We start from the raw sequence: 72,089 nt of genomic DNA, 5'->3' as shown, positions 1-72,089 counted from the left end.
ATACATGCCACTTCTCAATGTCATGCTTCATTATCGTGAATGATGCTGCTAATCATGTTAATGTCACAAACAATGCGAACCGGAATATTGATGCTTTTCAGCAGTCACACTTGATTCCTGAAGTTATAAATGAAAATATAATACATTAAAGTGTTTTATTGATTCAAGGAGAGTCCCTAAGCAATCACAAACAATTAGAAATTGTTGATGATGCGCCACGCTGAGCATTGAACTTCATGCTTCCGCGAGCGCCCGGTACGAGCTGATGATAAACTATTGAGGTGTGAGAGTGCAAGGGGTCAAATATCTAATACTCCGCTGGCAAATCCATAACCCATTCAGCCAGAAGGTTCACATTTAAAAGTCTGTCGAGGGTTGGTTTGAATGTACTGTCAGTGATAAAAATGGAAAAAATAATTTTCTAATGACTAAGTATGCGTATAATTTAGGAGGTGGCAGGTGATCCTGATACACGTGGAAGTGTGATTGAGGCTTGCAGCTTCTGTTATCAGTGTCATACGGACTTTCAGCTGTGCTTCTTAGCTTCTTCGGGTGCTCAGAAATCAGTTTAAAAAGCAGCAATTTTTCATGGGTTCTTGGAAATATTTAAATGGCTCATTTCTCTATGCCTTTTTGCCTCGTCGATGTCAACCAGAGTGCAATAATCTTTCCACTGCCAGCTGCATGTCTAAGAGGCAAACATTTCTTTAATACCAGCAACTGCACTTTTTCTCGCTCCCTCGCTACATCAGTCCTAAATTCCTTGAAATTCTCAGATGTTTGACTTATACATCATGCCAAGTTGAAGCTCTATATAGCAGTGAGGTACTTACTCCTAGCTGTGAAGAATTGCTGTAAAAAATGTGATATTTGAGAAACGTGGAGGGAAGTTGGCAATAAATGGGGTACAGATGAGAGCATGCTATTTTCTGTCTATTAATCATCACATTCTACGGAGTATTTTTTTTATCTCTACTGTTATCAAATGCATTATATACTTTTCATCTCGTACATTTCTGCTGTTAGATCCAGCGGGGGCCACTGCAAATGTCAAGAACGGGAGCAGGGTGACGACAGAGACAGGGGAAACAAATACTAAAAAAAACACTTACCCTTCCTGCCGTCAGGGCTGCCTTTTGGGCGGTGCGAGCGGTGCGATCGCACTGGGCGTTGACCTGAGGGGGGCACTGTGTTTAGCAATTACTTACGAAACTTGCGATTTAAAAGCACCTGCTGAAAAGTTCCTTGTGCGTTTAGCCATCATGAAACTATTAAAATGTCAAGATACCTCTTGTGATTAATGTTCCTGCTAGAGAGAGAGATGGGAGTTTTGCCTAGTGGCAGCTTTGACTCAACCTAAAGTAGCATAGAGGGTTAATATGCCTGCTGCAAACAAACAGAACTATGAGAAAAGTGGCTCTGCATTCAGTGGAGCACCACTTTCCTTGCACCCCTTAACGCCCGACAATGTGTGCATCATATTTAAAATACTGCACACCATGGCAGATGTTAGGGGACTAGTGTCAGAAGTTTTTACTCTAGACCGGCGCTTTGCAGGATTAATTTTGACGCTAATCTTGCAAAGCACCCAGAGGCCCATTGTAAGCAATCGAAGCCTCCTTTAAATACCTGCTCTGAGCAGGCATTAAAAGTGCCGGAAAAAAACGACACAAAGAAATCTGACAGATTTCTTTGCATCATTTGTTTGGCCCCCCTAACAAGGAGATGCCCCCTTTGCATATTGTAATAAAGTGAATCCACACCAGATGAAGATATGTGGTAGGAGGTATTTATTACAGCCTCAACCAACAGCCAGCATATCAACTGTCATGCAGAGAACCCTGCATGACAGAACCTCAGAACAAGCTGGTTCCATGCCCAGTGTTCTGGCATGGAGCCATGTTACATCATTACACTTCTTCCTCTTTACATTAGAACAGAAATAACATGAGAACAAAAAACACATTTGAACAGAAAGAAAAAGAGGGTAGAAAGAACTACACAAAATCACGCAAATGTAAAGGAAACCTGCGTGTTCTGACACTCCTACGAGTATTATCAGACCTTAAATCAATGTCAGAGGGAAAACGATAAGAAGTATCATCTCTCCTGTCGGCCACACCACACCCCCCAAAATGTGCTACACGACTATGATTCCAGATGCGACCATCATCCGTCTTGACAGCATTTTTAAACAGCTTAATGATAGTTTTTGGAGAGGTATATTTTGACCAATTTTGACACCCAACAGGAGCTTTGACCTTTACTTTATCTCCAACCTCAAAATTTTTAACTTTCGCATTATTCCTTTTATCAACATAAATCTTCCTTTTGCTTTGCAGAGACACTTCTTTGTCTCTCCATTCCCCAATACCATTGTTTTTCAAACCCTTCCCAGCAACCATCCACCCAGGACACAAACAAGTATTTGGAGACCTTCCCCTGAGCAGTTCAAAAGGAGTCTTCCCCGTTGAAGCATGAGGAGTGTACCTGTAAGCTGTTATACGACCCTGCAGTTCTTTTCTCCAATCTAAACAGTTTACCTTTGCTAATTGTATACTCTCCTTTAAAGTCCTGTTAAATCTCTCCAAAAGCACCATTCACCTCTGGATGATATAACGCAATTTTTTTATGTACAATTCCACATTTTACAAAATATTCCTCCATCTGAGCAGAACAGAACTACGGACCATTGTCAGAAAGAATAGAGTTAGGAAAACTCTCGCGTTTGAACACAGATTCTAAAAAACTGATCACAGATTGAGAAGTGATCTCTCTCACCAAACTCACCTCCACCCATCGTGAATACAAATCCAGCAACACCAACAGGTAAGGAGTCTGATGTTCTCCATGCAATGGCCCCACAATATCGATAGCTAATTCATCGAATGGACTTTTTGGTAAACTTCTACAAACCATAGGTGAACATCTTGGTTTGAGTACATTATCACTAGCTTGACAAGGTGTACACTCCCTAACAGTGCGTTCCACCATCAAATCTAATCCAGGCCACCAGAAATCCTGACGGATGCGCTCTTTGGTTTTAGAAATGCCCATATGCCCTTCATGAGCCATGTTCACGATGACTTCTCTCAAACTCAATGGGGGAATCATTCTTGTGCCCCTCATTAGAACACCATCAACAACGGCTACCTCATTCGCAACTAACGACCAAGGTTTAACCAGACTTCGAGACTTATGCTGATCCAAAAGAGACATCACAGAACACAATTCACTATCCTTTTGCAACTCATCCCTCCATTCATCTTCCTTTACAGCCCCCAGCGTAACATCACAAACTCTTATGCCACACTCAGCATCACATTGATCATTTTCATCCTGAGATTTATCATTCTCTACCACCTCCACCAATCTCGACAGACAGTCTGCCGTTACATTTGTCTTTCCCGGAATGTATTCAAACATGAAGTTATACTCCTGTAAGGAAATGACCCATCTCCTGATCCTCGAGGAAATCGAGTCCAAACCCTTCTTCTCAAAAATTTCTTTCAAGGGTTTATGATCAGACCTGACTACGAAAGAAGATCCCCACACAAATTTTTTGAACTTGTTTATGGCCCAGAAAATTGCCAACGCTTCCTTCTCTATAACAGAATAACATATCTATGCCCCTTTCAAGCATCTTGAAGTACAAGCTATTAGCACCTCTTGGCCCTTCCTGATCTGAAAAAGAAGAGCACCCAGCCCCTTTATACTCGCATCAGTAACAATGAAAGTGGGATTCCCAGGTACAAAAGCTTGTAAGTTTGGTGCATTCCTGAGATCATTTTTTACTTGTTTAAATTCTGTACCACACTCTTCCGTCCAAACAAACTCTGCATTCTTACACATCAACTTCCTTAGATTTACTGTCTTATCTGCAAAATTTCGTATAAATTTGTTATAAAATTCTGCCATACCTAAGAATGAAGAAACCTCATCTTTTGTACATGGTTCTTTTAACATTTCGATAGTGTCCACCAAATCCTTTGTAGGACTCACCCCCTGCCGTGAAATATGATGACCCAAATAGTCCAGTTCAGTGACTCCAAATTTACATTTGCTTCGCCTAAGAGATAACCCAGCATCAAGCATCCTTTTAAGCACAGCATGCACCCTCTCATCATGTTCTCTCACGTTTCTCCCACATATTAATACATCATCCTGGTAGCACTTTACGCCTGAAATGCCTTTAAAAAGATCTTCCATAATCCTCTGGAATACTGAGGCCGCAGAAACCAGCCCAAACGGCATACGCAAAAACTTGAAGGCCCCCATTGGCGTAATAAAAGCCGTTAATTCTTGACACTCTTTACTCAACGGAACCTGATGGTATGCTGATGCCATATCCAGAGTGGTAAAATAGCAAGCACCATCCAACAATGATACTAATTCCTCAATATTGGGAAGTGGGAACTTGTCAACCACCACTTCTTTATTTAAGGCACGAAGATCCACACATAGACGGATTTCATTATTTGGTTTACGTGCCACAACAATGGGAGCTAACCATTCCGTTGCCTCTACAGGCTGTATAACACCAGTGGACAACAATTTATCTATCTCTTTTTGTACAGCGTCTTGGACACAAATGGGAATGCGTCTAACTTTTGCCACAACTGGTACTGCGCCCTGTTTCAACTTAATATGGTGATTGTACCCCTTTAAACACCCCAAGGTGTCACTGAACAATTCACCAAAAGCTCTCACAAACTTGTTTTCGTCACCCTCAATAGATTGTACCTGAACAGATGGATGTGCATTAGGATTGAGAATGACACCCAAGCGTGCTTGATGACTCCAGCTCAACAAATTATCACCCCTCTCAGCAACATAAATCCTAGCATCAGTGAACCTACCATTGTACTCAATGCAGTCATCAAAATAACCTAATAACTTGATTGGCAACCCACCATAACCCGTAGGTTTAATATTAGGTTTGAACAGTTTCTTCCTTCCTTGAAAATTCTTCATAAAAAAATCCTTTGAGAGAAACGTGATGTGAGAGCACGAATCAAATTTCATTTTGACTCTAACATCCCCCACCAAAACCCACTCAGAGGGATGTTCCACCTCACTCTCACTAACTTGAAAACTGACTTCCTTTATTTCTGATCTAGAATCTCTCCTATTCCTCATCCTACAATTTTTTCCAAAATGTCCTCTTTTTCCGCAAACATTACAAGTAATCCTATTAGCAGGACACTCACTTGCATTAGCCATGTGTCCAAATCTTCCACATCTGTAGCAATTTCCTTGAAAAGGTGTTGCAAACCTCCAATTCCCCTGTGTCTTTCCTGCGCTATTTTCTATTACAACACCTTTCTCACGGACACCCTCATACTTTTTTTCCTTCTCATCTTTTTGTATGACTTGACACTCCACTTCTTGTGCTTTTACACTGACCTTGTCTTCTTTATGTGCTTTACTTAGTTCTCCAACACACTTTAACATATGCTCTACCCTTTTTGCAATACTAACAACCTCATCCAACGGTGGCTCGTCGTTTAGCCAGAGTTCTTCCCTCACTTTATCACTGCAACACCTCAGCACAAACTGATCTCTAATCCTTTCTTCTACCAACGCCCCAAATTTACAACTTGAAGCCAACTTCCGTAAAGCCGTAATATATTCTCCAACTCTCTCCTCTTTCCCTTGCTCCCGCAAACCAAAATGGTACCTTTCCATAATAGTACTAATCTTTGGCAAGTAATGTAAATCTAGTTGTCTTGCACATATTTCATATTCATTCAACCCCCTCTGATCAGCTTGCGACAATGGAGGTAGATTTTCCAACACCTCCTGTCCTTTACCCCCTAAACAATGTAACAAAAGTGCCTGCTTCCTTTCACCACTCAAATTCGTACCACACACCCTGGCATAATTCTCAAAAATCTTTTTCCATTTCTTCCACTTAATAACCGGTTCTCCTGGATCTGACAAGAAAAACGGCAGCGCCGTAACATTCTGCATACTCACAAGAGGTGTAAAACACTTCTTCCCCACAATATATTCCAAACCCTACTAGTTGCTAAAAGTACTTAAAGTCCAAAAGGTGTGCCAGTCACTGTATGTCCCAGCACGATGCCGCTATATCAAACACGGGTCTTCAGGTGTGTTTGTCACCGCAGAGACGACATTTTCAGTTTAATTCATTTTACAACGCCCAATACTTGTATTCCACAAGTGCAATAAAGTTTCCAAAGAAATGTATATTCCTGTGACCACAAACCAATATAGTGATCCTTATCCAGTCTCCGTCTAAGTTTCAACTTCCAATAGACCGTCGATGTTCTTCTTCGATGTCCTCCAACAATTGCGCTGTAAAAAAAAAGTTTTTTTTAAAATAAAAAAAAATCCTTCTTCCTCATCTAAGATGGCCGCCACGAAACATTTGGTCCGTTTTCTTCAGGCAGTTGGGCTTGCTTTCTCTTTGAGCAATCTCGGATCGTTTTCCTCACTCAAAATGGCCGCAACCAAACATCCAGTCTATTTTCTTCAGTCAATCTGGCTTGTTTTTCTCCTTTCACCACACTCAAGATGGCCGCCAACAATTCCCACAGCTTTCAGTCCTTTTCCAATTGCTCACTGACCTTCTGACGTCGTGAAGCATACAGAGACCACTTTGATCCTCAGTAAATGCTCAAACAGCTTTCCACAAAGCCCCTACAACCGCAATTTCACACTTTTCTCCGCTAGAACATGCTGCAAGACGCTCGATCCTCTCCCAGCACGTCTCTGTAAGTTATCTCTGTTTTTTCTTAAATAATCCAAGCTCTTCCTTCTTTGTTGTTGTTGAGGCTGTCCCTTCCTCTGTGTTCCTTTCTCTGCCCAAGCGTCGCCAGTGTAATAAAGTGAATCCACACCAGATGAAGATATGTGGTAGGAGGTATTTATTACAGCCTCAACCAACAGCCAGCATATCAACTGTCATGCAGAGAACCCTGCATGACAGAACCTCAGAACAAGCTGGTTCCATGCCCAGTGTTCTGGCATGGAGCCATGTTACATCATTACACATATGTTATGCCTGGCGCAGGAATAATGTAGCGTAAAGGGTTACAAAGTGGTGCAATGCATGCATTGCACCGCTTTGTAAATATGGTGCAGCGTTCTTGGCCTTCTAATACCACATTAGTGTAAACAAATAACAATAATGTGACGTTAGAATAGCACCAGGTGCTCTTAAATATGCCCCTCTGGCAGTGCTTAATTTGTGCTTGTTATTTCCGGTGCAGAGCACCAGCACTTATTTTTGAGGGCCTGCATTTATTTTTCTGCCTCAAGCATTTACTGCCAGAAAAAGACACATATAGGAAAGATGGAGGAAGAGAAAAACGAAAAAGCGTCACAATGGGGGAAAAGCAGAAATCCGAAAGAGTGAGCTGAAGGGGCAGGGAGTGCCTATAAGTGGATTGAAGAGGTCAGAGATGGCTTCAGAATTACACTGCCTCTGTATTACTTGTTCACACATTTAATTGTAGCAGCGTCGTGTTTAAGAGGAGGGCTTTGGGCACTGGCACCTTTTTATTTACAAATTAAGCACTGCCCTATGGGACATATTTGAAAAGACTGGTGCTGCACACAGTGCTCTGCCACTTTTCTTTCACCCCTTAGCGACCCCCTAATGCCACCATGTGTGTGTCATATTTAAAATACGGCGCACCATGGTGGTACTTAGAGGACTAGCTTCAGAATTTTATATGCTAGTCTGACACTTTGTAAGATTAGCATAAAAAATGTTGACGCTAATCCTGCAATGCACCCAGAGGCCCATTTGTAACCAATGGAAGCTTCCTTTTAATGCCTGCTCTGAGCAGGCGTTAAAAGTGCCAGAAAAAAATAATGCAAAGAAATCAGTTTTCTTTAAGCCAATGTTTTGGTCCCCCCCTAACGAGGTGGATGCCCTTTTTGCATACATTATGCCTGGCGCAGGCATAATGTAGCACAAAGGGTTACAAATTGGTGCAATGCATGCATTGTGCCAGTTGGTAAATATAGCCTAGCGTTTTTGGCATTCTAACGGAACTTTAGTTAAAAAAAATTACACTAATGTGGCGTTAGAATGGCACTAGGGGCTGGTGCTGCACACAGTGCTGCACCACTTTTCTTGTGCCTCTTAGCGCTCCCATAACACCTCCATGTGTGTGCTGTATTTAAAATACAGCACAATATGGCGTTAGTTAGGGAACTAGTGTCAGAATTTTTTATGCTAGTCCGTTGCTTTGCAGGATTAGCATAAAACATTTTGATGCTAATCCTGCAAAGCACCCAGAGGCCCATTGCAATGAACAGACGCCTCCCTTTAACGCATGCTCAAAAAGTCTGTACAATTTCTTTGCACCATTTTTTTGGCCTTCTTAATGGGGGAATGCCACCTTCGCCTACATTATGCCTGGCACAGGCATAATGTAGCGCAAAGGGATACAAAGTGGCACAATGCATGCGTTGCGCCACTTTGTAAATATGGCATGGCGCTTTTGGCCCTATGACGTCACATTAGCGCAAAACAAATCACGCTAATGTGGTGTTAGAATGGCGCTAGGGGCTCTTAAATATGCCTCTATTTTTTATGTGGCTAGCTGAGTGGTTTAGTAAAGCCAGCCTTTACAACTGCTTTAAAACACATGAATGTATGTAAAAGGGGAGCGACGGAGAGAGGTGGTAGTGAGTGAAACCGAGGAGGTGGTCCTGGGGTGGGGGTGCCTCAATAAACTGTCGCACAGGGCACCACCAGCCCTAAAGCTGGTCCTGCCTGCCGTTTCCTGCCGCCTCACACCTCGCCTGTTCTGGTGTCTCAGCATTCACTGGCACACTAGCACAGGCTCTCCAGAAATTCTGGTGCTGCTCTCATGCTATACCTAGCTATACCTAACATGAGAGCTGCATCAGGATTGGTCTGAGCTGCTTGACCTGCTGCTCAGACAGTGCACTGGGGTCTGTGCAGTTTTTCCAGCCTGGCTGTGCAACACAGCCGGGTTGGAGAAACCTAAGTGTGCATGTGTGTTTGGCCTGCCTACGACAGCTGGCCAAATGCACATGCGCACTTAGCGCCCTCCACTCCTCCTACCCCCTCCCATAGCCCAACCCCTCCCCTTCATGCACATGCTGGCGAAACTAGCAGGAGAAAAATAAAACTTTAGTAAAATATTGTTTTGTTTTTGTGCTTGTGGCTCTTAGCCAGTGGGGCAACGCTACTTGCCATTGTGGAGGAGCAGCCCCTGGATAGCCCTCGTTAGCGTAGGATAGATGGCAGGGCTAATGACCACCATTCCTTCATGGCAGTTCAACATGTAACTGATCACAAGGTGCACAAATTATAACATTTTGCATTTGTTTTGTCCAGTGGGTGCTTTGTAGCTAGCTTGACGGCCATTTGGACACTTCTTCCTTCCAGATGTTTTCTTTTACGTGATCTAACCTGCACTTGTGCCCACCTACTGCAGCCATCATTGCAGCCCCAAACAGTTGACTCATTGGACTTAGCAACTGCCGCCACTGAGCTCTGCAGGAAATTACAGGAAACTCTGGTGCTGATTAATTAGTGGTAATCAGTCAACAGTTCTCATCAAAGATCTGCTACACTGTTAAATAAAAGGTTCTTTAAAAAAAAAAAATAGCAACAAGAAGATTATTAGTAAACCTTAGGCCACAGCAGGCACCTCCCTCTCACAACTGTGTCATTCCCTCCTGGTGATCCAAGGGGTTGGGGTGGCGATTGGGGTGGCTGGACATGTGGCAGAGCGTTATGTGTGGGGATGGTTGGGGTGCGATTGGGGTGGCTGAACATGTGGCAGAGCGGTATGTGTGGGGAGTTTTCAGTGCACATTCCTCATTAATGTTTGGTGAGCTTGTTCTGTCCATTTTGTCATAGTTTCTGGTACTGCATTTGATGTGAAATAGCAGCAATAGTGAGGAGAATGAAGATAGTAATGCAAAGAATGTAAAGAAAATGTCAAGGAAACCTTGGTGTCAGAAAAGTTATATGCTGCTTGGGAGATGGTGCTTCTACTTCATTGTAAGACTATTGTCTAACCAATTATCTCTGCCACAAGATTAATCAAAGTACTTGTGGGTACTTGTGGTTTTCTATTTTGTGTTCAAATGTCCATAAGGCACTCTGAGTGTCTCTAGCCTGCCTTGTCTTTATAAGTAACTACATTTGGGGAGAGGGGGCAGTAGGAACAATAAGGGCAATAAGGCGGATCTTAAAATAGTTGTTTAATAAAATAAAATTCTGAGGTTTAGGCTGAGTCCATGATCAATAATAAAGCACATAAAACTGAACGTGGCTTGCTTGAAGAAAGTTTCAGAGTTTGACAAGGATCCAAGGTGGAAGATCTTGATTCCAGTCAGAGGGTAGAAAATATCTCACAACGGGGAAGTCGCCAAGAGATCGGGGCGAGGTATGCAAATACTACTCCAGATCAATGGCAACAAGTATTAGTACACAAGGATGTCTTGATCTTACACCTGAAGGTCCTTGGAGTTTTATCATTGACTCCTTCCACTGCACTAGTTCAATCAAGTGGAGACTTTGGATCTGATTCACAAAGGTAAACTCACACTTTTGTCTATTCACAGCTACAAACTAATAGTAAGTCAATAACTGTTGTGAGTCTGCAGTCATGGCAGAGTACTCCACATATAAAAAGATTGGCCTGTCCTACTTTTTTATATGCGGAGTTCTCTGCCCCTACTGCAAAGTCCTCTCAGTCATAATCTTACTATTAATTTATAGTTTGGGAATTGCAAAAAAAAGTAAACTTGCACAAAGTGTAAGTTTACCTTTGTTACTCAGGGCCCGATTGGCTAATCATTTCAAACTTACAAGAAAGGAGCCCCTAGTTCATAATACAAAGACAACCAAGAATAGAACAATGGAAGAACTAATATCAAAGTAGTCCGAAGTCTACTTTAGATGCTCCACAAATGTTTTCTCAGAGCCATGTTTTTTATCGTCCCCTTCCCAGAGGAACAGTAGTAGTATTTTTGAGACATTATTTTGTGGAGAGCTGGTTCAAAGGGTTTCAATATTTCAACAAAGAAGTGTGTTAGAAAGAAGAGTAAGCAGGATACTTTGGAATCTGAAGAATATGAAGAACTTGCAGAAACCCAGCACAGACATTCAATGTGTGTTGTTAACCTTTGAAACATCTGCCACTTTGTCCTCAATAATGATGGATTCCCTGCTAATAATGCAGCAGACCCTGCATGAAATATTAGAAGCTTTGGCTTTACGTAATAATACATCTAACACTCTATCAGGATATATTAGCGTAATAGCCTCTGAACTAAGAAAAATGTATTCCAGTATGCCTTCTCTTGTAAAACCAATACAACTAGGGATAATAGGTCAGGGTGAAAAGATTCAGGTTCACTGTTTCCACTGAGAATTCATTACCTTTCAAAAATTGTTTCTAAATGACCTGTGTTGAGTTCTATGGAGGACAAATCCCCCCAAGCAGAAAATAGATTACGGTGCAGAATAAAAATAGTAAAAAGGTCAAGGTCAGGGGGTTGTAAACAGAATCATAAATGCTCACTGAAAAATGATGCCTCACACTTGGAAGAGGTAACTAGAAAGGAGAAAAAATGAAAGTCAAGTTACTAAGCCTTATAAATCCAGTTGCACAGAAACCAGAGTCATGCTAAATGAAAGATGACTTTGAAGGAATCTGTGAGAATTAAGAGCTATGAAAGAAAGTTAAATGTGTTGCCTGAACCAAAGACTTTTTGTAAATTGGGAACATTAGATGTGAACAATGGTAGAGTGAATGTTAAACATCAGTGGATTTACCTTGACACAATAAGAAGTGGCCATTAACCACACATAAGGCGATGGGAGGAATACTTGCAATACCGTAACCGCAGGCAATCGTTCAAGGCAGTGTTCCAACCCATTGTACTTTTACCTACTGTGCTACCCCAGTTTGGACCCACCCATGCTCAAATCAGTTTTAACCCTACTCCAATAGGACGAGTTCAGCCTGGACCACCAGGCCAGATCCTCCTTGAACTGGAACACAAGCAACCCAAGACCAGTTTCACACTAATTTGGGCTTGTCAGTTGCGTGTAGATTTCTGGTTAAACTTATATCAAACATTCTTCTCATCACCTTTTGTATGTTTATTTTTTTCAAGATGCCTCCCATTAATATTGATGTCATCAAATGACATAAAATGTGATAGGTTTGAAAAAGATAAAACTAATAAGGGAATAAGTAAGGCTTTGTCTTAGTGAGATTTTTTAAAGTAAGTTGTCCTTTATTTGGAAAACAATCTCCTATCACAAGTGATAAAAGTTGTGAGCTTTCAAGGGCCATAAAATCTCAATACACGGCAAACACCATTTCTCCGTCACCATGCTGATTTAAAAACTCATCAGATTTCCTTTTGTCCAAATATAGAATGCAATAATCCATCAATAAAAAGGTGGTGGGTGTGTGGAATATAAGGTTGTGTCCACACGCTTAATAGTCTAGCAGTGAATACCATTTGGGTTGTTTAGCAAATAACAATGTATTCCTTAGTGACCCTTTGATATTGAGAGAGGTAGATTAGAGTACAGGATTTGTGCGCAACCTCATAGTGATCTCTCAGGATATTCATGATCTAAAAATATATTAAATCTTTGTTGCATAACGCTTGTAATGATGTTTTCAAAATGTACTCATGGACTACTATGGCTGTTGAATCACACACAATAAAACCCAAAATAAATATGGTTAAAAAAAATCAATCTTAAAAACTGTCAATTTCTAATCCTTCGCAGCATGCTTTGGGGCTAGTAATAGCCTTAGTTTTCTTGGGAGTAGCAATATATGTAACTACTCTAACCACAAGATCGAATTGGTTACTTCTCACATATATAAAATTGTATAAGAACAAGGGATTATAAATTTGATAATTGTGGCTAAGGTACATGTCAGCCTAATGAATAGTACTTTATTAAGTAACAGTTATCACTCATATGAGAGGTTATAACAAACACTATGTTAACATTTCCTGGAATTTTATTTGTGATTTATGGGAGCTTTTTTAATTTTGAGATCATCCTTTTAGTGAACGACTAGCTGAATCATGATTTATTTTCTGGGCATAATATTATCCAAACGGTTTTCCCACAATCTATTGTGTCATATTTTGTCACCGAAATCATAATACTTTTATCCACCTAGGGTGTTTTTTTTAAATGGTCACTTTCCATTAGATTCCCCTGCTAAACACATATTTAATGAAACAAATCCAAAAATCACTATTGACTATTTATTTATCCATGCATGGAGCTTTTATCAGTTTTTTTTATTTTAATGTGTTAAGTCTGAAAGGCAGTGGTCATGGTCCCTTATATATACCAGTAGGCTATGCAGACTTCATACCATGAAGATGCCCATTGCCAGTATAGGTGGATTTCCATTAAAGATTGACTACTTGTATCACTTATGAATATCTTGTAATTTTGTGTAGGTACCAAGATGAAAGGGAACATATAAATCATGATGTACTGAATGTGTGTATTTGAACATTATTTCCAAAGTGGTCAATTTGTAAAAGTAAGATTAATACAGTGTACATTAGGTCAAATATGAGTTCAAACTTGAATGAGCATGGAAAAGCATGGCTCAATGGTGATAATATTCACAATTATAGTCCCTTCTTAAACACATTGAAAACTGAACACAAAACATTACTTTAAAAAATGCAGATTTTGTACTGCTTGCTGGAATAAGATGAATACAGCAATAATACAAAAAGATATACAATAATTTGGGACTAGTAAACAGGGCTCAGGGAATACCTTGCCAATGATACTTTGTTTGGTTCGGGAAGAAGCATGGATAGGATACCTTGAGGAATCATTCAATGTGGACTGTACAGATGCTGTACTGGAACCACTGGAAAGGAATGTGTAGATCTTAGATTTATGTTTCTCAACAACAATAAAATATGACATCTAGCCTAAACTTAGCAAGAGCTGCAAGCCCAGATAACTTACCAGTGATTGCTGCAAAATCAAATGTAGATGAGTGAGCTAGAATAATATTCATGGTGTATCAACAAGTACTCATGATGATTTTCCATGTCTAAGCATGGACCTGTGGGACTATTGTGGCAGTGCATCCTTTTTGAGACCAAACAATAATACTACGTGCAAGAACCAGAGGACAGAGTTGCTAACCAGTTCCAGAGAATGCAGTTCTCAAACGCTATCCTCTCAGTGACCCCGGGAAGGGAGCAAGGAGTCCGATCGTAGCTGATGCTGATGGCGCATTGCAGGAACATCCTGAGTGGAGAGCCAGGAGGAGGTACGCGCCACTAGCCGGGGAGTGGATACAAGATGCACATGTCAGCCACATCCCAGGAGGGCTGTGGCTAGCAAAGTTACGGGAGCGATTACTCGGGCATTGGAGACAGGTTGGACCTTGTGCACCAGGGGAGGAGAATGAGGAAAATGTTGTAAACACGGGTTTGCAGTGGTTATGTGGCGCATGATAGAATGACACAAGCACTTGCATATTTTGGGACATGTTGTGATAACCCAGACACACGTGATCACCAGCGTTCTACTAGTAGGAAGCACATGAGTTGCCCTCATTTGGTATTACCTAAGCATGGCTCTGGAGTTTAACGAAATATCTGTCAAACCTCACTGGCACTTACCCTCCCTTTTCCTACCCAAAAAGAGTGAACATTAACTGAGTCCTATGTCCTATCTCTATTTTGAGGTCGGGTGAGATCCCTCCCAAAGTGGACCCAAATGTAACTAGCAGGAGAAGACTCTTGGAAAAGAGTGGGGAAGAACGCAAAACCAGTAGTAACTGGACAGAGAAGGTGTATGGCAACATCCTGAACACAAGCAACATCTCTCTGTAACACTCCTGCTTTCCCCTTATTGAGTGTACATAAGGATATGCCTCCAAAGTTGGACACTAATATGCCATTCCTGCACTGTGATGAGGCAATAACCCTCCATTAAGTGAGTGTAGCCTAGTTTTGAAGTGAAGTGGTTGCCCTGCTCTCGCTACAGGCCCCTGTTCCTTTGAAGCCTCTGGTTGTAATTGCAGCCCCCAGTTGCAGGCCAGTGATGACAAGCAGGGAGAGAAAAGGAAGAGACAGGAGCCAGTTAGATCTTCAAAACGACAGAAGGCCAACTCTACTCAATCATTGGGTAGAAAGTGTTACCAAAAGGAGACATGTTAGAGTTGGAGCCTGCTCAGGGCTTTTTGATTGATATGTTGACAGATGCGATAAATACTGTGCTAGATTTAAAGCTGAAACGAATAATCAAGCGTTTAGAGAAGAATGCTATAGAACTTAAAAGGATTGATCGGATGAGATGTGTTAGTTTGCATGCTGGTACCGAGCATCTTCCTAGCTCCACAAGAGTGACTAGACCCAGGGATTCTGCACAGAGGGCAGAAGCTGAGGTTAGTGAGGATGACACTGTTTGCAGACCGATGTCGAACATCTGTCCCTGAATGCTGTCTAACGGAAGGGGAATGAAGGGCCTATGGTGTTAATAATAAACCAAAACCAGGCCCTTGTCAACAATTACCCAAGAACTCCATAACTGTGGAATTTAGGGGCCTAAAAACTGCCTCTGTACATAGGAATATGTGCCTGAGGAGCCCAAAAATAGGGCCACCAAAATGTGGTATTAGACCCAACATTCCTCCTGAGTGTACTCCCTATGTTATTGTACTAGAAAATGTTCGACCTCTATCTGAGGGAAAGAGAGAGTCGCACATCTCTCTCTTAAATAAAGTCTTGGATTGGTTGAGGGAGCATTCAGGTTGGCTTTTGACTTGATTCACGAAGACAACCTATGGAGGGTGTTAAGGAAACTGGTGTCCCCTGTGATCTTATGAACATTCTGGTTAGATTACATCAGGATAACTATCCCTAAGTGCAGTCAGGGGAGTAGGGGGAGCTGACATCTAGAATCCCCATTTGCCATGGAGTGCGGCAAGGTTGAGTGCTGGCCCCCACTCTCTTTTCTCTTTATATAAATGATGGAACGAGTCCCTGAGGGAGTGTGTTAACGATTCGCCCACACAAAATTGGAAAACAAATCAGATTCTTATTTTTGAGAATGACTCGTTGTCAATTTCTAAGTCACCTCTGAGTCTCCAGAATTTATTGACTAAGTTTCTGGCATTTTGTGTGGACAGGGACTTAGAGATAAACTGCACAACATTTAAATACATGGTCTTTAGTAAGAACTCATCAGGGTAGCAATGCAAAGCTTGAGAGGGTGTCGTGCTTTGACTACTTGGGAGTCACTCTGACAGATAAGTTTAACTGGTATTCCCAAACTGCAAAGAGTTTGCTCACAATGACACATAGGTCTAATGCCATCTTACGCTTCTATAAAGCAACTTTCACTTGATCAATATCACCTGCACTTGAGGCCTACTGTGCTAAGGCCTTGAATGCGGCCATCTATAGAGCTGAAATTTGGGGGTACACAAACATACACAGGCTAACTGTTGCTGAAAACAATTTTATTAGGGCCCTAGTGGCCGTTCATGTTAGTACACCACTCATCCCCCAGGGCCACGATCTAGTCATCAATGGGGTATCTGACCTTACCCAGTTGAAACCTCTCCTCTAATGGGTGGGCATTTGGTCGATCCCCAAATTAGAACATATACAGAGATTGTATACAAAAATATCTCCATATGGCATAAGCATGCCAACTTCTTAGGTGTGAATCAATCAAGTAACTATAAGTCTGTGGCCAGGAACAATTTACAAAGGGGCGCTGATAACCAGTAATGGCTGGCTATAATGTTACTAACAAGAGGACTTTCTGAGTATCAGGGTATCTTAAGAATCGATGGTTTCACTAGAGCTTATTAACTTTTTATTGTTTTTAATGATCGGGCTTCATTGCATTTATTGATATATGATACTTTTGTTCATCATGGGTGCAAGGTGCTATAGGCATTGTTGTGGATTATGAGTTGATTTTGATAGTTTACAACCCCTGCACTAGCTTTTTAGGCAATCGTTGCTAGGAGAGCTAAAGTCAGAGGAAATGTGTAGTTTTTTCAGTGTTACAGTTCACACTGGATTAGTATTGTGTACTTTGTTTGCCCATGCTAAAGCTATACTAATATTTACTGGGTGTCATCATTTTGTAAATTGCTTAATGACTCATAGGGTCCTTTTTAATGTATGTATATTATGTATGTATTACATTATATTTTATTTATTGTTATCTAGGTGACTTAAATGGAATTGATCGATTATTTTTTATTTTATGATATCATGCAATGGTTATTTATGTGTTTCTTTTTATGTCCCTTTATGGTCATTTCAATGAATACATTTAATTTGAAAAAAATCACTCATGACAGATCAGTTTCCAGTCCGTTGGAAAGGACCTATTTTCAAACCGATTCTTAAAAAAGGTGAACTTGTGGCCCCTAACAACAATTATTAAGGGCCTGATTTAGAGCTGGGCAGAGGGAAAACTCTGTCACAAATGTGAGGGATATGCCGTCCACAATATTGAAATCCCTATAGGATATAATGAGATTGTAATGTGGTGGATGTGATAACCGTTACATTCGTGATGAGTATTCCCCTCTGCCCAAATCTAAATCAGGCCCTAAGGGCCATATGCAGGAAGCCCTGCATTTGTAAATCCCAAGTAGCGATTTTTACGGAATCGCTATTTGGGATTTGAAAAATGTGATGTAACAAGGCAATGGCAAAATATTTTGCGATTACCAAAAAATCGCAAATAGCGAGAACCAAACAGCAATTCAGTAAGAGAGCGAATCGGTATTTTTTTATCGCAAATTGCAAATGTTGTATTCTGGAGCAGCAAGATATCACAACCTGGAATTTAGTCAGTGCATGCTGTTTCCAGAAGCCTTAGCCACAGGAGTAGGCAGACATACCTAGCACAGCACCAGGGAGGTACTCAGGAGAGTCAGCCAGGACCATAAGATGCAATGGCTACTGAAGAGAATGGCAAGGACACTGAAGGAAGGAAGAGAAAACTCAATTTCAGTGAGCAGGAATTGAAGGTGCTCAAAGAAGAGGTGGTCAAGAACCATGACAAGTTATTTGGCAAAAACTCACTCCATGTCCCGGAAAGTGAGAAGAGGAAAATGTGGAGTGACATCCAAGCAAAAATGAACGAGGTGGGTGTTGCTGCGTACAACTGAGGAGATTCACAAACACTGGTATGACTTACGGTCGCTTGCCAAGGAGAGGGTAGCAAGCAGGCTAAAGGAGGCAAGGAGAACTACCAGAGGAGCATCCACCCAGACACTGTCCGGGGAGGACATGGTGGAGTCAACACTGCAGCCTGAAGCAGTAGGTGGTGTCACTGACAAAGACACCTCAGGCACACCGGGCACCAGCAAAGGTAATGGCAGTAATGATTGTCCCTTAGATTATTGCAATGTCATCATGCATTGTGAAAAATAGTCGTTGCCACATTTTCATGCTACACAACAATGCCTTATGGGAGTTGTAGGAGGCTGGCCTGGCTTGTAGTGGGTACCAGAGGTACTTACACCTTGTGCCAGGTCCAGTTATCCCTTATTAGTGTAGAAGAGGTGTTTCTAGCAGCTTAGGCTGATAGAAGGTAGCTATAGCCGAGCAGCCTAGGCTGAACTAGGAGACATGCAAAGCTCCAACTATACCACTGGTATCATATGCACAATATCATAAGAAAACACAATACACAGATATACTAAAAATAAAGGTACTTTATTTTTATGACAATACGCCAAAAGTATCTCAGTGAGTACCCTCAGCATGAGGATGCCAAATATACACAAGATATATGTACACAATACCAAACATATGCAGTAATAGCAAAAGGAAGTAATGCAAGCAGTGTAAAGTTACAATAGATTGCAATAGGAGCACATAGGTATAGTGGCAACACATACCATATACTCCAAAAGTGGAATGCGAACCACGAATGGACCCCAAACCTATGTGAGCTTGTAGAGGGTCGCTGGGACTGTAAGAAAACATTGAGGGTTAGAAAAATAGCCCACCCCAAGACCCTGAAAGGTAGGTGTAAAGTGCACCTACAACCCCCAGAGAGCATAGAAGTCGTGATAGGGGGATTCTGCAAGGAAAACAAACACCAGCAATGCAACAACAGTGGATTTCCAGACCTGAGTACCTGTAAGACAAGGGGACCAAGTCCAAGAGTCGCGACAGTGTCGAGAGTGGGCAGGAGCCCAGGAAATGCCAGCTGAGGGTGCAAGGAAGCTGCCACCTGTTGGAAGAAGCTTGCTGTTCTGCAAGAACGAAGAGGACTAGGAACTTCCCCTTTGGAGGATGGATGTCCCACGTCGTGAAGAAGCTTGCAGAGGTGTTCCCACGCAGAAAGACCACAAACAAGCCTTGCTAGCTGCAAGGGTCGCCGTTAGGGTTTTTGGATGCTGCTGTGGCCCAGGAGGGACCAGGATGTCGCCACTTGGATGAGGAGACAGAGGAGGTGCCTAGCAAATCAGGGAGCCCTCACAGAAGCAGGCAGCACCCGCAGAAGTACCGGATCAGGCACTTAGAAGAGGAGTGAACCAGAGTCCACCTGAAGTCAGAAAAGGGAGTCCCACGACGCCGGAGGACAACTCAGAAGGTTGTGCACTGCAGGTTAGAGTGTCGGGGACCCAGGCTTGGCTGTGCATGAAGGAGATCCTGGAAGAGTGCACAGGAGCCGGAGCAGCTGCAAATCACGCGGTACCCAGCAATGCAGTCTAGCGTGCGGAGGCAAGGACTTACTTCCACCAAACTTGGACTGAAGAGTCACTGGACTGTAGGAATCACTTGGACAGAGTTGCTGAGTTCCGAGGACCACGCTCGTCATGCTGAGAGGGGACCCAGAGGACCGGTGATGCAGTCTTTTGTTGCCTGCGGTTGCAGGGGGAAGATTCCGTTGACCCACGGGAGATTTCTTCAGAGCTCCTGGTGCAGAAAGGAGGCAGGCCACCCCCAGAGCATGCACCACCAGGAAACAGTTGAGAAAGCCGGCAGGATGAAGCGATACAAGGTTGCAGTAATCGTCTTTGCTACTTTGTTGCGGTTTTGCAGGCGTCCTGAGCAGTCAGCGGTCGATCCTTTGGCAGAAGGTGAAGAAGGAGATGCAGAGGAACTCTGGTGAGCTCTTACATTCGGTATCTGAAGAATTCCCCAAAGCAGAGACCCTAAATAGCCAGAAAAGGAGGTTTGGCTAACTAGGAAGGAGGCTAGGCTAGTAAGAAAGGTAAGAGCCTATCAGAAGGAGTCTCTGACATCACCTGCTGGCCCTGGCCACTCAGAGCAGTCCAGTGTGCCAGCACACCTCTGAATCCAAGATGGCAGAGGTCTGGGACACACTGGCGAGCTCTAGGTACCTCCCCTGGGAGGTGCAGGTCAGGGGAGTGGTCACTCCCCTTTCCTTTGTCCAGTTTCACGCCAGAGCAGGGCTGGGGGATCCCTGAACCGGTGTAGACTGGCTTATGCAGAGATGGGCCCATCAAAGCATTTCCAGAGGCTGGGGGAGGCTACTCCTCCCCAGCCCTGACACCTATTTTCAAAGGGAGAGGGTGTAACACCCTCTCTCAGAGGAAGTCCTTTGTTCTGCCTTCCTGGGCCAGGCCTTTCTGGACCCCAGGAGGGCCGAAACCTATCTGAGGGGTTGGCAGCAGCAGCAGCTGCAGTGGAGACCCCGGAAAGTCAGTTTGGCAGTACCCGGGTTCTGTGCTAGAGACCCGGGGGATCATGGAATTGTCCCCCCCAATGCCAGGATGGCAATGGGGTGACAATTCCATGATCTTAGACATATTAAATGGCCATGTTTGGAGTTACCATTGTGACGCTGTACATAGGTAGAGACCTATGTACAGTGCACATGTGTAATGGTGTCCCCGCACTCACAAAGTCCGGGGAATTTGCCCTGAACAATATGGGGGCACCTTGGCTTGTGCCAGGGTACCCTCACACTAAGTAACTTTGCACCCAACCTTCACCAGGTGAAGGTTAGACATATAGGTGACTTATAAGTTACTTAAGTGCAGTGGTAAATGGCTGTGAAATAACGTAGACGTTATTTCACTCAGGCTGCACTGCCAGGCGTGTGTAAGAATTGTCAGATCTCCCTGTGGGTGGCAAAAGAAATGCTGCAGCCCATAAGGATCTCCTGGAACCCCAATACCCTGGGTACCTCAGTACCATATACTAGGGAATTATAAGGGTGTTCCAGTATGCCAATGTGAATTGGTGAAATTGGTCACTAGCCTGTTAGTGACAATTTGGAAAGCAGAGAGAGCATAACCACTGAGGTTCTGGTTAGCAGAGCCTCAGTGAGACAGTTAGTCATCACACAGGGAACACATACAGGGCACACATATGAGCACTGGGGCCCTGCCTGGCAGGGTCCCAGTGACACATAGACTAAAACAACATATATACAGTGAAATATGGGGGTAACATGCCAGGCAAGATGGTACTTTCCTACAGGAGTGGTAGCCAATACACCAACAGTGCACCTGCAACAAAAATTGCAGTATTGTACAGAACCAAACAAAGAAAGAATACAAAAGACAATTAGAGACACTATGCCAGTGAAAATTCTCACTAAAAATGGTAACTGTGAACCAAGAAATGACAAAAAGTACTTTATGACTGACATGCTGCGCATTGTTATTGTAGGTGTTCTTCCACCTGATGCAGCAGAAACAGAAGCGAGGGGAATGAGGAAAGCCAGCCACAGTATGAGACCGACATAATCGAGTCCATTAAACCAGCACCACCCAGACGCAGGGCAAAGGTGGAACCACTCTCTGAATTTACTCAGGACCGCTGATGACTTGCAAGAAGACCTACACACACCACCCTAGTGGGTGCAGGGAACATAATACTTGCAAATGAGTGGGTATGGAATTGGTTTTGTGTGTGTGTCACTTTAGTTGTAGTTGTAAATCTGCTATACGGTCTATTATCATGGCAGAGTTCAACCTATACTTATCAAATATCTCCTCCTCTGTCTGGTCAAACTGAGTAATGCGCTCTCTGAAAATGTGCTCCTGTCTCCTCCTCCTTCTCCTCAAACCTGCCAGGATCCTCATCCTCCTTGCATTAAGTAGAGTGCAGTCCTGTGAATATTTATGGATGTAATTCCGTAAAACCTTTAGATGGACCTATCATATCAAGGCCATTAAGACAAGAGCCTTAGCAGTGTCAATATTAAAGAAATTGAAAAGATCTTTTGGGTCCCTTCATTTAGGCTGGTTTTATCAGCATAATCAGCATTAATACAGCCACAGATTTTGTAATGAGCAAAAATCATAAGTTTGCATACTAAACAAAATTGGAAATCAACAGAGGGCTAGTGTTTACAAATTCTGTTCAGCCTGCCAAGATCTTCAGTGATTCAGGCAATAAGAATTGAAGCAAATTTAAAAGCTTGAGTCAGTTTTTCAGGATGTGTTAATCTACTCTTTTTGGAGAGGCTCAGGAGTGCTCAACTCTGCAATGAGTAAGGGGGTCATTCTGACGCCAGGGCCACGAATGACGGAAGCACCGCCAACAGGCTGGTGGTGCTTCCTTGCCCATTCTGACCGCGGCAGTAAAGCCACGGTCAGAAAACCGGGGCTGGCGGTTTCCCGCCGATTTAGCCCCGGTTGGGCGAATCCGCCATGGCAGCGCTGCAAGCAGCGCTGCCATGGGGATTCTGACCCCCTTCCCGCCAGCCTGTTTCTGGCGGTTGTCACCGCCAGGAAGAAGCTGGCGGGAACGGGTGTCCTGGGGCCCCTGGGGGCCCCTGCACTGCCCATGCCATTGGCATGGGCATTGCAGGGGCCCCCTAACAGGGCCCCAGCCAGCTTTTCACTGTCTGCCTAGCAGACAGTGAAAAGTGCGACGGGTGCAACTGCACCCGTCGCATGGCCGCAACACCGCCGGCTCCATTCGGACATAGCCCAACATAGTTAGCGCCCGCCGGCCCAGCGGGAAGGTCTGAATGCCGTCAGCGGTCTTTTGACCGCGTAGCGGGCAATTGACGGTTCCCGCCTGGCGGGCGGCGACCACCGCCCGCCAGAGTTGGAATGAGGGCCTAAATCTTTTCAGGAAGAGAATGTTAAAAGTATAAAAGGCCTTGAAATAACTGGATATGGAGGAATTTTCCTATGATCGATAAAGGACGTAAAGGTATCAACGGCTCATTTGCCTATGAGCTTATGAAAAAAATAACAGTGGCTCAAAAGAATAAGTGATATGAGTAATTTGGGCAGCAAAAATGAGGGATTATTGGCAGGACCAGTTGAATTACCTTTCTGAGATCTTTTTCCAAGCTTGAACATAGGGCAGTTGCTTCTAAAGCTTTGAGTTGGTTGTAACCCTTTTTAATTCATCCAGATAGATTAGTGAAAATGTTAGAAAATGCACTTGAGGTTTATGTTTTAAACATAATATTGCACTTGTTTATTGGACTGTTTATTTTAAATATGGTTTAGAGAAAGGTTTTTAAAACCTATTTTAGCTAAATATTGAATTTAGAAATAGTAAAGAAGGAAGAAAGTTACTATTTTGGATGAAATCTTTATCTGTGATTTGTGCAATGAGTTGATTTTTATTTATCATTAATTAAAAATAGTTTTAGAAATTGTTTATGAGTACTAATGATATATAAATAAAAGCTAGATTTTTACTCTTGGGTTGTTACTTACTTGCTAAACAAGTCCCTTTTTGAGGCCATCTGTTGCAGTCTCATACCTTCTTGTGGCCTTTTAAGGTAACACCATAAGAGAGCTGCCTGCAGAGCCCTACTCTGGTATCTCCATAACAAAATAAGATACGTTGATACTTGTAGTGACCCAAAGGTCAAAGTGGCATATTAGGAGCCCCTAGTGCCCTTCTAACACCACATTAGTGTCATTGTATTACGCTAATGTGGCGTTAGAAGGCCAAAAACGCCACGCCATATTTTCAAAGTGGTGCAATGCATGCATTGCACCATTTTGTAACCCTTTGCTCTACATTATGCCTGATCCAGGCATAATGTATGCAAAGGGGGCGTTCCCCCATTAGGGGTGCCATAAAAAATGCACAAGGAAATCTAAGAGATTTCCTTGCACCATTGTTTTGCCACTTTTAATGCTTGCTCAGAGCAGGCATTGAAAGAAGGCTTCCACTGCTTACAATGGACCTCTGGGTGCTTTGTGGGATTAGCATTAGAATTTTTGACGCAAATCCTGCAAAGCACCGGACTAGTTTAAGAAATTTAAATGCCAGGCCCCTAACTACTGCCATGGTGTGCTGTATTTTAAATACAGTGCACACATGGTGGGGCTAGGAGGAGCTAAGGGGAGCATGAAAAGTAGAGCTGCACTGTGTGCAGCGCCACTTGTCCTAAATATGCCCGAAAATATCCATGCTACACCAATAAACATTCCTATCTTCTGTAATGTAATAAGACCCATTGGTAATTCTGCAGTGTATAGCAATGTTACCAAATAGGCATGTGTCAGATGTTGGCAATGTTTGGAAAAGTAATCTGATTCTGGAAATTAACAATGGTGGGAATAGCACTAATTAAAACTAGTCTATGGGGGTCATTCCGACGGCCGGGGACCGCGGATGCACCGCCAACAGGCTGGCGGTGCATCCAGGCCAATTCTGACCGCGGCGGTAAAGCCGCGGTCAGAAAAGGGAAACAGGCGGTTTCCCGCCGGTTTTCCCCTGGCCTGAAGAATCCTCCATGGCGGCGCTGCAGGCAGTGCCGCCATGGGGATTCCGACCCCCTTCCTGCCAGCCTGGTTCTGGCGGTTCTGACCGCCAGAACCTGGCTGGCGGGAACAGGTGTCGTGGGGCCCCACAAAGATTTTCAGTGTCTGCATAGCAGACACTGAAAATCGCGACGGGTGCAACTGCACCCATCACACCCTTTCCACTCCGCCGGCTCCATTTGGAGCCGGCATCCTCGTGGAAGAGGGTTTTCCGCGGGAAACTCAGAATGACCGCTGCGGTCTTTTGACCGCGGTACGGTCTTCTGGCGGTTCCCGCTTGGCGGGCGGCGGGGAATGACCCCCTATGTCTTTTTATGGATGAAAACAATTTATTTCCATTTAACTCTTGCTACATGGCACCACCTCATGCAATGAGTATGCAAATGTCTCGGTACGCGGAGCTAGTGAACTGAATCAAATAATTCAAGTGATATAATAAGTGAATGTTTTTATAGGCAGTTCTAAAGAAATGTCATGGTTTTACGAAAGACATAGAGAAAAGAATGATGCTTTTTGACTGTACCTCTAGTGTAGGGTTAGATGCTATAATCAACCCACAGTGATATGCCCTGGTTGACAATGTCACTTTGTATAGCTTCCAACACCCTTCTCACTTTCTATGCATTACTCAAAACGTATCCCTACTTTTTGTGGCATGTTCATCAGTGATTTTCAACAGGAAAATAAGAGAATCATTCATATCCTGAAAACTTTCCTAGAATAAATATGTAATTAGAATGTTTGTAAGTCTTCTTTCCCTTGCTAGTTCACCAGACATATACATTACAACTTCTGCAACATCAACAGACATCAAATGGAGATGATTTTCTTTCTGACATTGTGACTTCGAGCTCAAGACTACCTGCCTTCACTAAGTCAGTCTCCTTTCCTGTTCAGGTATAAGTGTACTTAAGTATGGATGTTGATTTTCCTAGATGTCTATTCACAAATGTTCAACATTTAACACATTATTTCAGATCAATGGGGCCTATTCACAAACTGTATTTTTTGCATGTTTAGTAGGTCTAAGTAGTACTGCCCATGTACAGTGAGTGGGACATGCTTTCTTCAGGTACTGAGAAACATCAGCGTGAGTGCATCAGATTATTGCCAAGCTACAGACACTGGCAGAAAGAGAATTCTATGCATTTGCCCACTTCTCCTGTGTGGTTGGTGGCATTGACTGCACCCATGTAACACTTCTGTCCTGTGGTTGGTGCCACTGTCTGCACGCAGGTGACACTTCTGCCACCTTATCACACACCACTCCTTTTCCACAACAGGTACATCAGGCAATCAATTAACATGCAAGCTGTCTTTTATTCAGGTGCTGCTTAACTGATATGTGTGTGCTTTTCTAGAAGCATACATTTCAGCTACAACTGACAGTCATCTTTGATTACTTGTAAGTTAAGAGACATATGGCTCAATGGTAAGTACCAATTCCTTATACTGGGTCTAAATGCGCATCTGGGGTTGGAATTGCTAATATATTCAATAATCACAACAAGACATTACACACGCATTACCCTAACATCCATCACATTTTTTAGGCATTTTGTAATACATTCTGAATAGCGCCCCTGTTAGAAATGGGGTCTTTGGTTGACAGTCAGGTTACCCCCTGTTCACGCAAGGAGCCTCACTCTAGTCAGGGTAAAAGAGAATCACCCTCAGCTAACCCCTGCTTACCCCCTTGGTAGCTTGGCAGAGCAGTAGGCTTAACTTCAGAGTGCTAGGTGTAAAGTATTTGTACCCACACACACAATAACTTAAGGAAAACACTACAAAATAACACAACACCAGTTTAGAAAAATAGGAAATATTTATCTAAACAAAACAAGACCAAAACGACAAAAATCCGACATATACAAGTCAAGTTATACATTTTTAAAGATTAAACTCAAAAATAGCGCTTAGAAACAAAAATGCTTTGATGAGATGTCAACACGGCGTCGTGACGGAGTCGTTCCCAACAAGCTGACACTAGCTGCGCAGGACACAGAGTCGTGTAGACCCCCAAGTACAGTACCTTTGGTGAAGAGTGAAAAAAAGCCGGCGTCTGTGCGAAACGTTGAATCCGCGCACTTCAAGCGGCGTCGGTCACGACGTGGCGCGGCGACTTCCACGGAGTCGCGGACTTCAGCTGGGCTGCAGCGGCGTGGGGCCTGTGAAGAGCGTCGCGTTCCAGCGAAGGTTACGGCGTCGGGTGCAGGCGGCGTCACCGGATTCAGCAGCGGCATCGGTCCGGAGTCGTCCGAAGTCAATTTCCTTGGATTTCCACCAGCTTTCCTTTCAAGGGCCCAGGGACTGGATAGGGCACCACTTGTCAGAGCCGGAGTCTCTCCAGAGACTCCAGGTGCTGGCAGAGAGAAGTCTTTGCTGTCCCTGAGACTTCAAACAACAGGAGGCAAGCTCTAAATCAAGCCCTTGGAGATTTCTTCACAAGATGGAAGGCACACAAAGTCCAGTCTTTGCCCTCTTACTCTGGCAGAAGCAGCACTGCAGGAAAGCTCCACAAAGCACAGTCACAGGCAGGGCAGCACTTCTTCCTCAGCTATCAGCTCTTCTCCAGGCAGAGGTTCCTCTTCGTTCCAGAAGTGTTTCTAAAGTCTGTAGATTTGGGTGCCCTTCTTATACCCATTTTAGTCTTTGAAGTCACCTTTCTTCAAAGGGGACTCACACCTACTTGTGAAATCCTGCCTTGCCCAGGGAAGGCCTCAGACACACACAAGGGGGTTGGAGTCTGCACTGTCAGAGGCAGGCACAGTCCTTTCAGATGAGAGTGACCACTCCACCCCTCCCTCCTAGCAGAGATGGCTAATCAGGAAATGCAGGTTACACCCCAGCGCCCTTTGTGTCACTGTCTAGTGTGAGGTGAAAAACAACCCAACTGTCAAACTGACCCAGACAGGGAATCCACAAACAAGGCAGAGTCACAGAATGGTTTAAGCAAGAAAATGCTCACTTTCTAAAAGTGGCATTTTCAAACGCACAATCTTAAAATCAACTTTACTAAAAGATGTATTTTTAAATTGTGAGTTCAGGGACCTCAAACTCCAGACGTCCATCTACTCTCTAGGGGAATCTACACTTTAATCATATTTAAAGGTAGCCCCCATATTATCCTATGAGAGAGACAGGCCTTGCAACAGTGAAAATCGAAGTTGGCAGTATTTCACTGTCAGGACATATAAACCACATTACTATATGTCCTACCTTATCCATACACTGCACCCTGCCCTTGAAGCTACCTAGGGCCTACCTTAGGGGTGCCTTACATGTAAGAAAAGGGAAGGTTTAGGCCTGGCAAGTGGGTACACTTGCCAATTCAAATTTACAGAGCAAAAATACACACACAGACACTGCAGTGGCAGGTCTGGGACATGATTACAGTGCTACTTATGTGGGTGGCACAACCAGTGCTGCAGGCCCACTAGTAGCATTTGATTTACAGGCCCTGGCACCTCTAGTGCACCTTACTAGGACTTACTAGTAAATCAAATAGGCCAATCATGGATAAACCAATTACATACATATGCACTTTAGCACTGGTTAGCCGTGGTAAAGTGCTCAAAGTTCAAAAGCCAACAGCGACAGGTCAGAAAAAATAGGAGGCAGGAGGCAAAAAGATTCGGGATGACCCTGCATAAGCAAAAGTCCAAAAGTCCAACAGCCCCCTTCCTAAACATTTCACATGTTTTGTTTTTTGCAGATGATGGCAATGATCTTGTTCTCCATCTCCTCACACCCTACAGATGTACAACTACAATACTTTAACAGAGGTACAATAGGACACACATATGTGCAAGACATGGTATTGAATGCAGTTGGTGATCCTCAAGTCACCGTTCAGGTGTCTTGACCATATGGGGTGGCTGCTGGTGTATTTTCCGGAAGTTGTATGCAAGATTGTTGCAGCCTATTACCTGTTGCACAACATCGCCATGCAACGGGGCTTACATATAGGTCTTGACTCTTGCAGTTGGGTTCTACCAATTCAGTATACCTGGATTTTGTGCTTTTTAGATTACCCAGTTTTGTCTTTTTATTGTGGGTGAGTCTCACTCCATGTCTCACACATGGTAATCACATCTCAAATGGACTGCATGTGTCTACTTCCAGTGTCTGTTTGTTAAAATAAGGCCAATGTGATGCAGCAAGAGTAAGGGCTGGTTACATGTGTGTGCACACAAGTGAGGGCTGCACATGTAGGACTACTGTCATGCACTGCCTGGTACTTGCACACAGGTAGCCGTCCATGACCCTCTGGAATTTATACTTAATGTTTAAAGCACTCCCATGGCTGGAGATTTTGCTCCATAGCTGGAAGTCCAGATTCCTCTAATGGCTTGTTCTATCACTACATCTGATGTGAACTGAAGGTGGTTGAGGAAGATACATGTATCGAAGCACCCTCCAGAGGCTGAATCTGTGGTTGCAGTTTATGAGATCAGAAAGAGGTGCCCTTTACGGGTTGCTTTTATGATTGCATTTTTATGAGTTAAAAGTATATGAAATGCACACAGGCATGTTCATTTTAAAATGCTTTATTGGCATAACAATGCTGACAGTGAATATTAGTGCAGAATCAATAAGTGCATTTACACATGGTTATTATTGGGTATTGTATTTACACAAAAACTGATGGTGTTTTTAACAGGTGTTTTATTGGGATTTTAGTATGTGAACCTTTGACCAAACAAATAGACTTACCTTATATGTTTGTATGGTACTTCAGGGGCATAACGTGATTTCAGGATGTCATCTTGCTATCTTCAAGCTGCCAAATTTATATATTTGTAAGTTAATGCATAGTATTTAGTAGTGGGTGTGTAATAACTGTATCTGTTTATTTCTAGAGAAAAAACACTGACTGGACAATCATTTATTGAGTGTTGCTATTGTGTGCCAGTGAATGGTGATTACTAACCGTCATCACCTACTATGAATGGACCTTGGGCTGCTCTGCTTAGCTACCCTGAGAAAGTCAAGCACTACAATGGGGTGGTTGATTCAAAGTCAGGGGAACTTGTGAACAGGCCTCAGATCATGCACAACTAATAACACAATTCCCTACAATGACACTCATGTACACCCACATCCAGGTATCAGATAACAGTGTTTAGAGTCATCAGGTGTGTGAATCAGCTAGTTAACTCATTTTTTTCTTTCTTGAGCTGCTAGTTTTCTTACTACATGAAAGTGTTTGGACAGTCTCCTGTCTTGTATGCATGGTGGACCACTACTACACTGTCCAACTCTGTCTATATCACATAATGCCATTGACTAACATGCTATGCTCTATTGGAAAATAAGTTGTCTCTACATTTACAATAACTTTAAGATACTTTATCAACACAAAACCCAAAATTTCACATTGTATACTCATTTTTAAGGACCAACATACTACAATCCTTACATAACATACATCAAATAGGTACACAAACAGTCCATGATTTTTCCCCAGGAATTTTCTATTGCTAATGGTACATGAAGAGGTCTCCTCCCTGCATGCAGAGCAATCTCCTCTGCTTTGGAGGGCTCCCTCCCACATTAAGACAATTCCAACCCAGCAGATAAAGTCCTTGAAGAGTATGTTGTGATGCATTGGAACAATTGGCAATACCTTTTGCTGCCACCACAAGTCCCTAGTAAATGGTACTTAGGTACCCAGTGCACGGGGTACTAAGGGTATGCCTTTGAGGGCAGCAGCACAGATTGTGCCACCCTCTAAGGCCATGTATCCAGAAGCACCCAGCACTGCCACTGCAAGCTGAGTGTTCTGATGCGATCCTAAAAGACAAAGTCCACATGGCACACAACCTGTGTGCCCTGTCCAGTACACACTACATGCACTATAGGAAAGTCCCCCCTCTGGCAGGCCTTCCAGTCCTAAGGCAGGATGCACTATACAGTATGTGAGTGCATAGATGCATAGATACCTCAACAAAAATCTCTTACTGTTTCCTTGCCAAACCTGGGACATAGTAAGTGAACAGAGCAGCCATTAATACATGTGCTGGACACTGGTCAGTACGAGTTTCACAGCTACATGATGACTACTCTGAACCCTGGGTTGTTTGGTATCAAACAACCCAGAATGATAAATCCAAACTGGTACCCGCATTGGATGTATTACAAAATGTACCCAGGGGTCACCTTAGCGTTGCCCCCTGCAAAAGCAAACTACCCTGGAATGGCTACTGGCCAGTCACAGCCAGTCTGTCAATACCAGACAAGATTCTGGAATCCTGGGATGAGAGATCCTTCTCATTGGGTCCCAGAACAAAAGCCCTTCCTAGGTGGAGCTGCAAACACCCTCTCCCTCTGGAATGTACACTGCCCTGCTAGTGAACTTCAAAGGGCTTACCACCCTTGAAACTCAACCCCCAAGCCTGCTGCTAGCAGCAGATGGCCACCCCTGTTGCAAATCCTCACTTTTGGCAGGAGCAACTGCAGAAAAACCACACACAGGAAAGGAGGAGTGGTCAGCTGCAGGAAAACCACACAAAGGACAGGAGAAGTGGTCAGCCTCAGCTTGTACTACTCCTAAGGTGTTGCATGCAATGTAACTCCTCCATTTCATTTTTCTCCAACTTGCATGGAGGGAAAATAGCCAATCAAGTATAGTGATGTGACCTCTGCCTATGGGAAATGGTCACTTAGTAGATGTAGCCACACTAAGGTAGATGACCCTTTGGTCACTACTAGTTACTCGCCTAAATGCACCCTAAATACAGTATCTAGTGTGCATCCTGAGACCAAGAAATTAGGGAGCAAATGTAAGAGCCCCTGGCACCTCCTTGCGCTATATTAGCGTTTTTTTTACGCTAATGTGGCCCAATAAGGTCAAAATCACAGCGCCAAATTAAGAAAGTGGCACAATGCATGCATGGTGTCACTTGGTAACCCCTTGCATCACCTTACACCTGCGCCAGGCATAATGTGTGTAAGGAGGGCGTTCATCCATTGTGGGCGGGGGTGAAAAAATGGCGCAAAGAAATCAAAGAGATTTCTTTGTATCATTTTTTTCAGCACTTTTAAGCCTGTTCCGAGCAGGTGTTAAAAGGAGGCACACTATTGTTTACAATGGCCCTCAATGGGCTTTGCAGGATTAGCCTCAACATTTTTTTATACTAATCGTGCAAAGCTCTGAACTAGCTTCAACATTTTTTTTTTAGTGTGTGGTCTAATTTATTGTTAGTACAACAAATGCTTTGCACTTCTCCAAGATTAGCCTAACTGGTCGACCAAGCTATCATAAAAATTAGAGCATTAGGTGGTCCAGTTTTTACCTCAGTAAACTAACATGTGGTGGCCTGGAACCCTGCACAGCCTCCTACACTAGTACACATAGGGCCTCATTCTGAGGCTGGCGGGCGGCGGTAGCCGCCTGCCTGGCGGGAACCGCCAAATGGCCGCTCCGCGGTCGAAAGACAACGGAGGCCATTCTGGTTTTCCCGCTGGGCTGGCGGGCGACCGCCAGAAGGCCGCCCGCCAGCCCAGCGGGAAACCCCTTCCCACGAGGAAGCCGGCTCCGAATGGAGCCGGCGGAGTGGGAAGGTGCGACGGGTGCAGTTGCACCCGTCGTGGATTTCAGTGTATGCACAGCAGACACTGAAATCCTTTGTGGGGCCCCCAGGGGCCCCACGACACCCCATACCGCCATCCTGTTCCTGGCGGGCGAACCGCCAGGAACAGGATGGCGGTATGGGGTGTCGGAATCCCCATGGCGGCGCAGCAAGCTGCGCCGCCATGGAGGATTCCGTCGGGCAGCGGAAAACCGGCGGGAGACCGCCGGTTTTCCTCTTCTGACCGCGGCCAAACCGCCGCGGTCAGAATGCCCTGCGGGGCACCGCCAGCCTGTTGGCGGTGCTCCCGCATCCCCGGCCCCGGCGGTCCTTGACCGCCGGGGTCGGAATGAGCCCCATACTCTCTTATCTCAGGTAACAAATATGTGGTAGATGTTGATAACCATCTTTTTGGGTTCTTTGCATTGAATTAGTCAAATAAGTAAGAGTTCATCACCGCCCTTTCCTCTCATTTTAATACCTCATCAAAATATATTTTAGCAAATATTATTTCTAACTGTTTGAAAGGTCACAATATTATGATCACACTTTGGATGGAAATGACTTTGGTAAAGACTCCATGATATCAGTGCTTGTATTGTAGGATAAAGTATTCCTTTAATCTAAAGTACTGTTGATATTCATCAGTGAACCTTAGAGTTCAAAATCTCTTTTTTGCATGTTCCATTTCAGAGCACCAGGCTGGTCTCTCAGAATATGCACCCTCAGTTGGAGAGGCTCAGGGAGCAGTCTCCCTGAATATCCTGATTTAGCTGGAGAGATCTAGGCCCAGGTTTAAGAGGGCCTAGCGCCATGAGCCTCCCAGAGACAGAAAATTTCATTTCCAATATTAATTCCTATAGGACCTTTAGACACAACTACACCCCAAACCACTAGGCAGAATTACACATAATTTGGCAGAAAGCTAGATTTTGCTACACAGATGCTGTGATTGGCTGGGGTTGAGCTGTCTAGAAAGTTTCAGCCACCATCTTAGGGAATGGGTTACAGTCATTGGGGCTGAAATTTGAGGTGGATAGTGGCACAAGGGGTCAGGGTGGAATTACCCTGACATAGGGCTGTTATATAGGACACCACAGTGGCCTAATTAAGACCATAACATTTTTTCTTTGAGTGTTGCGATAATCGTGAATAAATCTCAATGCTCAGCATGGGCCCCCTGTGTAACATTGCAACACCTTTGTGAGTTTTAGTGACAAAAAAAATACAGTCATCCACTCAGACAGTGATGCACTCCCTTACACACCCACTGAGTCTCATTCACCCAGTCAAAGTCCCACTCAGACACTGATGCACCCACTCACAGACTCACTCAGGAACTGATGCACACACTCACAGACCCACTCAGACCCTACACACTCAGTCACAGACCTACTCAGAAGCTCCCACTTACAGACCCACACAGACACTAACACATCCACTCACAGACCCACTCAGACACTGATGCAACCACTTACCGACCCACTCAGATTCTCACGCACCCACTCACAGACCCACACAGACACTGACACAACTACTCAGAGACCCAGTCAGCCACTGATGCAGCCACTCACAGACCCACACAGACACTGACACACCCATTCATAGACTCACACAGACCCCCACTGTTGCACCCAGTCATAGACTTACACAGACCCCCCTGCACACAGTCATCTACCCATTGAGACCCTTGCGTAACCAGTCACAAATTCACTCAAACTCTCATACACCCACTCACAGACCCACTCAGACGCTTACACACTCATTTACAGACCCAGGGGGTTATTACAACTTTGGAGGAGGTGTTAATCTGTCCCAAAAGTGAAGGTAAAGTGACGGATATACCACCAGCCGTATTACGAGTCCATTATATCCTATGGAACTCGTAATACGGCTGGTGGTATATCCGTCACTTTACCGTCACTTTTGGGACGTATTAACACCTCCTCCAAAGTTGTAATAACCCCCCCACTTACAGACTCATGCACCCACTCACAGACTCACTCTGAGACTGACACAGCCAGTCACAGACCCATTCCGACAACTTACATACCCACTCAGAGACTCATCCACTCACTTACAGACCCACTCAGACCCTCAAGCACACACTCACAGACTCATTCACACCCTCACACACCCAAGCACAGATCCTCTCAGACCCTCACGCACCCACTCACAGACCCACTCAGACACTACCCACAGACCCACTCAGACACTTATGCACCCACTCACAGATCCAGGTGATCACCGATGGAGCCATACACAGACACACTGAGACACTCATACACCTACTCAGACCCTCACACACCCAGTCACAAACCCACTCAGACCCTCACACACCCAGTCACAGTCCTACTCAGCCCTTATGCACCCACTCAGAGACCCATACAGACACTAACACAACCGCTCACAGACCCTTACAGCCACTGATGAGCCCAATCACAGACTCACTCATACCCTCACACACCCAATCACAAATTTACTCAGACCCTCATACACCCACCCACAGACCCACTGAGACACTTACACACACATTTATAAACCCACTCGGAGACTGACACAGTCATTCACAGACCCCCTCAGACATTGACACACTCACTTATAGACCCACTCAGAGAGTCATGCACCCTTTTACAGACCCACTAAGACCCTCATGCACACACTCACAAACCTATTCAGACCCTCATACAGCTAGGCACAGACCCACTCAGACCCTCACACACCCACTCACAGAACCACTCAGACACTCATGCACCTACTCACAGACCAACTCAGACACTGATGCATCCCCTCACAGACCCACTCAGACACTGATGTACCCAGTCACAAATTCAATCAGACCCTCATACACCCACTCACAGACCACTCAGACACTTAGGCATCCACTCATGGACACACTCAGACACTTACACACCCACTTACAGACCCAGACAGGCCATCATGCACCCCCTCACAAACCCAATCAGACACTGTTGCACCCAGTCACAGCCCCACTGAGAACTTCATGCACCCTTGCACAGACCAACTCAGTCACTGATATACACAGTCCCAGAGTGACTCAGGGAGTCATGTACTCACAGACATAGGCTATCTATGGAGTTAGAGACCTAGTCATATATATGTTTGTGGGGTTTTCAATTTTTGGGTGAATGTTATTGAAAATTGTTTCTACATCAATAAAGATATGAATTATGAATGGGTTGGTGTCCATTGGAAGCTTGCTTTTGTTTTTTGTTTTCTTGTCTATGTTGCGATCATCACGACGCTGTAGCGAACATGGTAAAAAGAAATTAAGGAAAATTATCCACCTAAAAAAAGGAACAATAATTTTGGACAATAGTCCAGCCCTAAGAAGGGCCTTTGTGTTCATTTTTAGGATGAGATCGTTACATGAAAGACTGGAGGTAGAGTTTCAGTTTTGAAAGAAAAACTTTGTTGTCTTCATCTGTAAAGTGCGCACCATCACTACTATATATGCCAGTCATGGTAAAGTGCATGTTGTTGTACACACATCCCATCATATGATCCCTGAGAAATGCAGAAATAACGTTATTAATATGTCCTTTTGCTTTGTCAATGTGTTGGCAGAATTGGCTAGACCAGTTCCATTTCTGTCTTTGGCATATGTTGGAGTGTACCAAGACAGTGTGAGGTAGAAGTCTCATTACTTGCGCAAAAGTAAGTTTCATTACAATTTCCATGCCTACCGCAAACAATGGCCCTCATTCTGACCCTGGCGGTTTGAAATCGCCAGGGTGGATGGCAGAGGAAGCACCGCCAACAGACTGGCGGTGCTTCCTGGGCCATTCTGACCGCGGCGGTGAAGCCGCGGTCAGAAAAGGGGAACCGGCAGTTTCCCGCCGGTTTACCTCTGGCCCAGGGAATCCTCCATGGTGGTGCTGCTTGCAGCGCCGCCATGGGGATTCCAACCCCCTTCCCGCCAGCCTGTTTCTGGCGGTTTTCACCGCCAGAACCAGGCTGGCGGGAACGGGTGTCGTGGGGCCCCCTAACAGGGCCCCACAAAGATTTTCCACTGCACCCGTCGCACCCCTGCAAATCCGCCGACTCCATTCGGAGCCGGCTTCCTCTTTGCAGGGGCTTTCCCGCTGGGCCGGCGGGCGATCTTTTGGAGATCGCCCGCCGGCCCAGCGGGAAAGTCAGAATGACCGCCGCGGTCATTTGACCGCGGTGCGGTCTTTTGGCGGTTTCCGCCCGCCGGCGTCGGAATGACCCCCAATGTGCCAAGTTCATCACCACCACAGTACAAATTCATGAGGTGAGGTGGGTTGTAATCACTAATGCTTGTAAACAAAGTCAGCAATTCATGGCACTTTAACCCTCTCTAGCCAATCCACTTAATGTCCACATTAGGCAAACCCATGTCTCTTTCAATTCCACTGTTTCTAGTAACCTCCTTAGCCCAAAAGATATAACTGTGCCCACCAATGCACACTCCAACCATTGTGAAGTGAAGCAGTAGAAGCAGACTGGAGAAGGATGGAGCTGAATGATCCAATGATGAAGATGACATGCAGTCAAAAAGGAGGTGTGCTTCTAAGTTTAAAAAAAATACATAGTTTTGACTGGGTATTGTCGTGGTGTAGGTGAGTGAAGTTAGGTAATAGTTTCAAAGGATTATTAAATACATTTTTCATTGGCTAGAAATTGTAATGGAGACATAGATATGGTTTTGCTTCTGTACAGTAAACCACAACTGCTGCCGGTCAACCTGTAACAAATATGCTCCTTGTAGAATGTTCTCTGAACTTGTGACCTACTGTTTCTAGTGGGTTTCTATGGACACTGGGCTAAGAGTGCATTGGAGGAAGGATGTTAAGGAGAGACTCCTGTGGTTCCAAATATTAAAATAGTTTATATTCATTATTGAATAACAAGTGTTTTCTTTCCTAGAGAGGAAATGCCAATAAAGTGTACTATGCAGTTGAACTCTCAAAACTATGAAGCTATATGTGTTTTTAGACACCAGTTTTTTCCACGATTTTGTTGCCATCATCTTGACTATGTTGCGATTAGAAAAACAAAAAAAAATAGTATGGTGGGTTACTTAGGGGAGTTCATGAGAGGGTTAACATTCAGTAACCATTCACAAATGCTGATGCATAACTGAAAAATAAAAATATGCTTTTATTTCTTGTTATCTGCATTATCAGCAGTAAAAAGTTGAAAAGGTTGCCATTCATGGCTCCTATGTGTAAGAGTCCTCATACATTCTTATGCTTAGTCTTGACAATTCCTGAGAGTGCTGAGTATATCTAATAGGAGCAGAAAAAACATGTATCAACATACTCAATTTTCAGGCATGTTAATAAGTTTTAATTCTGAAAAAAGAACATTCATTAAAAATGCATATGTGTATGTGCGGTTGTCAAAAGAGAGTATAAGACATATAGAATTTCTGAAAGTAGCTGAGACCATCTATCTGTGGTAGTGTGAGTGGTTCTATATATTTATTAATAGGTAACTAAGATTCTATTTTTCTTAGGAGCAGAGTAAGTGTGAGAAGTTGGTTTGTAAGGTGTCCCACAGAACTACAAATTATGAATGTTGTGCTTTACTGTATAGTCTAATTGTAGACAAAAACTGTTGGCTAAAGGTTAAACTTGTTACTTGGAATTCTGGGACTTGTAGTTTTAATTATTCATTTTTAGAGGAGTTGTATGAGACTCAGGCCCTCATTTACACTTTTTCATACAAAACTGTGCTAACGCAGTTTTGCGTCAAAAAGGTTAGCGCTGACTAGCCCCATTTTTTAACGCCACTCAGGCGTCAAATTTATACTTTGACGCTGGGTGGCGCTAAAAAATGTTTAGAGTCATTTTTTCCCACATTAACCATTGCGTCTTGTCATAAGGAAAAATGACTCTAATCCGGTTTACGACATGGAAACATGTCGCAAAGCTAGAAATACAGCATTTTTGCCCACAATAGCATCAAAAACAGACGTTAATGGAGCAAACAGTGCAAAAGAGCCCCAAGGGAGACCCCAATCAATCAGGAACCAGCCAGGATGACACAAACAAGACCCAGGAGAGGGAGAAGTAAAAGAAGTGTTGTTTCAGCGCAGAGGAGCACAATATGCTGGTGAGAGAGGTGAAGGAGCATCAAAATCAACTCTTCATCACCTCCAAATTGCCAATTGGAAGGAGAGAGGCAATCTGGCAGCAGATTGTGCATAAGGTCAACAGTGTGGCAGAGGTTAGGAGAACAGTAAGTGAATGCAAGAAACACTGGCGTGACTGCAAGAGAAGGACCAAGGAAAAAATGGCACAGAACAGGAAGGCAGCACTGCAAACTGGAGGTGGGAGACCAGCACCGCAAGAGGACATGGATGAGATGGAGGAGATGGTTGCAGCGGTCATCCCAGAAGAATTTGTCACAGGGATACAAGGACAGGACAGTGCAGAATACCAGGAAACACCACAAATGCAGGGTAAGTTGCATGGGGGAAATATATGCTTAAATATCTCGTGCAAGAAGGTGGAGGCACATAGGACTCACACAATGTATGTCAAAGGAGCACAGAGGGATACAGTGCATATTAAGCAAATTGCACCATGCCAACTTAAATTTACCCATTTACCAATGCCTTGGGAGTGCCATGCACCATTGAGACATACACAACCTGGACATATTAAGAACACCAGAACTAAATACCCACATGTACAAATGCAGCACATGGGATGGGTGGCATGTATACTCACTGTGCCACTGGTTGTGATATCACTAAATCCCTTGCATGTAGACACATCAACACCACTAACACGACCAAGACATCAGAGACCAGGTAGTCAGTCAACACCATTTCTGGGGCAACTACATTGTGATTTCCCTTGATGTAACATTTTCTGACATCCTTGCCTCATTGCCCAAACGCGTGTGTGCTGCATCTCACATCACACTAGTCATTGCAAGTGTCCCAACAGTCCCCAGGCATGTGCTGGTAGCACCACCACACTTAGACAACCCATCCACATGAGGCAGCCATCCCTACATCATGCAGTCAGGGTGTCCCCTGGGTGCAAGGAACAATTAACTCAACAGGTGCTGGCGGAATAGCAGGCTGGACTGGAATCATTGGTTACATGCCACTACCCAGGCCAACTAAACTAACGTGTTGTTCAACCACACATATTGATGCTGAACTGAAATGTGCCGACACACAAAATACGTACCAGAGATAGCAAACAGTAGGTCACAATAGTCACAGGCTGAGCCTACAACTAATTGGACACAACCATGTCAGACACAAGGGATTTGGGAAATAAACACACACGTACAACACATGGGGTATGTCTTTCACATAATGGCGGTTAATTCCACATCAACGGGTGGGGGATGGTGTATGGGCAAGCCCAGTATTGGTAAGACTGCCAGTGCAGTGTACCCACTGTACTTGGCAGTATGAGTCACACGTTGGGTTGGCGGCTGGTAATATGTCTGCACATGGTAGCTCTGTGGGGCACACACTAGGCAATATAGATGGATCAAACAGAGTCATTGCCAGTTGTGGCCTGCGTTGGGTGTAACAGGATACGCTGCACCCAGCCCTGCAAATCAGGCAGTGAATAGGGCAAAGGGCCAAGGAATGGGGCACCTTGCACTGCCCATGCCAAGTACATGGGCTGTGCAGGGCCACATAGGGGCACACCACACCACTTCACCAACAACCATTTCATGGGGGTTACACCACTATGGAAAGGCTGGAGGAAATTTGGAAATAAACCTGGAGGGTAGTGTTGAACGTATCACTGGTCTGGTGTCACAGGACTCATGCCATAGCCAGTCTCTCAGCTGCTGGTAACCTGCCATGTCCAGGCCATTGGCCCGTAGGGCAACAGTTGCCACCACCACTTGTGGTGTAGGAATTGAACAATTACACAGTGGCAGTCAGGTGCCCCTTGAACTATTGCACATGAAATATGAACCTACCTCAGGCCCTGACCTGAGTACAACTCCTCAGAATTGGAAAAGTCCATAGACACATTTGCAATGAGGCACTGTCACAAATAGAATGATGTACACAGCAGAAATTTCATACCCATATTGGCCATCCCTGGGTTCAAACCTGTGCTTTTGTCACATGAGCTGTACTGTCACCATGCTGAACGCATGCATCATAGTGCAAGGAGGGCTGCATTGAGGGGGAGGACATAGGTGTTCAGTAAGGTAAACAACCTACTCCGACAGGAGTAGAAACAGTACTCTGCCAGGTCCATGAGTGCTATGCAAAGTAGCACACAAACACAAATCACAACATGAGCACAGTGTGGCGACTATGCCATCCCTGGGGTAGTGCAAGGTCTCAGGACAGCATAGGTGTATGTGAAACATGTAAGACTGGGACAGGTGAAAAGTGCCATGTGTGGTGCTATGTCATGAGCACAGCAACACGCATTGCAAGGTAACACCTTTTTTGCAAATGGATGCAAAGGGAAGGTAGAACAAGATAAGAGGCCGTCAAGAGGCAATAGGAATAGACAACACACTTCGAAGATATGACGCAGAGAATTGTGGCAACTGGGCTTTCATTCATTTGACATGCAGGTTGGACATAGGGCTGTAGACTGCAGTAATGATGTACTGGAACAATCCATTGGAACTAATGGGCGCATTATAGGCCCATAGCACCACTGGAGTGTCACTTTCAGTGATACTCCAGTGGCGCTAAGCACTGCGCTGTGTTGACAAGGTAGCGTTAAGACACTTTTATGGCAATATGTCACCTTGTAAATACTTAGGCACCTGATCATGACAGTGCGTGGAATGTGGTGCAATGGGTGTTGCTGTGGGTGTGACTCAGCAACACACAATATATTTCAATGCTGCCTCAGATAAATGGAATATTGTAAACTTGAGGTAGGGCCACACCTATTATGCCAGCCGCAGGTGTGGCATTAGCAGGGTGCAACGAGGAGGAATACATTTGTACCGCCTTCATTTCTGAATTCCTATGTCTGCTGGGAAGAGCAAAGTGCCAGAAATGATTGTTTAAGATCATGAAGGTGTAACTCCATGACCATAAAGAATCATATGTAAATTACGATTTGGCTCTTCTGAGTGTGCTGCATTCTACAGCTCACTCAGAAGTGCCAAAGTGCCATTAGTGATTGTTAATGTGCATGAAGGGACACTTTCACACAAATTAATAGTCACACCCCTCAATGCACATATCCTTGCACAATGGTGCAAGGATGCCTGCAATTACGCTGGCAGCTGAATCTTGCACCAGTATGGGGCACAACACGGGGTGCCCCATAATCACTTGCAGATGATGCAATCTTGTGTCACCAAAAGTGAAGCAGTACAGCGCAGATTATTTGTGCACAGCACTGTGCTGCACCACTTCTACATCAACATGGGCCTGTTATGACAATGAACCTCAAATATCAAGTCAGTGACGTGACTTGTCAAATGCCATAACACAGATAGACTGATTTTACACCATCTCATTGCAGAAGGTGATGGCTCTCCTTCTTATCTGCCTGTCCTGGAGTACCCTGATGTCCTGGATGACCAGCTGGCAACTATAGCCTAGAGACCATCCAAGACGTCCTTGTGAACATGCAGACACCACCTCCAGTTCCAAGGAGAAGTATTTAATTAGCAGACATCCCACAGGCCCACTTAGCACCCCAAGAGTACGACCTGCCAGCACCAACACCGAAGAGGACTCTGAGGACACAGGCACCAGCTTCGAGAGGACAATGGTGGGAGTCCAGTGGGAGTTGGCCAAGGAGGTGTGGTTGGGGATGCAAACAGTGGCAGCCAGCCTTGAGGAGATGCAGACGTGCATGATCACAGCGACAGAACAGACTGCAGCTAACTGACGCACACACTCCCCAATGCGTGGAGTCCAGGAGTGTCTGAGGGACATAGCTGCTGCCATGAGGGAGAGGTCACAACAACTGCCCTCCCAAACTGTCAGCAGTGTGCCTGAGGACAATAAATACTCCATGCACCAGGAATTGGTCTCCCTCAGTGCCGACATGGCTGCCTACCACAGGGATGTTGCAGCTATACTTAAAAACTAGCAGCTCCTCCTAGCTGCAGTGATGCCACATGTAGTGCCACAGATGGCAGTTGCCGTGAATTGGGAGTCCACATCTGCAACTGCTGAGTGCCCCCCTCTACCTCCCACTACCACCATCAAGGGTAGAGGAAGCACTACACACATTGGAGGATGAAGATGTGGAACAGATCATCTTCACCCGTAGGAGTTCCCGATAGCACCAGCTATATGGACAGTGTTTTCCTTAGTCCTGTGCTTGACATCATGTCAGTGTTGGCACTCTAACATATATGCACTTCACCTCAACACACTGTTGACCTCTCTGCTAAGGACTGCTGTTGTCCCTAACTTTCCATTTGGCAATTTATGTACTCCTGCACTGAAATACACTTTACCCAAACATGTGCCATGACATGTCCCACAACCCTGGACTTGTGTTGTATTCCAATTGGATGGATTCCACAAATGGGTTCACAGACCTGGACATTGTACATACTTTGCACTGTTACACTTGGAAATAAACACCACATACACAACCAGCATGTTTATGTGTGTTGTGACACTTCTACAATGCCTAGTGTTTGTGATGTATGTAACATGTCTCAAGTCACAGAGTGTCAGTACAAGAGTGCATGAATATGTGGGCACATATCTATGCACTTGGTATATACATGTTGTACGTTGATGTTGGCCTCAACCCCTACAATCAAATCACTGAATATGTGATATATTTTAAAAACATGTATGCTACACCCACTACATACTGCAAGAATGGGTGTGAAACAGTAATCGGGCAATTTTGTCAGCTGGGAGTACCACAAGAACATATTGGTGTGAAACAGAGGGACTCAATCTCAACCATTATTGACACGGGTCAGTTTAGCAGGATAGGAATATGTTATAGGCATTTGTAACATGCCACACAGTGCCAATATCCCAAAGCAAAACACTGACAATGTTAGCTGAATTTCCACACCTATCCTGTACTATACATGGTCAACATAGTCAGCTTGAGTGGTGGGAACACTAGATGGCAGGTGCACAGGTAAGTAAATGTGTTGTAGCTGCCAATGTGACAGCTCAGTCATAAGGAGGTGTTGAAAATGTCAAGAGAAGGATTTGAATGCAGGACAGAGTCCCCAGGACAACACACACTTTTCAATGTACACCCATGGGAAGACCCTGATACCCAAGGTCAAGAAAATGGTGCACTACTGTGTTGTGTGAATGACAATGTGTTTCAGTGCCATTACATACACAACGGTGCACATCTAAGTCACATAAGGAGCTACATGGGGCTTGTCATCACCTTGTTTACACAATACTGGCCATTGAGTGCCAGAAGCCTTTAATGTGACACATTGTCACCATCCATCCTACTTTGCTTTCTGATCCTTTTACAGCTCATCACTCCTAGCATTGGGTGCTGAACTCATGACTCACACTAAACACTTCAACACTACACAGGACAGACAGAATCACACTTACTGGACACATCTGGGTCCTCAAATCCTGCCACTTCACCTATGGTGTAGGGGGAAGGTTCACCTGAAATAGTATCACATTACTGTCACTACTACTGGACAACATATGGCAGTATGTACTATTTCAGAGGAATTAGGTATTCATCCAGGATGTGGATAGTGCCTCAGACACACCACTGCATACACACAATGAGACTGTCACTCTGGTTAATGAGAGCCATACATCTGCACTCTTACACTGAGCCTGAGACTCGTGTAGTACTACATCCTCCAACAACCATGTGTGGCCAATCTGTAGAAGATGGAACTCCATGGTATGAGGGGGAGTTGGGTGACAGATAAATGACACAACCCTTGTGCTCTGCAAGACAACTGATTCAGGTATTCTGGCTTGTCCTGCAAGGCACACAGAGGCACTTTGCGGTGGACAAGCGGCTAAAGAGTTAGTCTGCAATTCACATGCATTGAGTACTCCATGACGGATGTGTCACAGTTGTCTGATGGCATCAAATGGCCCATTGCCAGTGTCTCCTAAGGCGATTATTCCCCCTTTGTAAACATAACAGCAGGGCTGATGTATGTGAAACTCTGACATTATTGCACCATACATGGATTGCCGTACTTAGTTATCACATTCCACTCACAAATGGTATGCTGGCAGTGTTTAACCTTATGATACATGACACAATGCTGGGGATCAGATATTGCCATGGCCCATGAAATGTGTGACTTAGTGATGGATGTGCATGACTATCCGAACTTCTGACTTGTATTGGGCAAATGTTAGGATATGTGAAGCCCAAGTCTATACTGGCACAGTGACACTTCATTATATTGCATGCAACCTGTCCACAAGCATTGCATGCAGCATACCAACACATTTGCTACTGGCATTCAAGTGCCGTGAACAGTAATTAGTTAGCCAATGGGGTACTCACCAATGGACCCCCAAATCACACCAAGATGGTCCAGAAGATCCTGCTCCCTGTCCATAGGGTCAGCCAAGTGATACTTCAGCTGATGGTCAATGCGACTGGTGTGGTACACCCTCTTCAGGTGGTGTAGCACCTTTCCCCAATGCAGCGTCCTTGCCTCCGTACGGTAGCCCTGGATCACACGACCACCCATATCTAACATCAATGGAAGGTAGTGGGTTACCAGACAAATAAAGCCTGCCAGCTCCTCCTCCCCAGTTCTAGTCAATCTCCCCCTGCTAGACATTGCACTGGGATACAGGTAGAAAAAAATGTTATACAGGATAATGGAGAAACAAAAATAATGAAAGGAAACTTAACACCCAAAAATTAAATAACCCAACTAACCCACCTATTGTACTAACCCAGACAGACACCCAACAGCACAAGTACAAGATAAAATACACTAAACATAACAAATTTACCGACACTCGGACAAATGACTATAAAATAACACAGTAAACACGACAGGAGGGACAGCACAAGATAGACTAAATCGCAAGAAGACACCACCAACACCAAAACACAACCACACAGTCAAAAGAGGCACAGACTGAAAAGAGAAAGTGAAAGTACACCCACTGTACCATGCCTGTAAACATCACTTCCTGTGCCACTGCAACATGATTTCTGTTATGCGTATAATTTATTGACGCATCTGATATTTGTGTGAGGATTTCTGATGTATTACTTGCGTGCATCAATTTACATAGATGCATTACCCTTATGCACCAATTTCACAGTATCAATCAATCAATAAATAACTTTATTTCGGCTAAGAGCCTGCACCGGGTTTTGGACAGGGCAGGAGCCCTTTTACTTTCAAATCGCGCTCCCGCCGTCGCGGGAAGCGCTACACCTGTGCCTGATAGGGCAGGAGCCCTATAAAACTGATCAGCGTTCCCGCCGTCGCGGGACGCGCTGCACCGGGTTTTGGACAGGGCAGGAGCCCTTTAACTTTCAAATCGCGCTCCCGCCGTCGCGGGAAGCGCTACACCCGTGCCTGATAGGGCAGGAGCCCTATAAAACTGATCAGCGTTCCCGCCGTCGCGGGACGAGCTGCACCGGGTTTTGGACAGGGCAGGATCCCTTTAACTTTCAAATCGCGCTCCCGCCATCGCGGGAAGCGCTACACCCGTGCCTGATAGGGCAGGAGCCCTATAAAACTGATCAGCGTTCCCGCCGTCGCGGACTGGACACCCACGAACATAGGGCTGCCTGAAGGTACTGTGACGCCCTGTTTGTTTTGTTCTCCTTGCCTCTCAAACCTTCCCTATAACTGTCACGCTGCATTTTCCCGAGGGGGTAGGAGCCCTCTAAATCCAACTTTTTATCTGGTCTGGCCGTAAGGCCCATTGCATGAAGGAACCCTCTGTCCCTCACCTGTTATCAACAGGAAGAGATTGGTCTGGGCCCCCCCTCTGTACCCCTGTACCTTTGTGTTTTAAGCCGGTCCCCTAGCGACTAGAGCCCTCATTCTTCCTTTATATTAAAGGATTTTGCTTTAAGACATACGAATACAGCCCTCCGAGCTACCGGCCACTACGAAAATTATGGGCAAAAGGAAGCACTCAAAACTAAACATTTCAACAAATTTAAAAGACAGTTCATCTATATTAAAATACATCTCTGGGGCGATGGGAATGATAGATAAGCAAATTGCTACTGTTGAAGGGAAAATGTCATTATCTAAAGAGCAATCTCGTGATTCATTAGGGTCTGCACTACCGCCACATAACTCCACACCCAGTGAACCTGGGACGGTCACTCAAATCCAAGGTTCACAAATGGTTGTATTAAAGACTCTTCGAATATAATCTATTCCATGGATGAAATATCCCCTGTTGCTAAGCGACAAAGGAAACCGGAGACAGGCCTGGTGGACAAGACCCCAAAGAAAACGCCAGTGATAGACTTAATAATTACTCCAACTAAAAAACCTTCAAAAAAACGAACCCAGAAGAAGCCCCCAACCCTAGCAGGAGACACTGTTCGATCACTCCTCATAAAACTCCATGAGACAGTAAACTCATTGAAATTATCTATCAGAGTCACTCTGGACTCAATGTCGGAGCGCCTAAAGGGGGTGGAGTATAGTCTTGAGGCAGGCCTTGAAACAATAAAGTCCTTACAACGGGAAGACAAGCATTTTACAAGTAAGGATCCCGGAAACACACTGCGGTCCTTAGAACACGAGAACAACACACAATCTACTCCGTTTAACAGGCCAAGTAGTACACAACGAAACGTTGACTCCCAAAATGAGCCCCAACTTCACCCACAAGCCTCTTCGATGAACCAACATAACCAACCCTCATTTTTACCTCATAATTTTCCTTCAGATAAAAAAGTTCTAAATCCCACTTTTTGCAAGACAGCGAGTAGTGCTACGCGCAGGACAGCAAATACCAATCCCCATTCAAACCCGGGGAGAAATATAAATAGCAGGCCTAGATCGCCGAATCTCGCTTACCTCCCTAGTGACTTGTTACATCTTCCCCCGGAGGCTACACCTTATGTCGTGGTCCTGGCAAATGTCCCACCGATAGATGGCCAACAACGAGAAACTTGGACAGCCTTAAGAAACAAGGCCCTTAATTGGATCGGGGCCCGTATGAGCCCTGGAATGGTGAGGACTCTTTTTGATGATATAAAAATGGGCAGAAGAATTAAATGGATAGGAACCAGTAGGAAAGCGCTGATGGGAGACTGTGTGGTCCTTTCCTTTGGCTCACCACAGTTAGTGAATAGGATTATTCTTGATCTGGGAGTCAGACAACCTACTTTACAAGGAATCTCGCTATTACCCTTGGGATATTTTGATCAAAGACCAGAGGGGATCAATTCCACCTGCTCACAGAGAGCTGTAGCACCCTCATCCAGCCCAGACTTGTCTAAAATGTGCAATAGATTTTATCCCCTTTCAACGCTGGAAAATATAGACTGACTGGATATGAAACAGCTAGCTCTCCATGATAGAGAAGTACAGATAAAATATAGATCAGGGACGGAACTACAAAAGGAAGACACATCATATAAAACGGTTTCTATAAGGAATGAGATATTACCCATCTAAGCCAGGGCAATGATGAATCTAGTAATATACCAAATACTACTATGGGCAACATTCCCCCTCTTTCCCCAAAGAATCGGTCCTGCAAGCTTCAACAGAATCCTAACCAGAAACCTGAAATAGTCTTATTATTCTGGAACATTGCAGGTCTAGCAAACAAGTTAGGCAACGAGATATGGGTTAATTTTTTAGAAGACTATCTATGTGTTTGCCTACAAGAGACGTGGCTTCTAACCCCTGCCCATCTAAATGGCTACAAAACATTCCACACCCCTGCCGAGCAGTTAAGATATGGTAGACCTAAAGGGGGACTGTGTACATATATCTCTAATAAGCTGCCCCTACAGAATCTAGTGATGCAATTTATGAGTCCATACTACCAAATGATAGAGAGCGACTTAGATCACAATACCCACCTGGTCATTATTAATTTTTATAATAACTCTCCTCCAGGAGAACTTTCCAATACTCTTGTGAAAATGGGAAATGACCTAAAAAAAATAGGTGGAAAAAATAACCGTGAGATCCTACTGATATGGGGTGGTGATTTTAACGTCCACCCGTGTAAGGAAAATTCAGATAAGATATGTGGATGGGACTCGGAAGGTATAGGTGCAAGCCTCCACTTCTCCCACAACATCCAAGGAGAGGAAATGAATTTGCTAGCTCAAACCTATAACCTATCCTTTGTAAATGAACTATTCTTGGACAAACCACAATTCAAACCAACGTATAATGGAAGGGGCGCAAACACAGTGATCGATTATGTCCTAATGTCCACTCACTTCACACACCATCTTACAAACTATACCTTGCACGACATCGCTATTAGTGATCACTACCCCCAGAGCATAAATCTCCTACTATCCCTCCCTCTAGCAGCTAGGGAAGACAGCATCACACTGGTAGATGACATTGAACTGGTGCCACGCAATGGATACATTCTGAAGTGGTCTCAGACAGATCCCAAGTCTTTATTAAAACAGGTTATATGCCAATGTAAATATGCTTTCGCAGACTGCTTAAGAGAGAACCCACACCCAGGACAATGTCTAAGTGCGTTTACGATGATCACCCAAACCATAAAAAAAGCCCTCACTATTAGAAGCAGCAAGATAGGGAAAAAAGGACGTACGAATGGTTTGACCATAACTGCACTCACGCACACAAGAGATTGAAAAAGGCCCTAAATGCCCCAAAAAGATGCGTGCGTGACATACGCAAACGCAGACAGGAATACAAGACAGCAATAAAGGAAAGGAAATCGACTATAAAAACAAACCTGTGGGAAACCCTCCATATAGCAAGCCGTAAGAAAGATAATATACTTTTCTGGTAGACAATAAATTCCACCGTGTTAGGGGACAGAGACACTCCTAGGATGGAAATCGCCATCTCCGAAGAAGAGTGGGTAGCACATTTCTCTAACATATATTCACTGACAAGTGATTTATCAGACCACACACATGACCACGACCACCAGGAAGGTCCGCGCCTAGATATAACCCCCCAATTTAGCCTTCAGGAAGTTGAGGAAGCCATAATTGAAAGCAAACCAGGGAAAGCGCCAGGCCCTGATGGCGTTCCGATCGATATATTCAAGGCCAATATTGAGCTGTGGGGTCCCGTACTGACGCAGACGTTGAGGGTCATCTGCACATGAGGACCCTCACCATCTTGGAGAGTCTCCAACATAATTCCAATATATAAAAAGAGTGACCGCCTTAATCCAGCCTGTTACAGGCCAATTTCCCTCCTGGACACTACAGCTAAACTAGCAGGGAGAATAATCCTGAACAGGCTGCAATCATGGGCAGAGGAAAAGAACGTTCTATCTCCGGTCCAGTATGGATTCCGGAAAGGAATCGGAACAGTGGAACAAAGTCTAAATTTAAGTCTCATCATCGCAAAATATACTAAGATTAGAACAGGCAATCTGTACCTGGCCTTTATTGACTTATCATCAGCTTTCGACTGTGTAATCCATGATAAATTGTGGGACATCTTAAAAAGCATGGGGGTGGAACCAGCCCTAATCCAATTTATTCGTGAAATGTACACAGGGTGCAGAGCAAGAGTGAGGTACGGCCTAAAAGGGGAATGTACTCGCCCCTTTGGTCTACACAGAGGAGTGCGCCAAGGCTGCGTTCTCGCACCGTTTTTGTTCTCAATGTATATAAACAACCTAGACAAAGAATTGGCCACTTGGTGTAAAGATGTACCACAAATAGATAAGCAACCTGTCCCAGCATTACTTTACGCAGACGACGCAGTATTAATGGCCAGAACCCCAATAGCTCTCCAGAAACTTCTAACAACCTGTATTACATACATGACACAGCTGGGACTCACTGTCAACCGCTCTAAAACCTTCATCATGAACTGCGGAAGGAAGCGCCGCAAGATTTATAACACCACCATTCAAGATAGCAAGGTCGAAATCACGCAAACCTTTTCATACCTGGGCATAACATTTGATAAGCTGGGTTCCTGGGCCAACTGCAGGAAGATGAAGAGAGTAAACCTGACCAAAACAACGATGGCACTTCGACTCTTCTCTAAAAGGCTTGGGGGGATTACACCACCTAACATGATAAAGATCTATAAAGCCAAGTGTATTCCGGCCGTTACGTACGGGGCTGGAATCTGGGGACACACAAACTGTGATCTAGTGCAGACAGTGGAAAATGACTTCCTACGGCATCTGTTGAGGGTACCAAAAGGCACCTCATCGTATGTCACACATTCGGAACTCGGGGTTCCCTACATTACAGACCTGATAAAGATCCAGCCACTATTACTTTGGCATAAAGTCTGGTCTTCGGAGCACACCAGTTTCAATAAGGCTATCCTGACCGACTGTACGAAATCATTATATACATCAAGGGTACCATGGTTAAAATACATAATGACCTTATTAGAAAAAATGGGCAAGCAAGACTACTATACAAACCCAGTCTCTTTGCAGAAGTTATCCAGGAAGGACCTGAGTATCTTGGCACTAAACTATCTAGAAGACATACGATGGGAGGTGGAATAAAAAAAAAACTCAGTCATTTATAATCAATTAATTTTGACGGCTGAGGGTATGCAGCCGTACTTGGCAAACATGGCACTTCCTCGCCACCGTTACGTTCTCACAAGATTTAGACTAGACACATTCCACCGTCTAGTTTCATTTCCAAGTATGAACGATTGGACCACTGTGTTAAAACCATGTCCCTGTGATGCAAAAACACTTCAATATACAATTCATGTGGTTTTATTTTGTAAATTCTACGCCTACCAGAGGAAGCGTCTAGTTGTTCCGCTCCTAAGGTCAATTAATCTCCCCCAGTGTCGTACAGCCTATGTCTGTCTCCAGTCACTATCTTCTTTGGAGATGTGCGGAATCCTAGCAAATTTCTTATGTTCTGTATTAAAGATAAGGAAATCTATGGAAGAGGTGACCGAATTGTAACTCATTGTGATAGGGTTTTTATTTTATTCATTGATATATTAGACTGATTTTTAGTTGTGTGCTTTTACACCTTCTTTTTATTATTCTTACTATTTTATCTTATCTCCTCGACTTTTTCTTATCATTGAATTGTATGTATGCATCATAATTGGAGATCTTTTATGACTGTTATGTCTTTTATGACTTGTTGAAAGTCGAATAAAGATTTTGTACTACTACTAAGAGCCATAAAAGTGTCCAATAAGTAGCATACCATAATCATACAGTAAAATTGTTAAGAGTTAAAACAAAGGGTTCCACAAAAAACATAAAAAAGCCCTAAAATTTCATCTAAGTTAAATTTTTAAAACATACAGTTATAAAAACAGTATAGGACAGATATCAAGTTTTAGAATCCTGTGAACCTATCTATCTATTCCACTTAGTAGTCTATTTCTACCTGGAGTAATTTGGTCTAGAATAAGTTATTAAAACACAGAATTATGACAGCAATACGGGACAAACATCAAGTATTTAAAAAGCTAAGCCTTTCTATCTTGATTTCACTTTATAATCTACTTTTGCCTAGAGTAATTATGGCTATGCCAATCAGTCAAGGGAATTTTCTCTGGTTCTTATAACCCATGCACATTGTAGATACCTTGCGATTGCAAGAACTACCTTATCGCTTGTATCGCTTACCAGAATTCGTAAGGAAGTATTGTATTTCCTTATCCCCATTGATCTACATAGAGGAATAATTCACTTCTTCCTAGAAGCCAAGTATCTGGGGCAAAAGAACATAAAGTGTGAAAGTGTCTCTGGTTGCTCATGGCAAAAATGACAAAAACTCGAGTTATAATCCTCCTTACTCCACCTTGCAGTAAATGTCTTGAGTGGCAGAATCCCTAGCCTAAATTTGATAAAAAGAGTTTTGACATAGGGGGGATTTATATTATCCATATAGGCCTCAAACTTGGGACTACATTTATGATCTAAAAACTGAAGTGTCCTGCTACCCTGGGCCTTTTTGGTCCAAATATGCACCAAGATAGTCTCCCAGTAGCACCGTCTTATGCGTGCCTTTGCTTCCTTGGTTAGATTGCAAGGATCTCTCCACACCTCCCCCATTTTGATGAATTGGCTCATATCTCTGATGTGTTTAAACCAAGGAATTCTTAATGCACCACAATCCGCTAAAAGCTCAGCTGCTGCTGCTTGATAGGTGGACAGATATTCGGATGTCCAAAGACGGACCCAATACATAAGAGGTCTTAGGGAAATTTTGTTATGGATCTCGTTTAGAGCTAAATCAAATCTAAGGGGTATGAGAGGGGTACTCATCGGGAACCGCAAAAAATTACTCATAAAGCGGTTTTCTACCGGCGTCAAACCTCTGGAATTACAATACCCCAATAGCTCAGCACCATAAATTGAAGCAGCCACTGCTGCTGCCTTATATACTGTAATGGCAGGTGAGATTTCTCCTTCCGAGATATTAGCAATTTTCCTCCCTATCATTACTGACCTCTGTCGGAGGACAGACAAACTCTTCCCAATCTGTGCCGATCACTGTTGGTCATCCGCTAGTCTGATCCCCAGATAGTCAAATTGACTAACTCTCTCTACCAATTGTCCTGCTATGGTCACTTTCCCCCTAAATGACTTGTGCGGATTAAAGTCCATAAACTTGGTCTGAGTTGGATTTATTTCAAGGCCCCTCTTGGTACAGAAATTAGAAAAAGCATCAAGTTCATTGTGAAGGTCCATTGGGGTTCTTCAAATCAATAAAGTATAATTCGCAAACATTAAGATAGGGACAGGAACTCCTGCTTGCTTCGGGGCATCATGATTACAGTACATCAGCTGATCTACCACGCCATTGATAAAGGGATTAAAGAGTGTAGGAGCCAAAACATACCCCTGTCTGACCCCACTATCAACGGGTATGGCTTCTGTCCGATCTCCACCTTGAGACCAGCGTACCTGGGGGTAGGTATCCTCATGGAGATACCTGATCAATCTAAGCAATTCTTTATCAAGTTGGTAGGTCTCCAGAACTTTCCACAATAAGTCCCGTGGGACCATATCAAAAGCAACTTTCAAATCGATAAAGGCCACATACAAGTGGCTCTTGTTGAGTGTCAGGTATTTCCAGCAAAGGAGATTAAACCTAAACACCTGGTCTATTGTACTCACCCCTTTCCTGAATCCTGCCTGAAGATCAGAAAGGATCTGAGAGTCCTCTATCCATGTCTGCAGTCTAGTCAAGACCTGCTTACAGAAAACATTTTGACTAACATCGATTTCACAGTAAATCAGCATGCCGTGTGCAGCATGCATTTGTGCCACATTCATCTGAGTTCATAGCACCGTCTACCTCCTATTTGCAAACTGCATACTGCACCCCTGGGGTGGTGTTGTTTTGTTGGCACTTCCTCAAGTCTTAGGGGACAGCAACATGTGAGTCTGCACCTTCATGCTATGTATCTTATAGTGACAGACCCGCAGCGAGAAACATTGCACCCCCCTTCCACGTTACATGCAGCATGGGAGGGTGGCCAATTTAGAGTGTGGTTTAAAGTAATGTAGAGATGGTCATCTGCCAATATGTACATATAGTGCAGGCCATGACTATGGAACTGTGGGCTATTACACTGTTCCCTTGGTGTTCCAGCGTGACAGCTAATGTTTGTGTCAGCCATGAGGTATCCAAGGGTGTGTATCCCATTGTCACTGAATGATCAACATAACTACCAGTGTCCCTTGCGACAAGCGCTCCTCGCAATTCTGGGTTTATCTCTTCTGTCAATTCACTAGACATGAATATGGTTGTTTCTGCACCCAGCGGGGTGAACAAATTGCAGGACAAGAAAGTAAAGGCCCATTGTATGAGCGTGGGGGACAACAAGGCCATTGGCTGCATCTCCTCTCTCAGTGAGCAATTCCCGAGAGAAGTTGGGCATGCTAAAATAAATGTTTTTGACACGGTTCTTAGCTGGAACATAGCTGCGCTGGAGAGTAAATTGCAAAGTCCAGGATGGGGTCAATTTATCGATGAATATCAGATTTGTCTATTCCAAGAAACATGGGTGCTGGGGCCCAAATATAGATTAGGCTTTAAAAGCTATTGGGTTGCAGCGCGCAAGGTGTCTTCTGGGAGACCATTAGGAGGGCTACTTATATGGCTAAGCAGTTACCTCAGGTGCAAGGTTGAAGTCATAGATGTGGGCTGCCCTGACTTACAGGCCTTTCTAGTATCGACCCTGAAGGAGAGACCTCTATTAATAATCAATATCTATAATAGGAGTGTAGGCAGTCACTATGATTCTGATGCCCTGACCATACTGGATACCTTTCTCCATAACAACATTTCATCCCATTTCATCCTAATTGCAGGGGACCTCAATGTTACATTCGAGCCTAATCCTCTGGCCCAAGAGTTACATAAAGAAGAGGATGCCTATTGGGGCATCCCCCAGTTAGTGTCAAACAAAAGACCTAGATTGAATAGAATAGCGCACCAAGTTGCTGATATTACACTAACACACGGTCTCCAAGCTTGTAATGGTCACTCACGCTCAGACACTAACTTGCACTCCACTTTTAGGCATGGAGCCCACAGGAGCCAGATTGACTATATTCTACTTGACATCCGATTGTGGGGCCACATGTCTGATATGAGGGTACAAGAGGACGATGAGAGTGACCATGACCCACTAATTTTATCGACCAGAGGCCTACTGCCTTCGCTTGAAGCTCCCCATTCCAAGGTATATGCACAACAGCTTGCCCTGTCAAATAACAGACATAGGGGGTGATTCTGATTCTGGCGGGCGGCGGAGGCCGCCCGCCAGAATTCCGCCCCCATTATACCGCTCCGCGGTCAGAAGACCGCGGAGGGTATTATGAGTTTTTCCCTGGGCTGGCGGGCGGTCTCCAAAAGACCGCCCGCCAGCCCAGGGAAAAACTCCCTTCCCACGAGGATGCCGGCTCGTAATCGAGCCGGCGGAGTGGGAAGGTGCGACGGGTGCAGTGGCAAGGCAGACACTGAAATACTTTGCGGGGCCCTCTTATTGGCATGGGCCCCCCAGGGGCCCCGCGACCCCCCCTACCGCCATCCTGTTCATGGCGGCTTTCCCGCCATGAACAGGATGGCGGTAGGGGGGGTCAGAATCCTCATGGCTGCGGAGCGCGCTCCGCAGCCATGGAGGATTCAAACGAGCAGCGGAAAGTCAGCGGGAGACCGCTGACTTTCCGCTTCTGACCGCGGCTGAACCGCCGCGGTCAGAATGCTCGTTGGAGCACCGCCAGCCTGTTGGCGGTGCTCCCGTGGTCGGTGGCCCTGGCGGCCACCGGCCGCCAGGGTCAGAATGACCCCCATAATGTCAAATGGGAGTCTGTTATTACCTCCTCTGATTCCCTCTCATCAATATACAATCTATTAGCAGATCAAATGGAGCGTATGCTTTTACACTTACAGGATGGTGATGGGCTATTAGCAGCTCACACTGAACTGTTTATCTATTTAAAGCCCCTTCTTACAAAAGAGATTATTAGTAAACCTAGGAAAAAGTGCTGCAGGGGTTGCCCAGCATAGCCTATTGAGAACATTGAAAGAAGGCCATGCAGAGCTTATAAGAAAAGCAAGGAAGGACTATAAACAGGAATGCCCTAGGGTGCGCAGATGCTGGGAGGAGGCTAGATGGGCAGCTATTCTGGAGACTGCTAAAACAAACAACACTTCAAGGTTTTGGAAATTGATAGCAGACGACAGTAGAGATTCTTTTTCTTTGCCCGGTACCTCAATCCTCTCTGCAGTGTGGGCTGAGCATTTTGGCCGACTATACGAAGGGCCATCCGAAGCAGCCTTCAGGATTCCTGATGACAGTGCAATCCATGGGGCCACCCCGACCAAATTCACTCTAGCTGAAACTAGAGATGCAATAACTTCATTGAATTGGGGAAAGGCCCCTGGTCCCGATAAGATCCCGGGTAACCTATATAAGACAAGACCTGACATTTGGGCCCCTTACCTAAATTTAATCTGCAATGCAGTTGCAGCAGGAGCTTCTGCCCCACCCTCCTGGAAAGGGGCAGAGATAGTTCCCATCTTCAAAAAAGGTAGTCCCAATGATCCTGCCAACTACCAACAGATATGTCTACTTGATAATTCTCAAAAAATCTATGCAAAGCAACTCCTGTTTCACCTTGATGAATGGATTTTAGAGTCTGAAGCCATATCTGATCTACAGGCAGGATTCAGACCCGCAGTCAGTACCATAGATCAAGCCCTGAGATTCCTGGCAATTAAATGGAAGAATGTGGACCTGGGGGGGAGGGAATCTGTACGTGATTTTTATTGACCTTAGAGCCGCATTTGACTTGGTCCCCAAGAACATGCTATGGGTGACACTATCTAATATGGGCGTTCCAGCAGGCCTCCTGAAACTTATTGCCCGACTGCATGAGAATACTTACGCCCAAATTAGATGCGGTAAGGATGGCGAGTTGACAGACCCTGTAGCTATCAAAAGAGGAGTCAGACAGGGTTGTGTCCTAGCCCCCACTCTTTTTTTGTTATATATAAACAACTGTATCCAATACTTATAGAACTGTATAAATGACTCAGCCAAATTGGCCGGAAAGAAAGTACAGTGTCTGCCATATGCGGACGGCACAATCTTGCTAGCCAAATCACCAATGGGAATTCAAAACCTGGTCAATCAATTCTGCGTCTTCTGCAGAGACTACAGACTGGACGTCAATGTGAAGAAAACTTAACTTATGATATACAGTGCCTCAAGGAAAAGACCTCGTGCAAGAATAGCAATGAATTCAATCCCGTTGGAAAGAGTGGCAGAGTTTGATTACTTAGGCATTAGGCTAACGGACACAGGTAATTGGGAGGCAGCTATTGATAAAGGGGCACTTAATATAAGCCAAAGAGGTGGGGCTCTAGTACGCAAGGCTAGAATGACAGTGAGCTCCCCCTGAATCCAATCTCTGAGATCTACAAAGTCCAAATCCGTGCGGCGGCCCTGTATGGAGCAGAACTTCGGAGTTCCCACAGAAAACTGGACATTTTACAAACTAAAGAAAATAATTTCCTCAGACATGTTTCCTGGTTAGGGAAGGGCACACCAATGACCCCTCTCAGACTCGACCTAGGACTAAACAGTATCAAAGCCACAGCGGGTCTGAGACCGCTCTCTTACGGGATCCGTCTATGGAAAATTGATGAACTCGAACCATTCAGGGTGGCGATAAGAGAACTTATAACATCTCCACAGGGACTGGAAAAGATCCTTTGGCTGAAGGAGATGAAATCTGCCTGGGATCAGCTAGGTTTTCCCCATAATTGGAAGCACCCTGAGCTGATCCCTGCTAACGCTAGGCAACTCATCAAAGGGAGATATTGGGAGAAAACCAACGAAGATCTCTTCCACCGTAAGAGGGTGGGCAGGCTAACAGTAGAATTCCTCCAAGTCAAACATGAACCTCGGCCTGAGAACCTCATGGACCTTCCTATGCCTGCACGTGCCCGCACCCTATATCGCCAGCTAAGATATGGCACCTTGCCCGTTAATAGCTACACGGTCCGTTGGTCATCAAGCAACCCTACGACCGAAAGATGTATACTTTGCCACCAATGTAAGGAAACAACTGAGCGCGTGTTGTTCTTCTGCCCCCTATATAAAAGGCCCAGAGGGAGGTGGATCATTCCTCTGTGCAAAACCTTACTACTGCAGGACCAAGCTAATGCTATCAGAATATGCAAATATGATACATCCACATTGGTAGTCAGCTCATTCACCAAACATCTGTCTGAAGCCTGGTCCATCCGTTGTAGGTTCATCTCAGCCACGGGGCTCCAAGTTGGCTAGGTACTCTTTTGTCTATAGATGGGGATTTTAATAAGATATATCTATTTCCTTTTTTAATGTTTAGCTGTGTTATGTATCCCGATATTGATGTGAATCTTATCTAATCTTCCTGCAGTTTTTAGGAATTTTAGGTGCATTTGGTCCCTCATATGAGAAGTTGTGGCCCTATTAGCCTATATACATGAATTTTTAGCCCAATTGCCATGGCATTTTTTAATACATTTAGACACGACAAGAAATGCATCAGCCTATAAATCAGTAATCATACTGGTTATAGTTTCACGGAATGTAGTAACTGAATTTACTTGAATGATGAACACAAGTTTTCTATTTATCTTCTTTTATTGCCATGTACGATCCTTTTATTGTATTTATAAAAATAATTATGATCTTGGTTTTAGTTTTAAGAAACGTACTAACGGTATCTATTTGAATGCTTACAAGCTTTTATTATTGCTATGTATAATTGTTACTCTGTATTTCAATGGTCTAAATTTTTAGACCGAATAAACAAATAAATAAAGAACTAGCAGTGTCTTTCCTATCTTCCAAAACAATAATGTGCATTTCTGCTGCCGACACATGCACAGTGCAGGCTATGGGATGTAGTTCAGCTACTTAGCAAATGTGTCACTTTTCACAGTGCATGTGCGGTCAGTGATGTCCTGTTGTCTCCTACTGTATACCACTATGAAATCCATGATCTGCACTGTCTGCCTTTGTCTCTGCCCCCCGTTAGGCCATTTCCTGTATCTGGAACAGACATGATGGTGTTGTGAGTCAGTGAATGTTGCATGTGAGGTGGCACTATAGTGGCTGTGGTTTCAATTCTAACACATCTGGCACATGGTATGTGTTGGTGATTGATCTTGTATTCCTATGTGTGTGAGCCACTGGGTCAGGCAGATGTCTCTGCACACTACAGGTAAGTTAGGTATGTGTTGGTGAGATGCAGTAGGTATTGGTGCAAGTTGTGTAGTGTTTGATATTTATTCTGCCAGTGATTAGCATGACATGACTTGAGACATCTGTGCCTATTTGGAAGTTATATGACATGGGCATGGTGGATGCCCTTCATGTGTCTGTGTTATTGTTTGTTTGGTGTAGTGTGTGTGTTGTGTACATATTGGGCAACCTGAGGCCACTTGTAGTGGCCGGTGTAGTTCTGCTGTTTTCAAAGGGTACGTGTCTGTACCTGTCCCTCCTGTGGTGTGCCTGTGAAGTTGTAGGTGTGTTACGTACATGTGGGTGTGTATTGGTGTTGTGCACTGACTGTGCTGTACTGAAGCATGTTGCATATGGGGGTGAGTGTTTGCATTGTCAGCACTCCGTCCATCATCCTTTTGTGTTGCTAAATTTGCCCTAAGTGGGAAGGGTATGCCAGACATGGGTCCCTTGCTCACTGTGCACTGGAATCAAGCTATCCTGGCTGAAGAAGGGTGATACCCTGGAACCGGTCCCAGGATGCTTGTTTCCGGTCCCGGGAGGACCTGGCCTAGCAGTTCGGACTGGACTGTTCCCATGAGGAACAGGGTCAAGACTGATTTGCATACGGTTGGGTCCAAACTGGGGTGGCATGGTGAGCAAAAGAACGATGGATTAAACCCAGATCTGTGACTGGGGGTGAGTGTTTGCATTGTCAGCACTCCGTCCATCATCCTTTTGTGTTGCTAAAGTTGCCCTAAGTGGGAAGGGTATGCCCAGACGTGGGTCCCTTGCTCACTGTACCACTGGAATCAAGCTAACCTGGCTGAAGAAGGGTGATATCCTGAAACCGGTCCCAGGATGCTTGTTTCCAGTCCAGGGAAGACCTGGCCTGGCAGTTTGGGCTGGACTGTTCCCATGAGGAACAGGGTCAAGACTGATTTGCACACGGCTGGGTCCAAACTGGGATGGCATGGTGAGCAAAAGAATGATGGATTAAACCCAGATCTGTGACTGGTGGTGAGTGTTTGCATTGTCAGCACTCCGTCCATCATCCTTTTGTGTTGCTAAAGTTGCCCTAAGTGGGAAGGGTATGCCCAGACGTGGGTCCCTTGCTCACTGTGCCACTGGAATCAAGCTAGCCTGGCTGAAAAATGGTGATACCCTGAAACTGGTCCCAGGATGCTTGTTTCCGGTCCAGGGAGGGAGGACCTGGCCTGCCAGTTCTGGCTGGACTGTTCCCAGGAGGAACAGGGTCAAGACTGATTTGCATACGGCTGGGTCCAAACTGGGGTGGCATGGTGAGCAAAAGAACGATGGATTAAACCCAGATCTGTGACTGGGGGGGGGGGGTGTTTGCATTGTCAGCACTCCGTCCATCATCCTTTTGTGTTGGTAAATTTGCACTAAGTGGGAAGGGTATGCCCAGACGTGGGTCCCTTGCTCACTGTGCCACTGGAATCAAGCTAGCCTGGCTGAAGAAGGGCGATACCCTGAAACCGGTCCCAGAATGCTTGTTTCCAGTCAAGGGAGGACCTGGCCTGGCAGTTCGGGCTGGACTGTTGCCATGAGGAACAGGGTCAAGACTGATTTGCATACGGATGGGTCCAAACTGGGGTGGCATGGTGAGCAAAAGAACAATGGATTAAACCCAGATCTGTAACTGGGGGTGAGTGTTTGCATTGTCAGCAATCCGTACATCATCCTTTTGTGTTGCTAAAGTTGCCCTAAGTGGGAGGGGTATGCCCAGATGTGGGTCCCTTGCTCACTGTGCCACTTGAATTAAGCTAGCCTGGCTGAAGAAGGGTGATACCCTGAAACCGGTCCCAGGATGCTTGTTTCCGGTCCAGGGAGGACCTGGCCTGGCTGTTCGGGCTGGACTGTTTCCATGAGGAACAGGGTCAAGACTGATTTGCATACGGCTGGGTCCAAACTGGGGTGGCATGGTGAGCAAAAGAACGATGGATTAAACCCAGATCTGTGACTAGGGGGTGAGTGTTTGCATTGTCAGCACTCCGTCCATCATCCTTTTGTGTTGCTAAAGTTGCCCTAAGTGGGAAGGGTATGCCCAGACGTGGGTCCCTTGCTCACTGTGCCACTGGAATCAAGCTAGCCTGGCTGAAGAAGGGTGATACCCTGAAACCGGTCCCAGAATGCTTGTTTCCAGTCCAGGGAGGACCTGGCCTGGCAGTTTGGGCTGGACTGTTGCCATGGGGAACAGGGTCAAGACTGATTTGCATACGGCTGGGTCCAAACTGGGGTGGCATGGTGAGCAAAAGAACGATGAATTAAACCAAGATCTGTGACTGGGGGTGAGTGTTTGCATTGTCAGCACTCCGTCCATCATCTTTTTGTGTTGCTAAAGTTGCCCTAAGTGGGAAGGGTATGCCCAGACGTGGGTCCCTTGCTCACTGTGCCACTGGAATCAAGCTAGCCTGGCTGAAGAAGGGTGATACCCTGAAACCAGTCCCAGGATGCTTGTTTCCAGTCCAGGGAGGACCTGGCCTGGCAGTTCGGGCTGGACATTTCCCATGAGGAACAGGGTCAAGACTGATTTGCATACGGCTGGGTCCAAACTGGGATGGCATGGTGAGCAAAAGAACGATGGATTAAACCCAGATCTGTGACTCGGGGTGAGTGTTTGCATTGTCAGCACTCTGTCCATCATCCTTTTGTGTTGCTAAAGTTGCCCTAAGGGGGGGGGGTATGCCCAGACGTGGGTCCCATGCTCACTGTGCCACTGGCACTAAGCTAGCCTGGCTGAAGAAGGGAGATACCCTGAAACCGGTCCCATAATGCTTGTTTCCAGTCCAGGGAGGACCTGGCCTGGCAGCTCGGGCTGGACTGTTGCCATGAGGAACAGGCTCAAGACTGATTTGCATACGGCTGGGTCCAAACTGGGGTGGCATGGTGACCAAAGGAACAATGGATTAAACCCAGATCTGTGACTGAGGGTGAGTGTTTGCATTGTTAGCACTCCGTCCATCATCTTTTTGTGTTGCTAAAGTTGCCCTAAGTGGGAAGGGTATGCCCAGACGTGGGTCCCTTGCTCCCCGTGCCACTGGAATCAAGCTAGCCTGGCTGAAGAAGGGTGATACCCTGAAACCGGTCCCAGGATGCTTGTTTCCAGTTCAGGGAGGACCTGGCCTGGCAGTTCGGGCTGGACATTTCCCATGAGGAACAGGGTCAAGACTGATTTGCATATGGCTGGGTCCAAACTGGGGTGGCATGGTGAGCAAAATAACGATGGATTAAACCCAGATCTGTGACTGGGGGTGAGTGTTTGCATTGTCAGCACTCCGTCCATCATCCTTTTGTGTTGCATATGTTATCACCTGCACATGTGTGTAACCGTGGCCATATGTTACTATAGTGGTGTATGTCCTGTGTGTCCAACAGGGTTGGGGTGTTGTGTGTATATTACTAGATTTGTAGACAGACCTACAAGTAGGCCATTTCCAAATTGTCCATCCTGGAAATGTTCATTGATCGTACTGTGCAGGAATATGTAGGTATCATGGACACTCCTAGGATACTTGGCCAAAATGTTTATGAATAATCCGCGGTGGTCCACCATGCCCTGCACATTAATGGAATGTGTGTGCTTGCGATTCTGGTATAAGTCCTCAGTTGCACCAGGTGTTACGAGCCGGACATTGGTGCAGTCCATTGCACAGAGCACATGCAGGAAGCCATGGATTTGACAGAACCACTGTTTGTTCTCCTGCTGCTTTTCCTGAGTGTTGGGGAATCTGATGTGGCAAGGTGTCAGGGAGATGATGGCGTCTCAGACCTTTGGCAGGAATGCAGAGAATGATGGCTGTGATACCAGCAACCAGTGCACCCGTTGTTTGGAATGAGCCACTTGCTAGCATGTGCAGAACAGTGAGCAGCTTTGTTATAGATGGTATGTTGTGAGGGGTCTGCAGGCTGGCTGCAATTTGCGGCTCAATGTGCTACAGTAGTTGTAGTATGGCTTGTCGGCTCAGTCTATAAGTCCTAGTGATGTCCAGGTCCCTGAGGCCAAGGAGGGTTGTCCTGGTTCTAAAGATCCTCTCCTGCCTTCTGCGTTGCCATTGTGGGCCACGTTGTGGTGGTGATTGCTGGAGTTGTTGCTGTCCTCTGCGCCGTCTAGCAAGCTGTATCAGTATCACCTCCATCTTGTCCTGTGGGTTGTGATGTTGCTTCTGTGTATTTTTCTTAAGTAGTGATGTGTTTGCCTCATTTTAGCACCTGCCCTGACCCAGGTGTTAAATTCTGATGCAAATCTTTGTTAATGTAATTTTTTGCGTTGGTAACATATATATTTACAGAACAGTACAGATACTAAAACAGATACTCAGATACCAGCAGATGTACTAAAGTATCCCATGGCACTAATATAGAAGAACACATAAATTCACTGACTTATATTGGCAAGTAGTCATGCAATATTGTCATCTATCCAGACAAATACTGCTTTACGCATGGGTGAGGCTTAGTAGTACATGGCCTGTGGATTCTATGTCATTGCATTGTCAAATTGGCCTATAAAACCTGTTTGTCAAGTCTCTAACTCATAATATTCTTTTCTATCAAGACAATTACTACTTTTCAAAAGGGTGAGGCCTAGTGGAGCAGACCGTGGCCCATTTTATGAGATCTGTGGTTTTTGGGCTGGATCGTTGTGCGAAAACCCACCACCAGACAGCCAGTAGAGGCGGTACAGTGCCTGCCATATTATGAGTGAAAACCGATATAAAACAGCCCAAAATTCAACACTACCATGCCGAACGAGGGTGTGATAGAGACGGTCCCACCATCAGCACCGTCACAACGTCACAGCTCCACCCAACAAATTACGATGCACTTTTGTGCACAGCGGTCCCTGCATGGCGATGAACCCCCTGGTGTTTTATAGGACCATGCAATAGGCTTGCGTTGCTCCATGGGGGATTGAGGCCTATGACGATCATTGCTGGCGGTGATGGTCAGGTATGTGGCAGCCATCACTGCTGACATCTCCCCCTCCCAGACGAACCCCTCGATGTGGGCTGCAGTGTGGCCCAGTCAGGTAGGTAGGTTGCATGTAATGGGGAGTGGGTGTGTGCCTTCCGTGGATGTGTGTGAGGTGTGCGTGCATGTGTGTGTTTGTTTACAAGTGTGTAGAGGTGTGGGTGTGTGTGTGTGTAGGGGCAACAGGAATGTTTATTCCTGTCGCCGGGTGCCTTACCGCTGGGGTTTTCATGGCAGGCGACCGCCACAAAAACCCTGGTGATAAGCACTCTTGTAACACTGGGGCGGTCCGGCGGCAGTGTCACTGTATCGGCCACACTGCTGTGCTCCTAATACGGCGGTCTGCACTGCCGGGCCTGCGTCTCTGTTCTGTCACTGGTCACTGAAATTGACCTTTAAAAATACTCTTGTGATGTCTGAAACTTAGGGGCATATTTATACTCTGTTTGCGCCAGAATTGCGTCGTTTTTTTTGACGCAATTCCGACGCAAAACTAACTCCATATTTATACTTTGGCGTTAGACGCGTCTAGCGCCAAAGTCCATGGAGTTTGCGTCATTTTTTTGCGTGCACACCTACTTTGCGTTAATGAGATGCAAGGTAGGCGTTCCCGTCTAAAAAATTTACTCCAAAGCATGTGCGCCGTATTTACACTCCTGGGCAAAATTCATGCCCGGGAGTGGGCGGGTCAAAAAAATGACGTACGGCCGCTTTTGCGCCGTTTTTTAGCTCCTGGACAAGGCAGGCGTTAAGGGACCTGTGGGCTCGGAAGGAGCCCAGAGGTGCCCTCCCATGCCCCCAGGGACACCCCCTGTCACCCTTGCCCACCCCAGGAGGACACCCAAGGCTGGAGGGACCCATCCCAGGGACATTAAGGTAAGTTCCGGTAAGTATTTTCTTTTTTTTTTTGTGGCATAGGGGGGCCTGATTTGTGCCCCCCTACATGCCACTATGCCCAATGACCATGCCCAGGGGACATAAGTCCCCTGGGCATGGCCATTGGGCAAGGGGGCATGACTCCTGTCTTTGCTAAGACAGGAGTCATTTCTATGGGGGTTGGGAGTCGAAAAAAATGGCGCAAATCGGGTTGAGGCGAAAAATTTGCCTCAGCCTGACTTGCCCCATTTTTTGGCGCCCAAGCTCCATATCCCCCTACGCCGGCGCTGCCTGGTGTACGTCGTTTTTTTCCACACACACCAGGCAGCGCCGGCGGCTAACACCGGCTAACGTCATTGATTAAATACAGCGCCCGCATGGCGCTCCAGAATGGCGTTAGCCGGCGCTAATTTTTTTGACGAAAAACTGCGTTAGCGCAGTTTTGCGTCAAAAAGTATAAATATGGCCCTTATTTCTTAGTGCAAATATCTCACTTCTCTGATATGCTGTAGGTTTGCTATAAAGTATGCTGCAGTATCTTAGGGATTTAGAAAGTTAGTTGTGCACTTTCAGACTGTTAAATCATGTCATAGAACTATTAAAGGTGGACATGTGCATTCATTCATATAAATATGCAAATAATGCATGTATATATAATAATTAACATCAATAATGAATGAGCTCTAGTATTGGCAAATCAGTGTATGTTGTATAACCAGTTATGTGTACAGAGGTAATGTCTATAAAATCTTAAAACTATGTCTTCCCTTCAAGTAAGATTTATATGTGATATAGTGCACATATCATTTGAAGTACAATAAGACAATTCTTATATCACACTGAACTGTTAAACATGTAATATCTAATATACAAGTAAATAAAAATTAAATGTGCCTTTTTCATTAGTTTTCAAGTGCACACTCCTATTCAGCTAGACAGAGTTGCAGTTCTGTCAAAAAGTTAGTGAAAGAAGAAAGAAAAGCAGAAATACTGTGTCCTTAGAGATGAGAAACAAAAGGGGCAAAATGTTTAAAATCTAGTGAAAGAAAAACAAGCTGCTACTAAGAAAACAAAATCATTTCTTAAAACAGTATGTAATTGGCTTGAACAATAGCAAAATGAAGAGTATAAAAGAGAAAGGTTGAGATCTACTAAGACTGGAGTGAAAGTTTATGATAATAGAAATAAAAAATCCTGCAGAGAACTAAAGATTTTAATTGAAAGGCAGCACTAGTTCAAGGAAATAAGAGTTAGGATGTTCCGTAGCAGAGTGATCAAGAATCTAATGAAAAGTATGAAGAAGTATGAAAGGAAGACAGAAGCTATTGGACAAAAGTAATGTGTGGAGACTATTGTTGATAAGGCATTTGTACTGAAGAGGAAGCTATTTAGTTAGATTTTGAACAGAATTAAATCGCTAGAAAAGATAGCGTTGACTATGAAGAGAAAAAGCCTAAGGAAAATACTCATAAATAGAACACATTTTTGCAAAGTTTTTAGTAGGGAATGGATGCACACTTCTAGTACTGAGGCCCGTATTTATACTTTTTGACGCTAAACTGCGCTAACGCAGTTTAGCGTCAAAAATTTTTGCGCCGGCTAACGCCATTCTGAAGCGCCATGCGGGCGCCGTATTTATTGAATGGCGTTAGCCGGCGCAAGCAGACCGGCGCTGCCTGGTGTGCGTGGAAAAAAAACACGTACACCAGGCAGCGCCGGCGTTGGGAAAAATGGCGCTAGGGCGTCTTAAAAATGGTGCAAGTCAGGTTGACGCAAAAAATCGCCTCCACCCGATTTTCGCCATTTTTAACGACGCCCAGATGCCATTTACATGACTCTTGTCTTAGTAAAGACAGGAGTCATGCCCCCTTGCCCAATGGCCATGCCCAGGGGACTTATGTCCCCTGGGCATGGTCATTGGGCATTGTGGCATGTAGGGGGGCACAAATCAGGCCCCCCTATGCCAAAAAAATATATAAAAAAAAAAAAAAATTATACTTACCTAAACTTACCTGAATGTCCCTGGGGTGGGTCCCTCCAGCCTTGGGTGTCCTCCTGGGGTGGGAAAGGGTGGCAGGGGGGGTCCATGGGGGCATGGGAGGGCAGCTGTAGGCTCATTTTGAGCCCACAGGTCCCTTAACGCCTGCCCTGACCCAGGCGTTAAAAAGAGGCGCAAATGCGGGGTTTTTTGACCCGACCACTCCCGGGCGTGATTTTTGCCCGGGAGTATAAATACGACGCATTTGCGTCGCAGTCATTTTTTTGGACGGAACGCCTACCTTGCATCTCATTAACGCAAGGAAGGCGTTCACGCAAAAAAATGACGCTCTTTACTCATACTTTGGCGCTAGACGCGTCTACCGCCAAAGTATAAATATGGCGTTAGTTTTGCGCCGAATTTGCGTCGAAAAAAACGACGCATATTTGGCGCAAACGGAGTATAAATATGCCCCTGAGTCTTTCTATCATAAAGAAAGCTACTTGCAAGAGAATAGTCTAGTGCATGCAGTTGATGAATGTGGACGCTGTTATGAGGTGAAAGAAGGTGATACTATTGAGAAAGAGGTAATGGTACCTAGAAATTATGAAGATGTTATAGCTGAAGAAGTGCAAGGAAAGTGTAGACAGGCTCCTATATGTATGTGGAAGTGTAGCAGTATTTGCACTGTTCAGCAGCAATCAATTGACATAGTGATAGAGTTTTTACGGAAGTTCCCATGCAAAAGTCTTAAGCAGAAAATTGTAATTCTACAAAGACTAGACCCATGCAAAGTAAGAAAGAACGCAAACAGGGACATTCACTAGCATTAAGTAAAGTGTGCCAAAGCACTTTTCATCATTTTAGAATGTTGGTTGTATACCACTCGGAAATGCGTACTCTAGTTAGAAGGCTTTACCATGCAAAGTCTCCATCACTATGTTTAGGGGAAATGAATAGAGTTCTTGTTTTTTATTCTTTTTTTTTAATTTGGGGGAATTCACAGTGAACAAAAAGCAATATTTAAGCAGAAAAATTAGCACCCTAATATCATGATAAGAAACAAAGGGGCATATTTATACTCTGTTTGCGCCGAATGTGCGTCAAACATTTTGAAGCACATTCGGCGCAAACCTTCCCACAAATTTAAATTCTGACGCCCGACCCCGCGGACGTCAAAATTCCACCGTGTGTGTCATTTTTTGGATGCTGGAAACTGCCTTGCGTTAATGATATGCAAGGTAGGCGTTCCCACCCAAAAAATGACTTTAAGGCCTGTGCGCCTTATTTATACTCCAGCATCATTTTGACGCACAGGAGGAGGTGGGACTTAAAAAACCGGCACAAAGCCTGATGTGCGCCGTTTTTTAACGCCTGGGTCAGTTAATTTTTTTAAAGTGGCATAGGGGGGCCCAATTTGGGACCCCCTACATGCCACTGCACCCAATGACCATGCCCAGGGGACAGAAGTCTCCTGGGCATGGCCTTTGGGCAAGGGGGCATGACTCCTGTCTTTGCTAAGACCAGAGTCATTTAAATGGGGGTTGTGCATCAAAAAATGGCGCAAGTCCGGTTTTGAGGCGTGATTTTGCCTCAGACCTGACTTGCACCATTTTTTGACACACAACCCCCATTTTCCCCTACGCCGGCTAACGTCATTCCTTAAATAAGGTGCCCGTATGGCATGTAGGAATGGCGTTAGCCGGCGGTAAAATTTTTGACGCAAACCAGCGCCCTCGCTGGTTTGTGTCAAAAAGTATAAATATGGGCCTAATAGTTTAGTAAGCCAAAATTTGCATGAATCCAGAGTCTCCATCATCACATATTTATTGTTGAATCTGCCAGCCCCGCTCTCTCAGACGCAGGAGCACACCACTATATACCCAAGCCTGCAAATTGCCACAGACTGCAACATTTCTTAAGAGACCCAGATCTAAGTGCGTATCTGTATTCGTGTTGTAATTCTTTGTTTATTTGCATTTTAAGGCACCACGGCACATATGTAGGAAGCAGTCTTTTTTTAACCCAAAGACATATTCATACATGGAGAATATCCAAAAACTGCGGTATAACTATCTATATCATAATCTAACCCTAAAGCGCAAGAGCAGTGCGACTGGATTTCTGCCCAGAAGGAGCTCAATTGGCTCAATTGGCTCCGTTCTCCATCAGACACCTGTGCATCTATCACGAATCTGGGGGTTGATTCTATTCAGGAATGCTGTAGTTCTATAGAGTAATCATTTCACATAGAACTGCATTCTACAGAAATTTGCATCTTTTAGTAATGAAAACTTAAGCGTATTTAACCTATTCCATGTCTCTTCTGATACTAAAAGACTTCCTTTGACTGCCAGCTATTTCGATATTTCAAGTACAGTGTGTTGACATTCTGACTCCTCAGAACACCGACCCAGGTCTAATGGATCATTAAGTGGTGGCTCTATCCAGTCTTCAGCCAGTTCTAAACTATCCCATATTTTGCTAATGTCTAAATTAATTAAGAATTGCCTTCCACAAGTAAAGGATCTTTGCATGAGTATCCTAAAGTGTCTAATTGAGTGTTCTATTTCCGGGAAAGTTTTCCAGCCTGCTAAAACCTTATGATATCCATTAGAATTCCACCTGGCCAAGATGTTCTTAAGTAAAAAAGGACGATTCCCGACCCAAATGTCGGGTGACGGGATGTACCATTAACCCCTTCGCTGCCAGGCCTTTTCCCCCTCCTGTGCCAGGCCTTTTTTTGCCTATTTGGGGCAGTTCGCGCTTAGGCCCTCATAACTTTTTGTCCACATAAGCTAACCAAGCCAAATTTGCGTCCTTTTTTTCCAACATCCTAGGGATTCTAGAGGTACCCAGACTTTGTTGGTTCCCTTGAAGGAGGCCAAGAAATTGGCCAAAATACAGTGAAAATTTTGTTTTTTTCAAAAAAATTGGAAAAAGTGGCTGCAGAAGAAGGCTTGTGGTTTTTCCCCTGAAAATGGCATCAACAAAGGGTTTGCGGTGCTAAACTCAGCAGCTTCCCAGATTTCAGGAATAGGCAGACTTGAATCAGAAAACCCAATTTTTCAACACAATTTTGGCATTTTACTGGGACATACCCCATTTTTGCAATTTTTTGTGCTTTCAGCCTCCTTCCAGTCAGTGACAGAAATGGGCATGAAACCAATGCTGGATCCCAGAAACCTAAACATTTCTGAAAAGTAGACAAAATTCTGAATTCAGCAAGGGGTCATTTGTGTAGATCCTACAAGGGTTTCCTACAGAAAATAACAACTGAAAAAGAAAAATATTGAAATTGAAATTGAGGTGAAAAAAACATAAATGTTTCTCTACGTTTTACTCTGTGACTTTTCCCTGCAATGTCAGATTATCGAAAGCAATATACCGTTACGTCTGCTGGACTCCTCTGGTTGCGGGGATATATAGGGCTTGTAGGTTCATCAAGAACCCAAGGAACCCAGAGACAATAAATGAGCTGCACCCTGACGTGCGTTTTCATTCTATACCGGGTATACAGCAATTCATTTGCTGAAATATAAAGAGTAAAAAATTGCTATCAAGAAAACCTTTGTATTTCCAAAAAGGGCACAAGATAAGGTGTTGAGGAGCAGTGGTTATTTGCACATCTCTGAATTCCGGGGTGACAAAACTAGCATGTGAATTACAGGGCATTTCTCAAATAGATGTCTTTTTTACACACTCTACTATATTTGGAAGGAAAAAATGTAGAGAAAGACAAGGGGAAATAACAGTTGTTTTGCTAATCTATGTTCCCCTAGTCTCCCGATAAAAATGATACCTCACTTGTGTGGGTAGGCCTAGCGCCCGCGACAGGAAACGCCCCAAAACGCAACGTGGACACATCCCATTTTTTGGAAAGAAAACAGAGGTGTTTTTTGCGAAGTGCCTACCTGCAGATTTTGGCCTCTAGCTCAGCTGGCACCTAGGGAAACCTACGAAACCTGTGAATTTCTGAAAACTAGAGACCTAGGGGAATCCAAGGAGGGGTGACTTGCGGGGCTTGGACCAGGTTCTGTTACCCAGAATCCTTTGCAAACCGCAAAATTTGGCTAAAAAAACACATGTTCCTCACATTTCTGTGGCAGAAAGTTCTGGAATCTGAGAGGAGCCACAAATTTCCTTCCACCCAGCGTTCCCCCAAGTCTCCTGATAAAAATGATACCTCACTTGCGTGGGTAGGCCTAGCGCCCGCGACAGGAAACGCCCCAAAGCGCAACGTGGACACATCCAAAATTTTGGAAGAAAACAGAGGTGTTTTTTACGAAGTGCCTACCTGTAGATTTTGGCCTCTAGCTCAGCCGGCACCTAGGGAAACCTACCAAACCTGTGCATTTCTGAAAACTAGAGACCTAGGGGAATCCAAGATGGGGTGACTTGCGGGGCTCGGACCAGGTTCTGTTACCCAGAATCCTTTGCAAACCTCAAAATTTGGCTAAAAAAACACATGTTCCTCACATTTCTGTGGCAGAAAGTTCTGGAATCTGAGAGGAGCCACAAATTTCCTTCCACCCAGCGTTCCCCCAAGTCTCCCGATAAAAATGATACCTCACTTGCGTGGGTAGGCCTAGCGCCGGTGACAGGAAACACCCCAAAGCGCAACGTGGACACGTCCAAAATTTTTGAAGAAAACAGAGGTTTTTTTAGCGAAGTGCCTACCTGTAGATTTTGGCCTCTAGCTCAGCCGGCACCTAGGGAAACCTACCAAACTTGTGCATTTCTGAAAACTAGAGACCTAGGGGAATCCAAGATGGGGTGACTTGCGGGGCTCGGACCAGGTTCTGTTACCCAGAATCCTTTGCAAACCTCAAAATTTGGCTAAAAAAACACATGTTCCTTATATTTCTGTGGCAGAAAGTTCTGGAATCTGAGAGGAGCCACAAATTTCCTTCCACCCAGCGTTCCCCCAAGTCTCCCGATAAAAATGACACCTCACTTGCGTGGGTAGGCCTAGCGCCGGCGACAGGAAACACCCCAAAGCGCAACGTGGACACGTCCAAACTTTTGGAAGAAAACAGAGGTGTTTTTTGCGAAGTGCCTACCTGTAGATTTTGGCCTCTAGCTCAGCCGGCACCTAGGGAAACCTAC

The sequence above is a fragment of the Pleurodeles waltl genome, chromosome 1_1 (assembly GCF_031143425.1).
Source record: "Pleurodeles waltl isolate 20211129_DDA chromosome 1_1, aPleWal1.hap1.20221129, whole genome shotgun sequence".
In the NCBI taxonomy this organism is placed as follows: domain Eukaryota; kingdom Metazoa; phylum Chordata; class Amphibia; order Caudata; family Salamandridae; genus Pleurodeles; species Pleurodeles waltl.
The sequence above is the reverse complement of the archived record's forward strand: the minus strand, read 5'-3'. Positions refer to the sequence as shown.